The 72,089-nt window shown below is 38.3% G+C and overlaps 1 protein-coding gene and 1 pseudogene across 1 annotated transcript; one reads left to right on the plus strand and one right to left on the minus strand.

Moving 5' to 3' along the window:
* Positions 1 to 8,787: 8,787 nt before the first annotated feature.
* On the plus strand, positions 8,788 to 9,635 carry LOC122291025 (annotated as a pseudogene).
* Positions 9,636 to 34,871: 25,236 nt separating this feature from the next.
* Positions 34,872 to 35,651, minus strand: LOC122291027. Its single transcript, XM_043098676.1, has one exon. It carries the CDS (start codon positions 35,649 to 35,651, stop codon positions 34,872 to 34,874), a length of 780 nt encoding a protein of 259 aa, XP_042954610.1.
* Between the last annotated feature and the right edge of the window lie 36,438 nt (positions 35,652 to 72,089).

Below are 72,089 nucleotides of genomic sequence, written 5' to 3' on the forward strand. Positions count from 1 at the left end.
CGTAATATATTGGGTGACGTCCCCTGGGTTGTTGCTGGGCGATAACGGAATCAGACTGGATGGTAAGGGTCTCGTGCTGACTCTGTGGCCCCTCTATTGACAGGGGCTAGAGGATGCTTGGCCACGAATGCACTAGGCACAGAACTGGGCATCATTTGTTACGAAGTCATACACATGGTCGTTACCCGTGGTGGGACGAAGGGAGCCAGGCTATGCGGATAGTCGCTAAGGGAGATCATGGTGCATACAAGATTACTGGCAGTTTAAACTCGGGCCGTTTTTTGGAAAAATGGCAGTTTATTTTAATCGAATCATTTTTGGCCAAATGGAAATTTTGGAGTATGTTGGAAAAATATTTATTTTCAGAAAAAAAAAATGATGTTTTGGGTTTGATGTATATGCATGCATATATGTTAATTGCATTAATGTATTTTTATCTTGTGGGTTATTTGGTTGGTTACTTACCTCATTCACAATCTCACGTGGTATTCGAACCCTACTATTCTGTTTTATCGAATCGTAAATGTTGATGCAGACGAGGACATTGAGCCCGTGGGATCAACTCCACCAAAGGAGTGACCTAGGTCATTTTCCATGTTTTGGGATTGATTTCCCACTTTTGTTATGTATTTTGGATTTGTATTATATTTTATCAGATTACTGTATTTGGATTTCCCACTTTTTTATTTTGGAAAATTTGTATTTAAAATTCTATTACTTAGTTGACTAACTTTTAATTATCCTCTGCGACCCTTATTGTACACTTTTTGCATGTACGGACACTTGGCATTGGTCGTTGGGGCATCACACGAAACATTACAAAAAGTTGCTGGTTGTCCCTCGGTTCCACATGACGGTTGTCCCTGGCAGAACTCTTTGGTAAGTTGGCAACCACCCTTATTTGTTTTTCTTTTAATTATGACATTATGTTTTTAGTCCACAATACCCATTGTATAAATATTAAAAAAGCCATAATGAATTGAAAAATATAAAGCTAAAACCCTACTTTGCAAAAAAAAAAAAAAAAAACAAAATAATAAAATATTAAACTTAAGAAAAGAAAAAAATATAAATTCCCTTGAGAAATGAGAAAAAAATAAAAAGACATCAATAAATTTATGTTTTACGATGAAATGTGTGTGGAATGAAAAAAATTTTCAAACAAAATTTCATCCTAAAATTTGCTTATTTGGGACGATGTCTACACTTTGTCCAAAAAGTAGAACAAACATAGTATATGATTCGAACTGATCTAACAAATTTGTCTGCCATTTATTTATTTTTTTGACATTCAAACAAATATGTTACAAGCTCAAACTATGGACTTATCAAATTTAATTTTTCAAAATATTGACAAACAATTAAAAAGACTAATTTATTGAGATAAACCATACATTAAAATAAATTCACAAGAAAAATGAAATTATTTCTTTAAAATTATATTGAATTATAAAAACATAATTTAATATATCTAAAAATAACAAAAAAAAAAAAAAAGACATTATTACTAAGGTTTACTTTGGTTTATTTTATTTGATTTCTATTGGCTTCATATGTTTGTTTATTTACATCTCTGAAAAGTTGTATATATTTTTTTCCATAAAATTGTTCATTACATTGTTTTAAAGTCACATCTTTTGATAGGCATTTTTTGGGGAAAAATCCCTTAATTAAAATCTGTGTATACGAAAGTGGTTTGTCGTAAGGGGGAGACGCAACACAAGATAGGAGGGGGGATAAGTAACCGTGTGCAGATCAAGAACCAGTGAGTATGGAAGGAAAAAACTAGTGTGAAAGAAGAAACGAGTGAGAAGGAGTAAGTCACCTTGGTGGCGGATCGGGTAGCAGGTGGGGTTGAGAAGCAGGGAGAGAAAGAACACACGATGGAGCAAACCATGGCTTTGGTTACGGATGGAGTTGCAGATGGGGTAGCAAAGGAGGGGGAGAAAGAGTATGTGATAGAACAACAGATGGCCTTGGTTGTGGATGGGGCTGTGGAATGTAGAGAGCTATGGCAAAGTTTAGAGGTGGTTGATGCCAATGAGTCCCTTTGGCTTGTGGTAGGCGACTTCAATATTATCTGGGAAGATAGTGAAAGAGTGGGTGGCCATCCAACGCTGCTAGCTTCTATGGAAAATTTTAATAGTTGTATTGACCACTGTGATTTATTGGAGCTTCAGATTATGGGATGCCGACTGTCGTGGTGGTGTAATGGCCATGAGGGGTAGACTCGAAGCTAGGCAAGGCTTGATAGAGCATTGATTAATACCCATTTCGCAAATAGGTTTCATTCAGCTTTCTTTGAATATCTTCAACGGAAGACATCAGATCATTGTCCTATGCTCATTCACTCCCAAAAACCAGTGGTAAGCTACGGCCATCATCCTTTTCGCTTTCAAAATATGTGGGTATCTCATGAAGATTTTTTACGATGTGTGGAAGAAGTATGGAAGGAACCTACTACATCTGTGAGTCTTGTAAGGTTGGCAAAAAAATTGAAAAAAATAAAGCTTGCGCTACGAGCTTGGATTAAACAGGTATTTGGGCATGTGGGGCAGACCATTAAAGAATTAGAAGAGAGATTGGAGGTCTTAGAGAGTCAGTTATAAAGGGGCTATGATAATGAGGTAGAATGTGATTTCTTGGTGACTAAACTTGAACTGGATTCATGGGAATGACGTGAAGAATCCAGACTCTCTCAGTTGGCAAAAAAGAGGTGGCTTTTAGAGGGCGTCTAGAATGGAAAATACTTCCATGCAGTTGTTAACCAACAGAGAAAAAATAAAGTCATACAGAACATGCGGCTAGAGAATGGAGTCATTTTGAACTTGCCAGAACAGGTCCATCAAGAAGCTTTAAATTATTTTCAAAACTCTCTTTCAAATGATTCTATTGCAGAACAGGTGGATCGCACACCTCTTATATAGTGCTCTATATCTGAGGAAAATAATTTGGCTCTTGCTATAGCCCTGTCTGAGACTGAGATTTTGGTTGCTTTGAAATCAATTCTGAAATAGAGCTCACTTGGACTGGATGAGTTTGGCTCGGGTTTCTATTTAAGTTGATGTGATTTGATCAAAGAGCATGTTGTTGAGGCAGCCAAGGAGTTCTTTTCAAGTTTTGCTTTACCTAGATTTTACACGGCATCATATCTGGTGTTGATTTTGAAGGTAGAGGATCCTAAGAGTTTTGACAATTTCTGACCTATTAGCCTTTGTTCAGTTGTGTATAATATTTCTTCTAAGGTTCTCATGCAAATGATGACACCTTATTTATCTCAGTTGATTTCTCATGAATAAGGAGAGTCTATTCAAGACCGCAACATCTTTGAAAACATCACTTTGGCTTAGGAATTGGTTCACTCTCTGAATAAGAAAACAAAGGGCGGCAACATTATGGTGAACATTGATACGGCCAAAGCCTATAATTGCGTAAATTGGCAATTTTTATTAAATGTGTTAACATCTATTGGCTTTTCACATCAGGTTTGTAATCTTGTAAGGGAGTGTGTTCAGTCCCCTTGGTTCTCCATTATGATGAATGGGACTTTCAAGGGTTTCTTCCAACTGGCTCAGGGTCTACGACAAGGTGATCCGCTATCTCCATATTTATTTATTATTATGGCGGAGGTGTTGTCAAGATTACTTCGCAAGAATTTTGAAGAGTGTCGAATTGGATGTTTTTCTCATCCTGTGGGTGGGCCTCTTCTCACACATTTACTGTATGCGGATGATCTTTTAGTTTTTGTGAATGGTGGCAGGCCCATAAATTCAGCAAAGTTGTTGGACCAAATACTAGTGTTTATAGCAAAACCAGAAACCAAGTTTCCTTTAAAATCTCTAATCACTTCTCTAATCTCTAATCACATCTTTCCCCTGCTTCACTCTTCCCAGTTCTGCAATGATCTGTTTTGATTTTTCCATCCCGACCAGCCGATCGAAAACTTCCACCTTCCATCCACTTTCAATCTTGCAATCTGCTAATAATAAGGTTGGTGAGTCTCTAGCTTCATGGTGATCAATAAGAGGGCTATCCGAAGACCACTTGTCATGCCAAAAAGATAAATTTCCTTCTCTGACCTTCCACTGAGAAAATGTTTGCACTACCGGTGAATTATGCAATAGCATTTTCCAGAATTTTGAAACTTTTGAAGGGTCCACAATAGAAATATGTTTCTGGCCTACATATTTAGCAAGAAAAAACTTCGACCAAATCAAATTACCCTGTAATAAGTGCCAAACCAATTTCGTATGATGTGAAACCTGAACCTCATGCAAATTACATAGTCCAACGCCCCCTTCAGTAACTGGCCTACAGAGTTCCTCCCAAGCCCACCATTTTTTTTCGGCTTCCCATCTCTAACTCCCCAAAAGAAAGTACTCAAATTCGCTTCAATTTATCCATCACCACCTTAGGAGTGTGTAAAATTGAGAGGCAGTGAATAAGAATGCTTTGCAAAACATGCTTTAAAAGTAAAAGGCGAGCACCACTGGATAAAAGTCTAGCCTTCTACCCCTCTATTCAATCTCGAACTCTATTCATTATTCCTTCAAAATGTGCCACAAGGAGTCTTCCTGAGACTATTGGAATACTCAAATAATTGAACGGAAATTCCCCTTCACTAAAACCAGTGAAGCATAGAATCATTCGACGCTTAGCTGTGGACACATGTTTTGACCCGACCATTCTCCATATTGCTTGAGAACCTTGGAGATAGACTTCGTAGATGCCTTTCCACCAACTGCAAAAATCACTATATCATCCACATAATGCAGGTGGGAAGTAATAGGAGCTCCCCTTGGATGATAAAAAGGTATAATCTTCCCCAATTCTATTTGTTGTTTTAACATCCTTTTTAACATCCTAGAAAGGATCTCCTCGACTGGAATAAATAAATATGGGGATAATGGATCACCCTGTGTTAATCCTCGGCCACCCTTGAAAAAACCTTTAGGAATTCCATTCATTACCACTGAGTACCAAGGAGTAGTGATGCCTTGAATAATCCCACAAACCGACTTAGAGAAACCAAAGGAATACAACATATGTAGAAGAAAATCCCAATCAATGCTATCATATGCTTTGGCCATATCAATTTTCATCACAACATTTCCTCCCCAAGATGGTTTGTTTAAACCATGGAACATCTCTTGGGTCAAACTAATATTTTTAAGAATACTCCAACCTTAAATAAATGCTCCATGTTCTGGCGAAGTAAGTTTGGATAATATCGAAGATAACTGAGTAACCAGAATTTTGGAACATATCTTATAAAACACCAAACATAAACTTACCGGTTTGAACTCATCAAAACTATTGGGATTGGGAATTTTCGAAATTAAGACCAAGAATGAGGCCGAATAAAATCTTGGAAGAATAGCACCACTTAAAAGTTCTGCCACCGCCTGAACAACCTCCTTGTAAATAATATGCCAACATGATCGATAAAACCCCGAACAAAACCCATTGGGCCCCGGACTACTATCCCCCGGAATTGAGAAAATAGTCTCCTTAACTTCCTATTGAGATGGCACTCTACATAATTCAACATTATCAACCAGGCCTTCCAAATTTGGCATATCACCAATCGACCGAGCCTCCAGAAAATTTTGAAAATAAGCCAAAGCACCATTATGTATTTGTTTAGGAGTATTAAGAGTAGTACCATCAGCAAGTTTCATCTCTTCCACTTGCCTATGATTACGTCGACTGACTGCTCAGAAGAAACCAGAATTAGCTTCACCTTTATGTAACCAGTGTTGTTTGCCCTGTTGAGATAATCTCTATTCCTCTCTACCCAACCATACCTTAAGCTCCAACTGTGAAGCAGTGAGATCCATCTCCTCCCTTTGAGTATAAGAGCGCTGTAAATTATCTTCAATTTCCTAAATACACAATTCTAGATGTGCAATGTTCAGATCTGTCCTCCCAAACACATGTTTATTCTAGACCCTAAGAGCAGTAGCTTTTAAGGATTTAAGCTTAAAAGCCAATATGGACAAAGCTGAGCCCGGCACTTCTCCTGCCCAAGCCTTGGAAACACATTCAAGAAAAGATTCATGTCAAGTCCACATTTGCTGAAATTTAAAAGATGGCAAACCGTAAGGCACCACCTTCCTGGCCAACATAATATGCATGGGTGCATGATTAGACGACCTTCTAGCCAAGTATTTTAGATGAGCTTCAGGATACTCATCACAACCTGAAGTATTAAAGAAGCAATGTTCTAGAAAAGCCCAACTTTGAGTAAAATTAATATGTCCATTGCACCACGACATTGATGACCCACTAAACTGCATCTCCAGTAACCCACATATATCAAAAGAATTGTTAAAGTCATCAATTGCCACTGAGTTTCTAGGCGTTCCACCACATCTTTCACTATCGTTTCTAATGATATTGAAATCACCAACAACAATCCATGGCACATTATGCGTATTAGTCATTTCTGGATCATTCCATAAACATCGACGGCCTTGATAATAACATTTATCATAAACCAGTGTCATGTAAATAGGTTTCAAGTTATCCAACATTCTCACAGTAATAAACTGATCCCCCATGGCCTGCACTACCAAATTAGTATCTTCTATCCACATCAGCCACAACTTTACTCCCACAACCTCATTTGAAGCACAACCATCAAAGTTAAACCGATCTCTCCATACTTGAATTCGACTATGAGAAATCATAGGCTTAGCAAGCATTAAAACTTTAGGCTTCAATTTCACAAGTAATTTCTTCAGTCTAGTTCTCGAGGTACCCAAGCCTCTTACATTCCAAAATAAGTAGGAACTCATCATAGATCAAGTCTAGAGGGTTTGCTTTTAAGCCGTGAAGAGCCCCTAATTTTAACAACCTTTCTTTCTCTCATATTTGTCCCTACTTGTGCACTAGAATCTGAGAGACAATCCTTTCCTCTGGCCAAATGCTGTAAGGGTCTATCCATTTCTAACTCTGAACAAACCTGAATTTCCTTTTCTTCTCTCCTAGTGATATTTGGCACAACTACATTATCATCATTTGTCTCCATATGAATCCCATCTTGACCACCCACAACAATCAAACCATGTTCCTCCATGTTATCATCCACAATCAAACCATCACGACCATCCACACCAAGAAAGGCCTCAGAAATCGATGCAGGTTCCTACAACTCACTAGTATTCTCCATCACATTTGGTACGTCATGCAATTCGGATCCACCCTCTTTCAACGGTTTTTCATTCTGTATGCCCAGATCCTCGTGGGGAGAAGCCGGCATTGGCACACTGACCCCATCCATAATTTCCACTTCCTCTCGTAAAATACTCAATTTATCAACCAGATTGTTTGCGATTTCTGGGGTATCTACTGGTTTGTGTGTTTCTCCCTCTTGAAAAGTCACTTGTCCACTTGCTTCTTCTTCTTGAAACACCACAATTCTTTGCTCAATAACCGTCTCCTTCGCCGCAAGTTTTTTTTTTTTTTTTCCTAATCTCTACATACCCATTTCTGATCCACCTTTCCACCATCAATTTTAGGGTTCTGATCACCCACCTTTTTCTGAGCATTCCTCTCACATGTCTTGTCATTATGTCCTTGCATATTACACTTCGTGCAGTATGCGGGTAACATCTCATAGATCACTTCCTGCATGAAACTGTGAGACTGTCGAGGGATACCAATCCAGAATGCCGTCAAAGGCTCCTTAGAAACGTCCATCCCAATACATACTTGTGCCCCCTCTGTAGGTGTAGCACATTTGGTAGGGTTATCCCATTTCAGATATCGCCCGAGTGGAGCTGTAATACTGCACAAGAATGAGTCATGATAAAAGTTGGATAACGTTTGTTTATTTGGTTTTTTGGGTTTTTTGTTTGGTTGTGTTGTTGCTTTGATTTTCAGGTGTAAAAGGTATTCCTCCGCCATAAGTGAGGCTGTTTTTTAATAAAGTGCCGGAGGTGCCGCCCTCCTTTTGGCCAAAAAAAAGAGAGGCTATATTTGAAAAGGCCTAGCAGAAACTGGTTGGGGAGTCACCCACCCTCGAGAGGGTGGGAGGAACCAGCCATCACCTAGGATAGGAGACCTACATGGATAGGAACCCCTACCTTCCTTCAAAGCCACCCAGCAACCATTTCTTCTATTTTATTTTCTATTTTTATGAGGATAAAAAATTAAATTTTAGTGGTTTTCATTGTTAAAATTCCAAAATTGGAAAACTTGGGTCTTAAGCACCCACTTTTCAAAATAAGTTGGTGAGGTGGCTAATTTCACACCAAAACAACTGAATTGTCGACATTGTGCACCCTAAACAACCAAGTTTTTGCAATTTGCAACTTCAACCATTAAGCTCAATGAAAATTACGACAAGTGACATAATCTTAAAGGTCATATATTCAATGAGTGTGCAATCTTAAAGGTCTTTCATCATCTTCTCAGTTTTGGATAAATGATGAAAGACTGTGGATTGGTGTCTTGCAAGTTTCTTTTTGTGTTTGCACAAACTGTGTACTCTATGATCATTTCTCCTTAGATGCAGAATAATATGAGGGTTATATGTTAGTCTGACATTTTTCAAATTTAGTCTTTAGGTGTAACTAATTGGATATCTCGAGTTTGGAGAATAAAAATGGGAATGGATTCAAGGACCATTGATTGGCTTTTTTATGTATGTTATTAGGGGAATTTTTTACTTGGTTTATGGCTTGTGACAAGAATAAAATATAAGACAAGCATAATCATTCCTCTTCCATTAAACATTGGGATTCCATTGTACTCTTTATGTTGTTCTTATGTTGAATATGCATCCTTTGATGGGCCACTTATTGTGGCAAACCAACATGCCCACAGTGTAAACATCCATTTGAGTTTATAGGATGAGACCTTGAAAATGAATCTAAGTTTTCCATTTGGAGAACCTCATGCTCTTAATTGGCCATTTCACCCTTGAAAATTGTTGAGTAGGTAAAAATAATTTAAATATGATTTTTTTGGGCGAGGGGGCCAAAGCTTAATTTTCTTGTCTATTTTCTATTGGACTATTATGAATTACTAGTTCATGTAGAAAGCATCTATTTGCATGCCCTTTTTTTACAGCCCCAACACACAACTCAAGTGCGTCTCCCACAATGATTAGAAAAAAGAAATGATTGGTGTTTTAAATTTTTATTACTATAAAAGGTCCCACAATAATTGGCATAAGGCTTGTAAGTAACAAATAATTAGTGAAGCATATTAAATGACAACATCAACGATTACATGTTTGAAGAGAGTGTTTGCCTACTTCTTAGAGCCAATTGGTTTAAACTTTTGATTTTGGACGACCAGGAAGACATTTATGATGATGCTGAAGATTATTATCCATATGAAGATGAAGAAGACGACCTAGATGAAGTTTACTTTAGCAGTTCAGCAAATCATCGGGAATCAAAGGTGGAGGAGATAATGGTTATGTCAGGTCAGGACGCCAAGAAGCAAGGCTAGTCTATCAACCAAATTTCCATGACACTGGTGCTGGTTCATCCTGAGAACCTTTGGAGGCTGCAAAAAGTGCAACTGGGCGACGGGCAAAATGGGAACTCAAATATGAAGCTGCTGATAAACCTACTGCAAGAAAGCACCAGCAACATCTGCTAAGGTTGGGTCGAATGTGAGTCCTTTCTTGCAAGTGCCTAAGTTGGGCCTTAAACACAGGTACTTAGGTACTTAAGTTTATGTAGTTGTTATGGCAGTGGGTTCTACAATCAAGTTTGAGACCCAACTTAGGTATTTACAGAAATGGCCTTAAGTCCGGCCCAAACTCATCGAATGTTGCTGCCGCTTTCTTTAGCATATTTATCAGCTGCTTCGTGTTTGAGTGCCCATTTTACCCCTTGGCCGGTTGCACTTTTCACACGCTCCTAAGGTTCTTGGGATGAACCTGCACCAGAGTCCTGAGAATTTGGTTGATAGACTAGCTTCGCTTCTAGGTGTCCTGACTTGACATAACCATGATCACCCCACTTTCGATTCCCAATACAAGACTTGCTAAACTATTGAAGTAAACTTCATCTAGATTGTCTTCTTCCTCTTCCTATGGATAATAATCTTCAGCATCATCATAAAAGTTTGCTTGGATCTCCAAAATCAAAGGTTTAGACCAATTGGCTCTAAGAAGTAGCAGATACTCTCCTCAAACATGTAATCGTTGATGCTGTCATTCAAGATGCTTCACTAATTATTTGTTGCTTACAAGCTTTATGCCAATTATTGTGGGACCCATTATAGTAATAAAAAAGTTAAAACACCTATCATTTTCTTATCATTGTGTGAGACTTACTTCAGTTGTGTGTTGGGACTGTAAAAAAAGGGCATGCTAATAGATGTTTTCAACATGAATTAGTAATTCATAACAGTCTAATAGAAAATACACCAGAAAATCAAGCTTCCCCCTCGGCCTAAAAAAATCGTGTTTAAATCATTTTTACATACTAAACAATAAGAAAATATATCAGAAATTAAGCAGCCAAAACTCCTATGAGTGAACGATTAATATTCTTGATTGCCGTTATAATTTAAGAGCCTCTAATTGTTCAATTGAGATATTATCAGCACTTATGAGACTTGACGTAGAACTCAAACCAATCAAGATCTATGAGCTGAGGCATAATAGGCACCAATACTATATTTAGATTAAACACATGCCACATACCATTGTAGGAACTATCTTACATCTCATACATGAAGGCTAACAACTGTGACCATAATTTCAAAGGCATGCAAAATATTAGCATCAAGCATGAGGCAATTTCCAATATAATAAAAGCAGCCAGATAAATAGATTGACGAGACAAACCAGTAAGCACGATCGCAATCTTTAAGAGTCGTCTCTTGAAGCATTACCTTATTTAAACATAATATTGCACATATTCCATCACAATACCCACACCCCTTTCCCTAAATTTCTTCTTTAATCTGTAGTTTACTCCAAAAAAAAAAAAAAATCCAAATAAATATGTGCAAGAATCACTAGAATTACCATAAAAGACAAAACTAGCGTATACGAAATGTACTAAATATTTCTTTGCATTCATACTCTCTTCCACCATTAGAATGTGCAGTTAAACCATTGCGTAGTTACTCAAGACGACACAAGATAACTAAAAAACTCAATTATTTTCGGTCCCAATAAGTTCCTAAAAGCTCCGTCCAAGAAAATATTTAAAAATTGCTACAAAGGTAAATAAATATTAGCACTGAAACCATTTTTTTTTTTTTAAAAAAAGAAAACTTTCTAGCTGTTCGGATCCCGAGAAAATGCAAGAAAGATATACATATATATAAAAATCTAGGCGAAACCCAATAAGTTTTGGTTTTTAAAATAAAAAAAGAAAAAAAAAAATCCATTCGGACTGCACTAGCTTCTTCTATTTTCTTTTGAGACCTTCGTGTACGTTCTTGTCGAGACGTGCAGTTTTCTTTCCACACATTTTTTTAATTTCTTAACCATTTTAAAAACTTTCACCAAATACTGGCAAACGAACGGTGCCTAACAGAACAAAAAATAAATGACATTTTACCAAGAAAGAACCTTGTGCAGAAAACATAAAATAGACCAGATCTGGTACTAATTTCTGAAAACGGGGATTGTCAAGGCACGGATCGAGGAACAAAGATAAAAGAATTTTACAGTACCTGAGGATCATGATCTTGGACGATGGAAAATGTCTCTGAAAAATAAAAATCCCCAATAAGAAGAGAGAAACGGCAAGAAAAGACCCGTTTATCCCTTTTATTTCTGTTTCGGATTCCAAAGAAGGTTGGAAGAGGTTGTGGGGTGGGGCTGGGTGCAGAGGAGAGAAGAAGAGGTGAAGTCCAAAAGCAGAGGACGTGAATGCTATTTATCAGCCCCTAATATGAGATTGAGGTGTGCAAATAGACTTCTATTTAGAATAGAAGTAGTGAAGAAAGAAGGATAAGTCTTGAATTAAAAGGTATTAGATAATGAAAACGAAAAGATAAAAAGATAAGCATTCAAGCGTACGAAACGCAAAGGGTAAAAGAGAAATCCCAGATCATTGGAAAATCTTGTTGCTTGTAGAGGTGCATATGTTTCAACAAGGAGATAGGCAGGATCCAGATGGCTATTTATTATCGGCGTTGCTGGAACCCTTCTCTCCCAGTCACGGATAACAACTCATAGTCTCACCTTGCACAGACTCTCGTAGATATCAGCATCCCAATTTTATCTTGAAAATATCCTCTGGAGGAGCTTCCCATATACTTATAATAGCAGTTGTGCTTGCAGCCTTATCTTTTTCTTGCTAAAAATAAATTCATTCCTCTTTTCACATATACTCCATACAACAACTGCAAATTCAGCCACTTCCTCGTTGTACAAAAAATTGAGTAAGCTCGTGACGATCTACTTGAAATTCTGTTTTATCAGCCTGGCTTTATGAAGCTCTATTGAGCAGTGGCTTTACGAAATTCTGTTTGACGGTTTGTTCGTGTTTGTGGCAGGGCATTCAACCACTACCGTGGGCTTCATGATGGTAGGTCCCAACAAATACACGGATGTTAACGAAAAGTGTTTTTCTCTTCGGGTGAGAAGACAGTCATTAGCTAGCAGTTGCACTAAAAATTCTAGCAGAACTTCACGAGGGAGTTGGAGTTAGGAGCCTATTTTTGGACAGGACATGAAGAGGAGATGATTTATGTATATTGTATGTGTGTTGGTGGATCAGGGCTGCTGATGGCAGAGTTTTGTTTTAGAGCTTTCTAGTTTTGGTATACTTGCATTTTTGTGGCTGTCTGCAAGCTTGAAGAGTTGCTTGTGCATTTTCTATGTGCTTCCTGCCTCTCTGGATTGTAACCTGTACATAGGGAAACCCCAAAACAAACTAAAGAAAAAAAAATGTTGTACTTTAGACCTTGTGAAATTTGAAGTATAATAGACTGAGAATTTTGTTTCGAAATTTGTGGATTCAAAAAATAAATGGGTAGATATTTTCATGTTCTTAAAGTCTCCCAAATGAAAGATTGACAGCAAAAAGAATTGCGACAAATGCCCAACACAAAACGCTGTAGAGAAAATATAGGATTCGAAGCCTCGCTGAGATACCAAGTTGTAAAGAGATTTGGCAACAATGGGGATGACATTTTTTAAGGTAACGCTCCTCTATGGGCAATTTTTAACACCTTTAAAAGATGTTATTCAAATTGCAAAACTTCAAACGAAAAGACTGTGCCTAATTTATTATATATATATATATATATATGTAGATTTCAACTCCAAAAAAGTCTGAGTCGGAGTTGGATTTTGGGCAATCCAACTCTGACAGTCGTTCTGCACCCCTACATATAACTTGAATTTCAACGTGTGATAAGAATATATTTTTAAGTTAAAGAATTTATAAGGGTTATGTGGAAGAATAGTCTCGGATGCTAACAAATCTCTGATATGGCACGCCACACGTTAACACGTAGCACGTCGTGTGCTATAAAATATTGAAAAAACATATATATAATTTATAAAAAGTAAAACTCGTTATATGAAGCCTAAAATTAGTTTGAAAGTAAAAAAAGTAGAAAACAAAACTAAATAACCAAGAAAACATTTTAAAATTCGATATTTAAAATAATGAGAAAGTAAAAGATATCATAAGCAAATGGTAATGTTTCTTCAAGAACTAAACACAATCTGAAGAAAGATAGGAGAATCACTTTCACAATCCCAAATAAGGTGAAAGTTTTTGCTTGGAAATTGTAAAGAGGGGCCAACAACAACACAATCTAAAGAAGAGGAAGGTGTTGCCTGAGGATACACTATTAGCTACGTAAAGGTGTGAGAGAAGATACTGCTCATGCCTTATATTATTGTCTCATGCTGCAAGAAAGATAGGAAAAGGTTTTCCTACATTTCAATTAACTGACTCTCATCAAGAGTTTGTGGGGATGGCCATTGAGGTAAGTGGAAAATGTAGCATTGTGGAAATGCAGCTTTTCTTTCTAATTGCATGGAGTTGCTGGTACAGAAGAAATAAGATGGTTTATGAGGATAAGAACTTGTTACCTAATCAAGTGATTGGTCATGCCCTTGCTGTGCAGAAGAATTATAAAGAAGTTAAAGGAAACCCACTGAAGATGAACAGAGTTGTTGTCGATGAGAGCCTCCACCACAAGGGTTATGAAACTAAATGTGGATGGTGCTATGTTTGCTGATCAACAGAGTGCAGGTGTAGGGATTATTCTTTGTGATGACCAAGGGGCAGTGATTATGGTAGTAAGCAGGAAGGAGCATGAGATGAATGATCCAATAAAGATTGAATTGCTAGCAATGCTAAGTGTTCACTTGGGAATTAAAGATCTTATTTCATAAAGTGATTCAATTTTTAATGGTGCAAGATCTTCATCGTACAGAAGATTCTATGTTTCTGCTAGGTAATATAATCAAAGATGCTCGAGAATTGATATAGAGGTTTAGTAGCTGCAAAGTTCAACATGTTGGGAGATTGGGAAATGAAGCCGTACATAGGCTTAGAAAGTTTGCTTGGAATGTTACTAATATTATAAGTACTATATGGCAAGGATCATTCCCTGATGTTATTTCTCATGTCCTTTGGTAATAAAGAAAAGGAAAAGAAAATGGTGTGGCATGGCCTAAGGCTATGCCACATTGGGCAACCCAAACAATGTTATGGTAAGTGAGCAATCACCCTTGTTAATTTGTTTTTCTTTTAATTATAACATGATGTCTTTAGTCCCACAATACCCATAGTATAAACATTAAAAAAGTAGGAATGAATACAAAAATATAAAGCTAAAACTATTCTTTGCAAAAAAAAGGTAAAAATAAATAAAGTACTAAACTTAAAAAAGGAAAAATTAGAAACTCCCCTAAAAAATGAGAAAAAAATAAAAAGATTACAACGAAACTTATGTTTTGGGACAAAATGTGTGTGGAAGGAACAAAATTTCCGAACAAAATTTCATCCTAAAATATGGTTATTTGGGACGATGTGCATGTTCTCTCCCAAAAGTAGCACAAACATAGTATATCGTTCGAACTGATCTAACAAATTTGGCTGCCATTTTTCTTTTCTTCATTCAAGTGAATATGTTACAAGCTCGAATTGTAGACTTACATAATTTAATTTTTTAAATGTAGAAAAACAATTAAAAAGACTAATTTATTGAGATAAACCATACATTAAAATAATTTCCCAAGAAAGATGAAATTATTTCTTTAAAATTATATTCAATTATAAAAACATAATTTAATATATATCCAAAAATAACGAAAAAAGGAAGACATTCATTATTTTTGTTTTTATCATTTTGATTTTTTTATTACTAAGGTTTACTTTTGTTTGTTTTATTTGATTTATATTGGCTACATATGTTTGTTTATTACAAACTTTCAACAGTTGTACATATTTTTTTCATAAAAAGTGTTTGTTATATTGTTTTGAAGTCACATCTTTTGATAGGCATTTATTTGGAAACATCCCTTAATAAAAATCTGTGTACAAAGAGAGAGAAGTTTAATAGTTAGTCTATATTTGTTTCAAACATAAAATCATTGGTCATGGTCCTTGATTGGTATGTTCTAGCTTTTTTTTTTTTTTTTTACTGAAACTTTTCTACAGTTTTATTTATTTATTTATTTATTTATATATATATATATATATTTTTATGACAACAATGGTGTGGATTAGAACTTTGTTTTGAGAATGTTGCATTTAGGTGCATGGTGATCGAATCAAACAAGCTGGAAGAATTTTGCTTTTGTTTTTCTACATAATTTTTCTTTCATTCGAGGGCATGGGATATTGTGCTTTTTAATTGTTTGTAGTGATAACTTAGAGTACTTAGAGCGTCAAGTTTCAGACTTGATCAATTCTTCTCTCGGAATTTTCTTTTGTTTTTTGTTTTGTACTTTTTGCTTTGTGAGTTTGATTAGGATTGAAGAAAATTGTAAACTTTTTGCCTTTTCTTTCTTTTCTTGGATGTAAGATTCTGTGGAAGAACCCATGAATTTAAAAGCTCAAACTCAAATGCAAAGCAGATCAATTTGCAGACAAAACCCAGATACAACCCTTTTCTCCAATTTGTGGAAGAACCAATGCACAAAGAAAAGCCCTAACTTAAATGCAAAGCAGATCGATTTGCACATCTCTATTCAAATCCTTTAAAAGATTTTGAATAAACCCTAATGCAGCCCATTTCGGCCATGTGTGGAAGAACCCACGAAGAAAAGCTCTAACACATATGCAAAACGAGTAGATGCTGCAACGTAAAATGAAATTTCTAATTTACAAGACCTACGTCTGTGTATTTCTTTTTGTGTTTTCCCTTTTTGTGTTATTGTTCCTCAAATCAGCTAAAATAGTGTGATACACTATATTTATGTGTACTTTAATTAAATAATTATTTCGTTTTATATTATTTTAGTTATATTATTTTATTATTTCTAACTCTGAAATTTAAATTCAATGTGCTTTATTGTTATTAATCATTGTTTATTCTTTAAATTTCTCTTTATTTTAAATTATTTTATTGTTGAATTTTATTATTTTATTTTACTTAGTCATTGCGTTTAAACTATTGCTGTAAATTACCATTTTGAAATTCTTTTCGTTGGATTAGTTTTAAAACCTGAGATGAAAAGACTGGATCTCTTTTCTTTCTCTTCCTTTTTCTTTTTCCCTTTTCCTTTCCTCTTTCTCCTTTCTTCTCTTCTTCTCCTTTTTCCCCTGCCTCCCGCACGACCCCCCTCTCCCTTTGCTCTTGTCCTCCGTGCATTCCCCCTCTCCGAGCCCAGCGCCGTCATGCACCTTGGTTGTCACCGCCCCTCTTACGCTAACGACTGCCACCCCACTAGAACCCACCTCTATCTCTCAGCTAGTATCTCTCTTCGTAGCACACTAGAATCCACGAGTTCTCCTCCATGTGCTACCATGGCAAACTTGCTTTTCGTGTGGAGAACTAATTTTGGGTGCATACGTATCACGACCACAAGCCGAGATGGGACATTATCTCGATGGAGCTCCTCTGGAAACTCGGGAGTGCAATATATTAAGTGACGTCCCCTGGGTTGTTGCTGGGCGATAACGGAATCAGACGGGATGGTAAGGGTCTCGTGTCGACTCTGTAGCCCCTCTATTGGCAGGGGCTAGAGGATGCTTGGCCACGAATGCACTAGGCATGGAACTGGGCATCATTTGTTATGAAGTCATACACACGGTCGTTACCCGTGGTGGGACGAAGGGAGCCAGGCTATGCGGATAGTCCCTAAGGGAGATCATGGTGCATACGAGATTATTGGCAGTTTAAACTCAGACCGTTTTTTGGAAAAATGGCAGTTTATTTTAATCGAATGATTTTTGGCCAAATGGAAATTTTGGAGTATGTTGGAAAAATATTTATTTTCAGAAAAAAAATGATGTTTTGGGTTTGATGTATATTTCAGCATATGCATGCATATATGTTAGTTGGATTAATGTATTTTTATCTTGTGGGTTGTTTGGTTGGTTACTTACCTCATTCACAATCTCACGTGGTATTCGAACCCTACTATTCTGTTTTATCGAATCGTAAATGTTGATGCAGACGAGGACATTGAGCCCGTGGGATCAGCTCCACCAGAGGAGTGACCTAGGTCATTTTCCATGTTTTGGGATTGATTTCCCACTTTTGTTATGTATTTTAGATTTGTATTATATTTTATCAGATTACTGTATAACTTTTGAAGGCATTTTTATTTTGGAAAATTTGTATTTAAAACTCTATTACTTAGTTGACTAACTTTTAATTATCCTCTGTGACCCTTATTGTACACTTTTTGCATGTACGCACACTTGGCATTGGTCGTTGGGGCATCACACAAAGCATTGTAAAAAGTTGTGGGTTGCCCCTCGGTTCCGCATGACAGTTGTCCCTGACAGAACTCTTTGGTAAGTTGGCAACCACCCTTATTTGTTTCTCTTTTAATTATGACATTATATTTTTAGTCCACAATACCCATTGTATAAATATTAAAAAATCCAGAATGAATTGAAAAATATAAAGCTAAAACTCTACTTTGCAAAAAAAATAAATAAATAATAAAGTATTAATGATGGGAACCAACAGGCCTACTCTTAAAGATCCTTTGCAAGTTCCAGATGGGCCAATTACAAGATCGAGAGCCAAGAAGATCAAGGAAGCAATGGAAGGATTAGTACAAACCACTTGGGAAGAAGCTAGCAAGAGCCCAACACTCAAGATAGGCTTGAAAGAAGAAAAACCAGCTTTGATCCACTTGATCCAAGCTGTGGAAGACTTGACTTAGAAATATGGCCTTTAGATATTAAGGCTTTCAATTTGTTTAAAGGATTTTTATTATTAGTTTTGAATAAGTGGGCTTGAGGATGCTTAACCACCACATATGTCTTACTTATTTGAACTAGGGTTTAGAAGTACTGTAGCATGACACTGTTCACGCTACAGTACACGCGGCTACTGTTCACAAAGGGCATTTTTGAGAGAAAGGGTCTCAAATTTTAGTCTAGGGTTTTATCATATTTTGGGGAGGGTATTTAAAGGATGTAATCAGCCATTTCAAGGCAGACATTATTTTATTTCGAATTTTAATTGTGAGTGAGTTTTCTCCTCTTGTTCTTAATTGAACTCTTGAACTTATCAAAGGTAAATCACAACCTTTGTGGCGTTCCTCCTCATAATTTGGGTTCTTGAGACGGGATTTCAACGGGTCTAGATTTTGATATAATCTATAGACTTGAGTTTGGCGTTCTTGGGTTTGTTTTTTCCAATATTGTTGTTGGGTCTCAAAGCGAGTCGATTGGGGTTCACATCATTTGGTATTCAGGGCAAGATTTCCAATCAGGTCTGATTCTATCTTTTATTTATTGCATCGTAAATTCTAGGGCTTCAATGTTCTAATGTGCAGAAATTCGTTTTTCCTTAGGCTGCCAAAATTTCCACCATCTAGGGTTTGAAATTTGTAGGGTTTCATTGATTCCCTTCTATTTCCTTGTCAATTTTTATATGTTTGAATTCAATTGTTTGATTATCCCAATTGAATATTTCTGTTTGTGGATGAATTGTTGAGAAAAGAAAAGAAAAGAAAAGAAAAACAAATCGTCCAGAAAAAAAAAAAAGTGTAGAAAAATCTCCAAAATTTTTTTTCTTGAGCCTTTCATCATAGGGGTTGTGCATCCTTCATTATAGTTGGTATCTTGTGTTACAGTCACTCTTCCATTCGTATAATTTCCGTGATTCTCGTGTCGTTTCTTTCCTTCCGTGTTTCTCTTGTTCTTGTTTCTTGGATCTAATTGCTAGTTGGGATTAAACAAGGTTGCTTTGTCTTGATTGAGTTCAATTAGTTCTGAAAGAACTTGAGTGGGAAAACTCAAGGTAAAAGGCAAGAGAGTGTGAGATTATTATCGAAAAAAAAAAGCCAATTCAGAGTGAAACACGAGTGGAGTGCCATCATTTGAGTGTAAACACGTAAGGGAGCGTGTGAGGTCCTTTTTTTTCTGCTAACATTTTCTTTTTGCTGCACATTACAATGTCTCATCGCAGTGGCTCATCACCCAAGGGGATAGCAGATAACTCATTTGTGTTGCAAGCCATGCAACAACAGTTTGAGCGGATGAACATGCTATTGGGACAAATGGAGGATAGGATGAATCAACAACAAGCAGAGATTAGAAATTTGCAAGGTGGGAGAAATCGGAGGCGACGTGAGCCTAGGGTTGAAAATGCATATGAGAATGAAGGAGATGATGAGGATGAGGAAGACCTAACATCTGAAATTGGGTTGGGTAGACATAGAGGAGTTAGGCGTGAAAGAGGATTTGAGGGGAACCTAGGGGGTCGGGATGGTGTCGATAGAGACTTGGGGAGCATCAAAATGACAATACCATCTTTCCAAGGTAGAACTGACCCAGAGGTTTATCTAGAGTGGGAAAAAAAAATAGATTTAGTATTTGATTGTCATAATTACTCTGAGGAGAAGAAAGTAAAGTTGGCAGTAATTGAATTCACTGATTATGCTATTATTTGGTGGGATCAATTAGTGACCACTAGGAGGAGGAATCATGAGAGGCCTATAGAGACATGGGGAGAGTTGAAAGCTCTCATGAGGCGGAGATTTGTGCCTAGTCACTACTATAGGGACCTTTATCAAAATCTCCAAAATCTTACACAGGGGTCTAGGAGTGTGGAGGATTACCATAAGGAGATGGAGGTGGCTATGATTCGGGCTAATGTAGAGGAGGACCGGGAGGCCACCATGGCTAGATTTTTGAGTGGTTTGAATAGAGATATAGCCAATGTGGTTGAATTGCAACATTATGTGGAGATAGAGGACATGGTGCACATGGCTATGAGGTGGAGAGGCAATTAAAGAGAAAAGGGACAGCAAGGTACACTTCGGTTCCTAGCACTACTTGGAAATCAAAGTGGGATAGGAATGATCCTGCTGAAGCAAAGAGAAAGATCGAACCACCTAAGGGCAAAGATGAGGGACCTAGCAGCAAAGCCAAGGTAGAATCTCAACCTTCAAGGAATAGAGATATTAAATGTTTTAAGTGTTTGGGTTCAGGGCACATTGCTTCTCAATGTCCAAATAGGTGAGTGATGATTATGCGTGACAATGGGGAGGTGATGACTGAGAGTGAGGATGATCGTGATGGAGTGCCCGAGTTGGTTGATGCTAGTGATGATGAAGGAGTGATATATGCTGTGAGTGAGTCTCTTGTTGCTAGGCGTGCTCTCAACACACACATTAAGGTGGATGATGCCGAGCAACAAAGAGAGAACATTTTCCATACTAGATGTCACGTCAACAGCAAAGTATGTAGTATGATTATTGATGGAGGGAGTTGTACTAATGTGGCTAGCACTACTTTGGTTGAGAAATTGAATTTACCAACCTTAAAACACTCTAGACCATACAAATTGTAGTGGTTGAATGATTGTGGGGAAGTTAGGGTGGATAGACAAGTGTTAGTTCCTTTTTCAATTGGAAGGTATCAGGATGAGGTGCTTTGTGATGTTGTGCCTATGCATGCTGGCCATATTTTGTTAGGGAGGCCGTGGCAATATGATAGGAGGGTGACACATGATGGGTTCAAAAACATGTACAGCTTTGTAAAGGAGGGCAAAACAATCAAGCTTGCTCCTTTAACTCCAAGCCAGGTCTATGAAGACCAATTGAAATTGAAAAGTGAGGTTGCTCAGAAAAGAAAGAGTGAAAATGAGAGTGATAAAAAAAGAAAGAGTGAAAAATGAGAGTGATCAAAAAAGAATGAGTGAAAAAGAGATTGAGCAGAAAAGAAAGAGTGATAGTGAAAATGAGCACAACAAAAAGAGTGAAAAAGAAAGTAGAGATGTGGCTGAGAGTAGAGAAAAAAGAGTAGAGTCACGAGAGAAAAAAGAAAGAGAGTCTGCAGAGAGAAAATGAAAGACAAAAGTGAGTTTCTATGCTAGAGAGAGTGAGGTTAAGAGGGCTTTCTTCGCAGATCGCCCTATGATTTTTCTTGTCTATAAAGAGTCTTATCTTACTCTTGATGACACTCACCAGTCTCTTCCTAGTTTGGCTATTTCCTTGTTGCAGGAGTTTGATGATGTATTCCTAGAGGAGATGCCTAATGAGTTGCCACCCATTAGAGGCATTGAGCATCAGGTTGATTTTGTACCTGGAGCTGCTATTCCAAACCGACCAGCCTATAGGAGTAATCCAGAGGAGACAAAGGAGCTTCAGAGGCAAATTGAGGACTTGATGAGCAAGGGCTACGTGAGGGAGAGCATGAGCCCATGTGCAATACCAGTGCTATTAGTGCCAAAGAAGGATGGGACGTGGAGAAAGTGTGTTGTTGCAGGGTGGTCAACAATATTACGGTAAAGTATCGGCATCCCATTCCTAGATTAGATGATATGCTTGATGAATTGCATGGCTCTTGTATTTTTAGTAAAATTGATCTTAAAAGTGGGTACCATCAAATTAGAATGAAAGAGGGTGATGAATGGAAAACTGCTTTTAAGACTAAGTATGGCCTTTATGAATGGTTGGTTATGCCATTTGGACTTACAAATGCGCCCAGTACTTTCATGAGATTGATGAACCATGTCCTACGTGCATTCATTGGCAAGTTTGTGGTTGTGTATTTTGATGATATCCTAGTGTACAGCAAGGACTTAAATGAGCATATTGAGCATTTGAGATATGTGTTTGATGTGTTGAGATGTGAAAAGTTGTATGCTAATTTCAAGAAATGTACCTTTTGCATGGAAAGAGTTGTTTTTCTTGGATATGTTGTTAGTACAAAGGGTATTGAGGTGGATGAAGAGAAAGTCAAGGCCATCAAGGAGTGGCCAACGCCAAAGAGTATCACTGAGGTAAGAAGCTTTCATGGTTTAGCTAGCTTTTATTGGCGTTTTGTTAAAGATTTTAGCACCATTGCTGCACCACTCACTGAAGTCATTAAAAAGAATGTTGGGTTTCATTGGGGGGCTACTCAAGAGAATGCTTTTGCCACCATTAAAGAAAGGTTGTGCTCTGCACCTGTGCTAGCATTACCTGATTTTAACAAAGCTTTTGAGATTGAATGTGATGCCTCAGGTATAGGGATTGGAGCTGTTGATGCAGGATAGGCGGCCCATAGCTTTCTTCAGTGAAAAGTTAAGTGGGGCCTCACTCAAGTACCCTACTTATGACAAAGAGCTTTATGCTCTTGTTCGTGCATTGGAGACTTGGCAGCACTACCTATGGCCTAGGGAATTTGTGATCCATACCGATCATGAATCATTAAAGCATCTCAAGGGTCAAGGTAAGTTGAATAAAAGGCATGCTCGTTGGATGGAATACATTGAGACATTTTCATATGTCATCTGTTACAAGCAAGGTAAGGAGAACATTGTTGCTGATGCTTTATCTCGAAGGTATGTACTTCTTACTTCTATGAGTGCTAAGATGCTTGGGTTTGAATATGTAAAAGACCTATATGCCGATGACGCTGACTTCTCTAATGTGTACGTGGCATGTGATAAGGTGGCATTTGGTAAGTTTTACAAGCATGAGGGTTACTTGTTTAAAGAAAACAAACTTTGTGTGCCAGGTTGTTCTATGCATGAATTACTAGTGCGTGAGGCACATGGTGGTGGATTAATGGGACACTTTGGTGTCAAGAAGACTTTGGATATTTTGCATGAACATTTCTTTTGGCCTAAGATGAAGAGAGATGTCACTCGCATTTGTGGCAGGTGCATTACATGTAGGAAGGCCAAATCTAAAGTGTTGCCACATGGGTTGTATACACCCTTACCCGTTCCTAGTGAACCATGGGTCGACATATCTATGGACTTTGTTTTGGGGCTACCTAGGACCAAAAGGGGTAGAGATTCTATTTTTGTGGTTGTGGATAGATTTAGTAAAATGGCACATTTCATTCCATGCCATAAAACAGATGATGCCACAAACATAGCTGACTTGTTTTTCAGGGAGATAGTGCGACTCCATGGTGTTCCCAGGAGTATTGTTTCTGATAGGGATGTTAAATTCCTTAGCTACTTTTGGAAGGTGTTGTGGGGGAAATTGGGTACCAAGCTCTTATTTTCCACTACTTGTCATCCGCAGACTGATGGTCAAACTGAAGTAGTTAATAGGACCTTAACTCAGCTTTTACGCACTGTTGTTCATAAGAATTTAAAAACTTGGGAGGATTGTTTGCCATTCATAGAGTTTGAATATAATAGGACCATGCATACTACTACTTCATATTCTCCTTTCGAAATTGTTTATGGATTCAATCCGCTTACCCCTTTAGATTTGATGCCTTTACCGGTTGATGGTAGGAGTAGCTTGGATGGACAAAAGAAGGCGAAGTTGGTGAAGTCACTCCATGAGAGGGTACGGCTTCAAATTGCGCAAAAGAATGAAAGAGTTGCTTCCCAAGCCAATAAAGGGCGAAGGCGTGTCATCTTTGAACCTGGAGATTGGGTTTGGGTTCACATGCGCAAAGAAAGATTCCCAGCTTTTCGGAGGACTAAGTTGCATCCTCGAGGAGATGGACCTTTCCAAATCCTTGAGAAAATTAATGACAATGCCTATAAAGTAGATCTCCCAGGTGAGTATAATGTGTCTGCTACCTTCAATGTTTCTGATCTTTCTCCTTTTGACGTAGGTGAAGATTCGAGGTCGAATCCTTTTGAGGAGAGGGGGAATGATGGGAACCAAGGCAGGCCTACTCTTAAAGATCCTTTGCAAGTTCCAGATGGGCCAATTACAAGATCGAGAGCCAAGAAGATCAAGGAAGCAATGCAAAGATTAGTACAAACCACTTGGGAAGAAGCTAGCAAGAGCCCAACACTCAAGATGGGCTTGAAAGAAGAAAAACCAGCTTTGATCCACTTGATCCAAGCTGTGGAAGACTTGACTTAGAAATATGGCCTTTAGATATTAAGGCTTTCAATTTGTTTAAAGGATTTTTATTATTAGTTTTGAATAAGTGGGCTTGAGGATGCTTAACCACCACATATGTCTTACTTATTTGAACTAGGGTTTAGAAGTACTGTAGCATGACACTGTTCACGCTACAGTACACGCGGCTACTGTTCACAAAGGGCATTTTTGAGAGAAAGGGTCTCAAATTTTAGTCTAGGGTTTTATCATGTTTTGGGGAGGGTATTTAAAGGTGTAATCAGTCATTTCAAGGCAGACATTATTTTATTTCGAATTTTAATTGTGAGTGAGTTTTCTCCTCTTGTTCTTAATTGAACTCTTGAACTTATCAAAGGTAAATCACAACCTTTGTGGCGTTCCTCATCGTAATTTGGGTTCTTGAGACGGGATTTCAACGGGTCTAGATTTTGATATAATCTAGGTTCTTGAAACGAGTTCTCAACGGGTCTAAATTCTCCATCCATAGACTTGAGTTTGGCGTTCTTGGGTTTGTTTTTTCTAATATTGTTGTTGGGTCTCAAAGCGAGTCGATTGAGGTTCACAAAACTTAAGAAAAGAAAAAAATATAAAATCCCTTGAGAAATGAGAAAAAAATAAAAAGACATCAATAAATTTATGTTTTACGATGAAATGTGTGTGGAATGAAAAAAATTTTCAAACAAAATTTCATCCTAAAATTTGCTTATTTGGGACGATGTCTATATTTTGTCCAAAAAGTAGAACAAATATAGTATATGATTTGAACTGATCTAACAAATTTGGCTGCCATTTATTTATATTTTTGACATTCAAACGAATATGTTACAAGCTCAAACTATTGACTTATCTAGTTTAATTTTTTAAATATTGAAAAACAATTAAAAAGACTAATTTATTGAGATAAACCATACATTAAAATAAATTCACAAGAAAAATGAAATTATTTCTTTAAAATTATATTGAATTATAAAAACATAATTTAATATATCTAAAAATAACAAAAAAAAAAAAGACATTATTACTAAGGTTTACTTTGGTTTATTTGATTTGATTTCTATTGGCTTCATATGTTTGTTTTTTTACATCTCTGAAAAGTTGTATATATTTTTTTCCATAAAATTGTCCGTTATATTGTTTTGATAAGCATTTTTTTGGGAAAAATCCCTTAATTAAAATATGTGTATTATAAAGAGAGAAAAGATGTGACTAGCTTTGTATGGTTTTATTCCTGATACGAAAAGTAGGTATTCTACAGGCCTACAAAAAGTACGTTAAGATACGGGCAATGAAAAATCCCATAGACGGTGCTAAATGTTAAGGAAATTTTCTGTAATGACAGCCATGTCTTCTTGTAACTTGCAATCAGAAAGTAGAATGGATTGGAGTCCCCGGGTTGCCTTCAATGATTAAGTTAGAATATTTCTTGGAGAATCAACCAAAAAATATTGAACTAGAGCAAGTAGCTATTTTACCTACATTTTAGCATTATATTCTCCCCTTAAGGTTGAGCCTCTCCTTCTCCTCTAAGCCTGGAGTGTTCATTTCTTGTACTGGGTGCCATGTCATTGCATTTAATTCTAATTCTCTCGCGAGTTCGTTGAGTCGAGATAGGTGGTGAGGTGTGGTCTCTCTCTAGGTGTTCTATCAGGGACAAGATCTTAGGCCGGGCTGTGATCCTGTATGGGTTATTTAATGCGGGTTATTTAATGCGGTGTGGCTTCTCATGAATTTTTCAGGTAGGGGCCTGTTTGTTAATGTGTTGTCTCACTTTTGCACGCCGATCTAGATCTCAGGTGCGTCTGTTTTTTTGCTATTAGCCCATTCCCATAGGGCTCTCCTGGCCTTCCTCTTTTTTGGGACAAGCCCCGACGCCCTACCTACTTCTCAAGTCATAATTACGGGTTTCTGTTCTTTAATTTAAAGGTCACCACATGAGTGCACTCAGCCAGTTTGGGGCAAGAGCCCATTCATCTTGAAGAGAAAACATTTAAGTGGTATATATTGAATAGATAAGTTGATGTGACAAGGGTAGACGAAAGTGGTTTGTCGTAAGGGGGAGATGCAACACAAGATAGGAGGGGGGATAACTAACCGTGTGCAGATCAAGAACCAGTGAGTATGGAAGGAAAAAACTAGTGTGAAAGAAGAAACCAGTGAGAAGGAGCAAGTCACCTTCGTGGCAGATGGAGTAGCCGGTGGGGTTGAGAAGCAGGGAGAGAAAGAACACATGATGGAGCAAACCATGGTTTTGGTTATGGATGGAGTTGCAGATGGGGTAGCAAAGGAGGGGGAGAAAGAGCATGTGATAGAACAACAGATAGCCTTTTTTTTTTCTTTCTTTTTTTTTTTTTTTTTTAGGAAGAGCCGAAAACCACACACATAGTAGCCCCGTCCCAAATTTATTAAAAAACCCTCACTTATGGCGGAGGAAAACCGTGGTTACAACCCAAGGCCTGGGGGCTACAAAAAAACGAAAACCCAAACCTAAAAACCAATAAAAAAACTCAAAAAACAAAACATTGGCCCTACGAAAACAAAACCAAAACCTCAAAGTAGAACCTGCAAAAGACAAACCTGCACGAACAAAGATTAAGAAAGGAAATAACGGAGTGCAAAGAGGGACATACCTGGAGATAAAGACAAAGCCAGTAACATCTAGCAACGTCTTCGAATTTTTCGAAGGTAAGGGAAACCTCCTTTATCCAACCGGATATTACCTCTAATGTGAGCAGGCAGCTCTGATAAGGAAGACTAGAAAACAGTTTGACCATTGGCACCCAGTTTGGCAAAGCCATCCGCGACCGAATTACATTCCCTAAAGCAGTGACCAAGAGAGACATGAAGCCCAGCTAGACGACTTTGAATTTCATCCCAATAATCTTCCATATACCAAAGGCCACAGCATTTGTTTCTCAACTAGTTAAGGACTAACATGGAATCAAGTTCAATTTCCACTGATACAACACCCATTAAACCAATGTGACGAAGTCCATGAAGTAAACCCATGAACTCTGCATGATTATTTGAGTTATGCCCTATTTCAACTGCAAACCCACAAAGCATGTTCCCTTTATCATCCCGAATAATGCCACCGGCACCTGAAGGACCTGGATTACCAAGAGAACACCCATCCACATTCAATTTAACCCAACCCTGCTTAGGAGACTTCCATTTAATCGGAATAACTATCTCTTTTCTCATCATATTAATAGGCATATTGAAACAATGTAGAACTCCTTCATCTTGCTTAGAGAGCAAATTAACATCCTTAATCTTTAAAGCAGTCCAGGAGACCCAATATTTGATAGAACACCACACCTGTTGAACCGATTCCATCAAACCTTCCATCCTGGCCTTACAACGCCGACCCCATAAACGCCAAGTTATGATGGCCGGAAGAAGACCCAACAATTGACCAGAGCGAGTAGAATTTTTTGCCTGCCTATACCAACACTCCACCCGCTGTCTCCAACTCCAACCTTCCCTCCAAGGAATACCAAGCACTGCCGAACAAATACACCAAATTTTTTCAGCAAAATTACCTCTCGCAAGACTATGATTAAGATCTTCATACTCAGGTTCAGAGCAACAATCGCAACAGGAGGCAATAGGAATACCTATTCTGCGTATTCTGTCATCCACCGGGAGACAATCATGAATGGCTTTCCACATAGTAATCGACATCTTCTTGGGAAGGGCAAGATGCCAGACCCATTTTGCCCAAGGGAAATCTGGGCCCCTTGTTCGAATACAATTCCAAGCACTTTTGGTAGAGAAAAGCCCATCAGCATTAGGGAGCCAAATCGAAACATCCTTCCCATTTTTAACCCGACCCAATTGCAAAATAAGATCCTCAGCTTTTTGATGACCAACCAACCGAGTAAACAGATCCATATTCTAGCCCAACCCAGATTTGCAATCTTTCAATTTAAGGTTCGGCATATCTGAAATCCGAGTATTAGTACAAAGAGGGCCATCATCAGCCCACTTATCAAGCCAAAAATGGATTTTACCCTCCCGCACTTTCCATTTAGAATTAGCTTGCACTAAAGGAATATTATGCAAAATCATCTTCCAAAAAATAGAATCTTTCGTAGATTCCACCATAGAGATATGTTTGTCACCAACATATTTAGCATGAAAAAAATTGGACCAAAGAGAAGTACCTTGCAAAAAATTCCAAGCTAACTTCATGTGGAGAGAAGATTGCACATCTTGGAGACTACGAATGCCCAACCCTCCTTCCGAGACAGGCTTACAAATGTCCATCCAAGAATGCCATTTTTTCTTAGCTTTCCCATCTCTGACACCCCAAAAAATGTACTAATGATTCTTTGCAGTTTCTCAATCACGGCTTTAGGAGTCCTTAAGATAGAAAGAATGTGTACGGGTATGCTTTGGAGGACATGTTTAATAAGAATCAACCGCGCCTCGCTAGATAACAATCTGGTTTGCCAACCCTCCAATCTGGTCTGAACTTTAGCAATCAAATCATCAAAGTGAGCAATCTTCAATCTTCCAGAAATAATAAGAACTCCCAAATATTTAAAAGGAAAAATTCTTTCCTTAAAACTAGTGAACCGAAGAAGAGCCCGACATCTAGAAGCAGAAACCTACGAAGAGAAATAAATAGAAGATTTGTTTTTGCTAACTGCTTGCCCCAACCACTGTTCATACTTCCTCAACACACCAGTAATAGCTTTCAAGGATGCCTTGCCCCCATTACAGAAAAGAACTATATCATCTGCATAAAGAAGGTGAGAAATAATAGGAGTACCCCTTGGATGATAAAACGGAACAATCTTACCCATATGTATCTAATTTTTTATCATCCTCGAAAGGATTTCCTCCACAATAATGAAAAGATAAGGAGATATGGGGTCACCTTGTCTCAACCCACGACCACCTTAGAACAACAGATGGCCTTGGTTGTGGATGGGGCTGTGGAATGTAGAGAGCTATGGCAAAGTTTAGAGGTGGTTGATGCCAATGAGTCCCTTTGGCTTATGGTAGGGGACTTCAATATTATCTAGGAAGATAGTGAAAGAGTGGGTGGCCATCTAACGCTGCTAGCTTCTATGGTAAATTCTAATAATTGTATTGACCACTTTGATTTATTGGAGCTTCAGGTTATGGGATGCCGACTGTCATGGTGGTGTAATGGCCATGAGGGGTAGACTTGAAGCTAGGCAAGGCTTGATAGAGCATTGATTAATACCCATTTCGCAAATAGGTTTCATTAAGCTTTCTTTGAATATCTTCAATGGATGACATCAGATCATTGTCCTATGCTCATTCACTCCCAAAAACCAGGGGTAAGCTATGGCCATCATCCTTTTCGCTTTCAAAATATGTGGGTATCTCATGAAGATTTTTTGCGATGTGTGGAAGAAGTATGGAAGGAACCTACTACATCTGTGAGTCTTGTAAGGTTGGCAAAAAAACTGAAGAAAATAAAGCTTGCGCTACGAGCTTGGATTAAACAGGCATTTGGGCATGTGGGGGCAGACCGTTAAAGAATTAGAAGAGAGATTGGAGGCCTTAGAGAGTCAGTTATAAGGGGGCTATGATAATGAGGTAGAATGTGATTTCTTGGTGACTAAACTTGAACTGGATTCATAGGAATGACGTGAAGAATCCAGACTCTCTCAATTGGCAAAAAAGAGGTGGCTTTTAGAGGGTGACTGGAATGGAAAATACTTCCATGCAGTTGTTAACCAACGGAGAAAAAATAAAGTCATACAGAACATGCAGCTAGAGAATGGAGTCATTTTGAACTTGCCAGAACAGGTCCATCAAGAAGCTTTAAATTATTTTCAAAACTCTCTTTCAAATGATTCTATTGCTGAACAGGTGGATCTCACACCTCTTATATAGTGCTCTATATCTGAGGAAAATAATTTGGCTCTTGCTATAGCCCTGTCTGAGACTGAGATTTTGGCTTATTTGAAATCAATTCTGAAATAGAGCTCACCTGGACTGGATGAGTTTGGCTCGGGTTTCTATTTAAGTTGATGTGATTTGATCAAAGAGGATGTTGTTGAGGCAACCAAGGAGTTCTTTTCAAGTTCTGGTTTACCTAGATTTTACACGGCATCATATCTAGTGTTGATTTCGAAGGTAGAGGATCCTAAGAGTTTTGACAATTTCTGACCTATCAGCCATTGTTCAGTTGTGTATAATATTTCTTCTAAGGCTCTCGTGCAAATGATGACACCTTATTCATCTCAGTTGATTTCTCATGAATAAGGAGAGTTTATTCCAGGCCGCAGCATCTTTGAAAACATCACTTTGGCTTAGGAATTGGTTCACTCTCTGAATAAGAAAACAAAGGGTGGCAACATTATGGTGAACATTCATACGACCAAAGCCTATAATTGCGTAAATTGGCAATTTTTATTGAATGTGTTAACATCTATTGGCTTTTCTCATCAGGTTTGTAATCTTGTAAGGGAGTGTGTTCAGTCCCCTTGGTTCTCCATTATGATGAATGGGACTTTCAAGGGTTTCTTCCAACCGGCTCAGGGTCTAAGACAAGGTGATCCGCTATCTCCAAATTTATTTATTATTATGGCGGAGGTGTTGTCAAGATTACTTCGCAAGAATTTTGAAGAGTGTCGAATTGGATGTTTTTCTCATCCTGTGGGTGGGCCTCTTCTCACACATTTACTCTATGCGGATGATCTTTTAGTTTTTGTGAATGGTGGCAAGCCCATAAATTCAGCAAAGTTGTTGGACCAAATACTAGTGTTTATAGCAAAACCAGAAACCAAGTTTCCTTTAAAATCTCTAATCACTTCTCTCATCTCTAATCACATCTTTCCCCTGCTTCACTCTTCCCAGTTCTGCAATGATCTGTTTTGATTTTTCCATCCCGACCAGCCGATCGAAAACTTTCACCTTCCATCCACTTTTAGTCTTGCAATCTTCTAATAATAAGGTTGGTGAGTCTCTAGCTTCATGGTGATCAATAAGAGGGCTATCCGAAGACCACTTGTCATGCCAAAAAGATAAATTTCCTTCTCTGACCTTCCACTGAGAAAATTTTTGCACTACCGGCGAATTATGCAATAACATTTTCCAGAATTTTGAAACTTTTGAAGGGTCCACAATAGAAATATGTTTCTGGCCTACATATTTAGCAAGAAAAAACTTCGACCAAATCGAATTACCATGTAATAAGTTCCAAACCAATTTCGTATGATGTGAAACCTGAACCTCATGCAAATTACATAGTCCAACACCCCCTTTAGTAACTGGCCTACAGAGTTCCTCCCAAGCCCACCATCTTTTTTCAGCTTCCCATATCTAACTCCCCAAAAGAAGGTACTCAAATTTGCTTCAATTTATCCATCACCACCTTAGGAGTGTGTAAAATTGAGAGGCAGTGAATAAGAATGCTTTGCAAAACATGCTTTAAAAGTAAAAGGTGAGCACCACTGGACAAAAGTCTAGCCTTCTACCCCTCTATTCAATCTCGAACTCTGTTTATTATTCCTTCAAAATGTGCCACAAGGAGTCTTCCCGAGACTATTGGAATACTCAAATAATTGAACGGAAATTCCCCTTCACTAAAACCAGTTAAGTGTAGAATCATTCGACGCTTAGCTGTGGACACATGTTTTGAGAAATATACAGAAGATTTCCTCTCATTCACCATTTGACCCGACCATTCTCCATATTGCTTGAGAACCTTGGAGATAGACTTCATAGATGTCTTTCAACCAATTGCAAAAATCACTATATCATCCGCATAAAGTAGATGGGAAGTAATAGGAGCTCCCCTCGGATGATAAAAAGGTATAATTTTCCCCAATTCTATTTCTTGTTTTAACATCCTTTTTAACATCCTAGAAAGGATCTCCTCGACTAGAATAAATAAATATGGGGATAACGGATCACCCTGTATTAATCCTCGGCCACCCTTGAAAAAACCTTTAGGAATTCCATTCATTACCACTGAGTACCAAGGAGTAGTGATGCCTTGAATAATCCCACAAACCGACTTAGAGAAACCAAAGGAATACAACATATGTAGAAGAAAATCCCATTCAATGCTATCATATGCTTTGGCCATATCAATCTTCATCACAACATTTCCCCCCCAAGATGGTTTGTTTAAACCATGGAACATCTCTTGGGTCAAACTAATATTTTCAAGAATACTCCGACCTTGAATAAATGCTCCTTGTTCCGGCGAAATAAGTTTGGATAATATCGAAGTTAACCGAGTAACCAGAATTTTGGAACATATCTTATAAAACGCCAAACATAAACTTATCGGTTTGAACTCATCAAAACTATTGGGATTGGGAATTTTCGGAATTAAGACCAAGAATGAGGCCAAATAAAATCTTGGAAGCATAGCACCACTGAAAAATTCTACCACCGCCTGGACAACCTCCTTGTAAATAATATGCTAACATGATCGATAGAACCCCGAACAAAACCCATTAGGCCCCGGACTACTATCCACTGGAATTGAGAAAATAGTCTCCTTAACTTCCTATTGAGATGGCACTCTACATAATTCAGCATTATCAACCTCAGTAACCAACTTATCAACTAGGCCTTCCAAATTTGGCATATCACCAATCGGCCAAGCCTCCAGAAAATTTTGAAAATAAGCCAAAGCACCATTATGTACTTGTTTAGGAGTATTAAGAGTAGTACCATCAGCAAGTTTCATCTCTTCCACTTGCCTATGATTACGTCGACTGACTGCTCGGAAGAACCAGAATTAGCTTCACCTTTATGTAACCAGTGTTGTTTGGCCTGTTGAGATAATCTCTGTTCGTCTCTACCCAACCATACCTTAAGCTCCAGCTGTGAAGCAGTGAGATCCATCTCCTCCCTTTGAGTATAAGAGCGCTGTAAATTATCTTCAATTTCCTAAATACACAATTCTAGATGTGCAATGTTCAGATCTGTCCTCCCAAACACATGTTTATTCTAGACCCTAAGAGCAGCAGCTTTTAAGGATTTAAGCTTAAAAGCCAATCTGGACAAAGCTGAGCCCGACACTTCTCCTGGCCAAGCCTTGGAAACACATTCAAGAAAAGATTCATGTCAAGTCCACATTTGCTGAAATTTAAAAGATGAAAAACCGTAAGGCACCACCTTCCTGGCCAACATAATATGCATGGGCGCATGATTAGACGACGTTCTAGCCAAGTATTGTAGATGAGCTTCAGGATACTCATCACAACCCGAAGTATTAAAGAAGCAACGATCTAGAAAAGCCCAACTTTGAGTAAAATTAATATGTCCATTGCACCACGACATCGATGACCCACTAAACTGCATCACCAGTAACCCACATATATCAATAGAATTGTTAAAGTCATCAATTGCCACTGAGTTTCTAGGCCTTTGACCACTTCTTTCACTATTGTTTCTAATGATATTGAAATCACCAACAACAATCCTTGGCACATTATGCGTATTAGTCATTTCTAGATCATTCCATAAACGTCGACGGCCTTGATAATAACATTTATCATAAACCAGTGTCATGTAAATAGGTTTCAAGTTATCCAACATTCTCACAGTAATAAACTGATCCCCCATGGCCTGCACTACCAAATTAGTATCTTCTATCAAATTAGGCCTACACTATAAACTGATCTCTCCATACTTGAATTCGACTATGAGAAATCATAGGCTCAGCAAGCATTAAAACTTTAGGCTTCAATTTCACAAGTAATTTCTTTAGTCTACTTCTCAACGTACCCAAGCCTCTTACATTCCAAAATAAGTGGGAACTCATCATAGATCAAGTCTAGAGGGTTTGCTTTTAACCCGTGAAGAGCCCCTAATTTTAACAACCTTTCTTTCTCTCATATCTGTCTCTACTTGTGCATTAGAATCTAAGAGACAATCCTTTCCTCTGGCAAAATGCTGTAAGGGTCTACCCATTTCCGACTCTGAACAAACCTGAATTTCCCCTTCTTCTCTCTCAGTGATATTTGGCACAACTACATTATCATCATTTGTCTCCATATGAATCCCATCGTGACCTCCCACAACAATCAAACCATGTTCATCCACATTACCATCCACAATCAAACCATCATGACCATCCACACCAAGAAAGGCCTCAGAAATCGATGCAGGTTCCTGCAACTCACTAGTATTCTCCATCACATTTGGTACGTCATGCAATTCGGATCCACCCTCTTTCAACGAATTTTCATTTTGTATGCCCAGATCCTCTTGGGGAGATGCCGGCATTGGCACACTGACCCCATCCATAATTTCCACTTCCTCTCGTAAAATACTCAATTTATCAACCAGATTGTTTGTGATTTATGGGGTATCTACTGGTTTGTGTGTTTCTCCCTCTTGAAAAGTCACTAGTCCACTTGCTTCTTCTTCTTGAAACACCACAATTCTTTGCTCCATAACCGTCTCCTTCGCCGCTAGTTTTTTTTTTTTTTTTCTAATCTCTACATACCCATTTCTAATCCACCTTTCCACCGCCAATTTTAGGGTTCTGATCACGCACCTTTTTCTGAGCATTCCTCTTACATGTCTTGTCATTATGTCCTTGCATATTACATTTCGTGCAGTATGCGGGTAACGTCTTATAGATCACTTCCTGCAAGAAACTATGAGGCTGTCGAGGGATACCAATCCAGAATGCCTTCAAAGGCTCCTTAGAAATGTCAATCCCAATACGTACTCTTGCCCCCTCTGTAGGTGTAGCACATTTGGTAGGGTTATCTCGTTTCAGATATCGCCCGAGTGGAGCTGGAATACTGCGCAAGAATGAGTCGTGATAAAAGTTCGGGGGAGGGCCTGGGAAAGAAATCCAGACAGGTACATTAATAGGTTCTTTATCCTCCTGAAATTCTATAGTCCACTGGAAAACACGGTAAGCCACACCATCAATATCTGTCACCTTCCTCATCAAAGCTTTAACAAAATCCTCCTCAGACAACATCCTTATGAAAGCATTGCGAGGTCTTAACATCGATGAAACAATAGGTTGGTTAATGAGACCCCATCTAGAATGAATAAATGCTCTGATTGAATCTAAGGAAGGCCTTTGGCATAGAAATTTAAGAACAATAGAGAACCAAAATGGAAATGCCGATTTATCAATTTCATCCTTAGTGAATAAAATGCACACCTCCCCATCCGTCGTTTTAGGAGCCTGAAAAGGAACCAAGACCTCAGGAATAGGTTGAGGGGAATCCTGAACCAATTTTGCAAACGATCGTAACGGAGGAGGAACCATCACCAAGGGGCCCTCAGCAACAATCTTTAAGAACGAAAGAAAACCCTAGGAGAGGAAAGAAAAATGCTTGTAGGAAGGAGTATTTTTTTCAACATTTTTAACTTGGAACCACTTATTGAGAAGATTCGGAGGAAAGTAGCTAGCTGGAAATTGCATTTACCATCTCAAGGTGGTAGGCTTACACTCTTGGAACATTTTTTTTTATCATGTATGGCTACACACCCTTTGGTGGTTTTAAATGTGCCTATGAAGGTTTTCAAAAAACTCAACTCTTTGATTTCTACATTTTTTCGGGGAGAATTGAATGGGAAATCGAGGATGGAATGGTGTGCTTGGGATCAAATATGCAAACCTTACAAGGAAGGGGGACTTGGCATGTGAAACTTCCTTGAAGTGCAGAGGTCCCTTTAGACGAAATTTGCATGGAGATTGTTAACAGTTGATAATATATGGACCTAGTTTGGATACGGAAGATTTCACCAATTATGGTGAAACAATGGCCTATTTTTGCTAGAGATGAGGTTTCCTTCGGGCTCTTGATGTTACATATATAGATCGTTCAAGGCCTATTTCGAAATTGGTCTATTGGAGGAAACTGGCTGAAGGGTGGATTAAATTAAATTTCATAGGTGCCTTCTCTAGTTATTTTGGTCACGGTACAAATAATGAGGCTGAATTAAGGGTGTTAATAGCCAATATGACTTTGAGTAAAGAGCTGGGTTTTAATCAGATAATTATTGAAAGCAACTCCAAGTTGACTGTTACTTGGTTTAGTAGTTGACAGTGCACGGCATGGTATTTATGGGATTATTGGGATGACTTACTGATTTTGGTAAGAAACGTGCATGTCAACATTAATCATCAGTTTCACGAGGGGAATAATGTGGCAAATTTCCTCACTCGAAGGGGCGAGGAAGGTTATAATAGCACTTTTTCTGACTTTATTTCTCTGCCACGTAAGTTGAAGGGAATGCTCAAGTTGGATAAGGCGGGATTGCCGAATGTTAGATTGTAATGTTCGTTTATTTAATGTGGTATTGCTTTGATTTTTAGGTGTAAAAGATATTCCCCAGCCATAAGTGAGGCCATTTTTTAATAAAGTGCCAGAGGTGCCGCCCTCCTTTTGAAAAGTTCTAGCAGAAATAGGGTGGGGAGTCGCCCTCCCTCGAGAGGGTGGGATGAACCAGCCATCACACAGGATAGGAGACCTGCATGGAGATAATCCCCTACCTCCCTTCAAAGCCAAATAGGATAGAAGACCTGCATGGAGAGTATCCCCCACCTCCCTTCAAAGCCACCCAACAACCATTCATTCTTTTTTGTTTTTATTTTTATGACGAAATAAAAATAAATTTTAGTGGTTTTCTTTGTTATAATTCCAAAATTGAAAAACTTGGATCGTAAGCACTCACTGTTCAAAATAAGTTGGTGAGGTGGCTAATTTCATGCCAAAACAACTGAATTGTCGACATTGTGCACCCTAAACAACCAAATTTTTGCAATTTACAACTTCAAACATTAAGCTCAATGAAGAATACGACAAATGACACAATCTTAAAGGTCTTATATTCAATCAGTGTGCAATCTTATAGGTCTTTCATCATCTTCTCATTTTTGGATAAATGATGAAGACCGTGGATTGGTGTCTTGCAAGTTTCTTTTTGTGTTTGCAGTAACTGCGTACTCTATGATCATTTCACCTTAAATGTAGAACAATATGACCACTATGGTTTATTGGGACGGTGACTGTCATTGGGTAATGGCCATGAGGGGCAGACTCAAAGCTAGGCAAGGCTTGATAGAGTACTGATTAATACCCATTTCGCAAATTGGTTTCATTTAGATTTCTTTGAATATCTTCAATGGAAGATATCGGATTATTGTCATATGCTCATTCACTCCCAAAAACCAGTGGTAAGCTACGACTCTCATCCTTTTCACTTGTAAAATATATGGGTATCTAATTCAAATTTTTTACGATGTGTGGAAGAAGTATGCAAGGAATCAACTACATTTGTGACTCCTGTAAGGTGGGTGGAAAAATTGAAAAAAACAAAGCTTGCGCGACGAGCTTGGATTAAACAGGTATTTGGGCATGTGGGGCAAAGCATTAAAGAATTAGAATAGAGATTGGAGGTCTTAGAGACTCGATTACAAGGGGGCTATGATAATGAGGTAGAATGAGATTTTTTGGTGAGTAAACTTGAACTAGATACAATGGAACGAAGTGAAGCATCCAGACTCTCTCAATTGGCAAAAAAGAGTTGGCTTTTATAGGGCAACCAGAATGGAAAATACATCCTTGCAGTTGTTAACCAACGGAGAAAAAATAATGTCATATAGAACATGCGGCTAGAGAATAGAGTCATTTTGAACTCATCGGAACAGGTCCATCAGGAATCTTTAAATTATTTTCAAAACTATCTTTCAAACGATTCTATTGTTGAAAAGGTGGATCTCCCACCTTTTATACAGTGGTCTATATCTGAGGAAAATAATTTGGCTCTTGCTATAGCCCCGTCTAAGATTGAGATTTTGGCTGCTTTGAAATCAATTCTGAAAGAGAGCTCACCTAGACCAGATGGTTTTGTCTCGAGTTTCTATTTAAGTTGTTGGGATTTGACCAAAGAGGATGTTGTTGAGGCAGCCAAGGAGTTATTTTCAAGTTCTACTATACCTAGATTTTACAGGGTATCTTATCTGGTGTTGATTTCGAAGGTAGAGGATCCTAAGATTTTTGACAAGTTTCCTCCTATCAGCCTTTGTTTAGTTGCGTATAAGATTTTTTTCTAAGGTTCTTGTGCAAAGAATAACACCTTATTTATCTCAATTGATTTCTCAGGAAGAAGGAGCGTTTATTCCGGGTTGCAGCATCTTTGAAAACATCACTTTGGCTTAGGAATTGGTTCACTCTCTAAATAAGAAAGCAAAGGGCGGCAACATTATGGTGAAGATTGATATGGCCAAAGCCTATGATCACATAAATTGGCAATTTTTTTCGGATGTGTTAACATCTTTTCATTTTCTAATCAGGTTTGTAATCTTGTAAGGGAGTGTGTTCAGTCCCCATGGTCCTCCATTATGATGAATGGGACTTTCAAGGGTTTCTTCCAACTGACTCGGGGTCTAAGAGAAGGTGATCCCCTATTTCCATATTTATTTATTATTATGGAGGAGGTGTTGTCAAGATTACTTTGAAGAGGGTTGATTTGGATGTTTTTCTCATCCTGTGGGTGCACCTCTTGTCACACATTTATTGTATGCGAACGATCTTATAGTTTTTGTGAATGGTGGCAAGCGCTCGGTTCATAGGCTTATAAAAACCTTAAAGGTATATGAAAAGTGGTGTGGGCTATTAAGCAATATGGAAAAATCGGCTTTCTTTTTCTCAAAGACCTTTACTACTACGCGGAGTCGTAATCTCATGAGATCAACTGGTATGGTGGAAGGAAAGTTCCCGGTCACCTACTTTGGGGTCCCTCTAGTTGAAGGACGTCTTACATCAAGAGACTTGGAACCACTTATTGAGAAGATTTGAAAAAAAGTAGCTCGCTAGAAATTGCATTTACTATCTCATGGTGGTAGGCTTACGGTCATGAAACATGTTTTATCATGTATGGCTACACACCATTTGGTTGTTTCAAATGTGCCTATGAAGGTTTTCAAAAGACTCAACTCTTTGATTTCTACATTTTTTTAGGGAGAATTGAATGGAAAACCAAGGATGAAATTGTTTGCTTGGGATCCAATATGCAAACCTTACAAGGAAGGGGGACTTGGCATGATAAACCTCCATGAAGTGCAGAGGTCCCATCACATGAAATTTGCATGGAGATTGTTAACAGTTGAAAATTTATTGACCATGCTGAAGCTAGAAGTAATTCTTCCTGATTCTAGAAGTCCATTATTGCAACAGCCTGCTAGAAATTCAATTGTGGAATTTCTATTGGCTTTAAGAACCTCATGAAGACCTCATAAGTTTACATGGATCTATCAATCATTTAGGTTTTAGTCTAACCACATAGTGTTATCACATACTATGGTACTAGAAGTGTGTTTTTAATTATTGGAGATAGTTAGAAGTGTCAGAATGTGCTATGTTTAGTACCATTAGACTCGGTGGATTATTTAAGATTTTATGGTACAATAACTCATTTTCTTATTTTTAGGGGCACTTCGGGACTGAATTTTAGTAAAGGATTTTCATTGTAGCTTCATATAAATATTTAGGATTTTTTGATACCAAGTTTATCGTGCACTTTTTTGGAGTGAATAATGACATCGATAAGTGCATCAAGTGCAATAGTTTCAAAATCACAGTGTGGAATATCCCAACTAAGTTAGAGAAGTTTTAATTGGACATATGGAAAGATCTTAGCCATACATGATGAATAGTATTAGACACTTGGATCAAGAGAAATTAGATTTGGGCTTGATAGTAACCCAAACCCTCTTAAAACCCCAAATTGAGGCACATTCGGTTTAGGCCCACGAAATTGGGCACCCTAGCACTGATTTTGGCCAAGTAATTTCATCTCCCACATGGCTAATCAGAATTCTTCAAGAGGGTCTAGAAGGTTTTAGAAGGGAAAATTCAAAGAGCCATCTCACTCTTCCAAGTCTACACTCCACCTTTAGAAAATAACTGGAGCTGTTTTTTGTAATCTTGTTTTGACTCATTGTTGACTCTGGGCACGGTGGGTACTTAAGGGATGCAGACTCCAGCTTCGGATACTAAATGTTGATGTTGATATGAAATCTGTGATGTTATTCAGAAAGTGTTTGTTGGTGCTGAAATTATAGATATTCTCCATATGCTCTATCCTAGACTGAACTTGCATGTGATGTTTTTATAAATGCCAACTCCCATTTGAAACTCATAGTCTCACCTTGCACAGACTCTTGTAGATATCAGCATCCCAATTTTATCTTGAAAATATCCTCTGGAGGAGCTTCCCATATACTTATAATAGCAGTTGTGCTTGCAGCCTGATCTTTTTCTTGCTAAAAATAAATTCATTCCTCTTTTCACATATACTCCATACAACAACTGCAAATTCAGCCACTTCCTCGTTGTACAAAAAATTGAGTAAGCTCGTGACGATCTCCTTGAAATTCTGTTTTATCAGCCTGGCTTTATGAAGCTCTATTGAGCAGTGGCTTTACGAAATTCTGTTTGACGGTTTGTTCGTGTTTGTGGCAGGGCATTCTACCACTACCGTGGGCTTCATGATGGTAGGTCCTAACAAATACACGGATGTTAACGAAAAGTGTTTTTCTCTTCGGGGGAGAAGACAGTCATTAGCTAGCAGTTGCACTAAAAATTCTAGCAGAACTTCACGAGGGAGTTGGAGTTAGCAGCCTATTTTTGGACAGGACATGAAGAGGAGATGATTTATGTATATTGTATGTGTGTTGGTGGATCAGGGCTACTGATGGCAGAGTTTTGTTTTAGAGCTTTCTAGTTTTGGTATACTTGCATTTTTGTGGCTGTCTGCAAGCTTGAAGAGGTGCTTGTGCATTTTCTATGTGCTTCCTGCCTCTCTGGATTGTAACCTGTACATAGGGAAACCCCAAAACAAACTAAAGGAAAAAAAAATGTTGTACTTTAGACCTTGTGAAATTTGAAGTATAATAGACTGAGAATTTTGTTTTGAAGTTTGTGGATTCAAAAAATAAATGGGTAGATATTTTCATGTTCTTAAAGTCTCCCAAATGAAAGATTGACAGCAAAAAGAATTGCGACAGATGCCCAACACAAAACGCTGTAGAGAAAATATAGGATCCATAGCCTAGCTGAGATACCAAGTTGTAAAGAGATTTGGCAACAATGGGATGACATTTTTTTAGGTAACGCTCTTCTATGGGAAATCACTACAAGAATTTGGACTTTTAGCAGCAATTTAAAAATCGCCGGAAAAGAAATCGCCGTAACATATCACTTATAACGGCGATTTCTTACTCACTGGGGTAAACTAAGTCAAGCTGGCGTGAATTGTCACTCTGAGTATCCCAGCAATTTTGTAATCTTTTAGCGGCGAAAAATGTCACTGCTAAATGTCATAACTCATCTCAGGCGCCAAACTTGAGTTTTATTTCCCTCCCGGCGAGTAATTCACACAGTACCCTCTCTGCTCTCAGTGTGTGTTCGTCATCGATTGCCCATCAGCTTCCTCGAAAATCCGTTCCGGCGAAGCCATACGTGGTAGTGAGAGTAGTAATCCCCATTCCAGAAACGCTCCCGAAGCCCCATCGATACGCCTCCACTACAATAGCTCAGCTTGTGCCAGCGAAGGTTTCTCATCCGTTCCTTCCAAAACCCAAGCTTTGCCTCCATCTTACGTTTTACCCATTAGGCATTCTATGAACCCCCTTCCATTCTTCTACTCCGGCCACCCAATACTTCGGCTACCAAAAATCGATTCCACCTTCTGTTGATATTCCAGTGGACAGATGGCGAGAACTGCCAAAATCGCCCTCTGTTGTGCATTAGATCTACCAGAAAACCCCCGAAAATCCCATTATCCCAAGCATCCTGTGTGCGAGGATGAATAGTCCATTCTAAGCCCTCGGTTGGCCAAATTCCACTGCTCGGGTGCTGCTCAACGTGTCCAAGGTATTTTTCTACTCAGAAACTCTGTTTGGAAGTCATTATTTTCTCCATACATGCATGAACATAGCGCCATTTGAGGGGTTACTTGGATTGTTGGATGACTATAACAAATCATTTTATATAAACTCTTCGTCGTTTTTTTATATTTATTTTTATTTTTTTGTGATTTGTCGATGCTGTGGCTATTGTGGATTCATTGGTTGATTATCAATCGTGGTAGTTGGCAATTTCCCCATATAATTCCTCTAATATATTAGGTCTTTCACTTTGATTATTTTTGCTGCTGTGATTTCTCCATGATTCTAACAATGTGCATTTGAGGTTAGTTTTAGGGCTAGATTCTGGGAAATAATTGATTAGGGAAAATGTAACCGTATATCTCCAACATGAACATGCAGGCTTTAAACAAAAAACAAGTATATAGCAAGAGTTATTTTTGTTCTACTACAAGTATAAAGAATCAGGGAAACTTTGATGAGTGCTTCCATATTTACTACTAGTCTGCCCAATTTCTCCTTATTAAAGCCACTATCCCTTTTATTATTGGTCCATGTATATTTAGGCCCCTTAGTATAAATGCCACTAGGATCACATGCTGAATAAACTTTGAAAAACATTTCTATATATTAATAGCTTCTCAAAGCTGCTCTAAGTATTTTTTCAAATTGGCAGGTAATTTCATTAAAGTCCCCAACACAAATCCATTGAACATTATATGTTGCTGGCCTAATATGTTTCAGTAGATCCCAACTAGACACCCTTTTTGAGGTTTATGGATGGCCATAGAATCCAGTGAATATCCATGATAAACTAACTTCAGGTTCCTTCACACTCACACTAATATGCCAAGTAGAATAATTATATGAGGCTCACTTCCAACTCCTTATTCCATAATAGACACAACCCACCACTACTACCCATACTGCCATCACTAAGAAGATTATGATTGTTGCAAATCATAAATTTATATTGGAATATATAGCATTCCTAAACCCAAAAGTTGAGGTCAATAGAGTGAATTGCCCATAATCCAAACCAATCAACTCGGGCAGTTTTAACACTATATATAAAACATATAACAACTCTTAATTTCAGTGGCAAATACCAAATCAAGTCTTAAAATACCAGAGAGAACAAACAATAATAAAAGGAAATTCTCACCTGAAATTTAAAATGAAATAGTGGCAATAGGAAAGTCACGAAGGCTTGAGCAATTTCTAAGATTAACCACCTCGTAAGGATCTCTAATCAAGGCTTCTTTGTATTGTATTTGCAAATACCTATGAAAGCATGCACCTCAACTAAACTTGTACACCACTCGACAAACGCTGACTTCAAATTTGATTGTGGTTAATAGATCTGGGATATTTGCTTAAGAAATGACAATCATGTGAAATTATAGTTGTCACATCCGATTAAAAAAGAAAAAATCACGAGGAGATTTACTACATAAACTCAACATCCAGAATTGCATATACAAAGTGACCATATATAGCAAAAATAGTGAAAAAGAGGTAATGGAGGGTAAAGCCACTAGCTTGATATCTAAGATTTAGACTTCCCTTGCAGTATTACACAAATGCTGCAAAACTCTTACCAAAACCATACATTTACTAGCATTTAAGGTCACATTCAAACTTAGCACAAGTACTAAATCTACTGAAACTGACTGAAATAGTTCTCAGTCAAAGGCTGGTGGAGCTCAGTGTCATTATTGCATCAATAGTGGTCGATAAGGCTCCAATGCTGCAAACAGCAAAAAGCCCGAAAGCAACTTACTAGACAATAGGTAAAAGTACAGTGCCAACTATTGATTCCAAACATTCATTGTTGTGATTCAATATCCTCATGCATCTGCTTCTCTTCATGCACAATTTGATTGCTGAGAAAACAGAGGAGTAGAAAACATTTGCTGATTCCACCTGTCTAAACAGCCATCTTCATGTGCCACACTTGGATGAATTTTCACTCGCTGGTTTTCTTTACTATTATATGGCTTTGAAGAATGCCAAGTTTGAAGTGCAAAAAATAATACCAAATGAAGCTAAGTTTTTTATTGGGGCCTAAAACATGGCTGGAAATATAAACAACATAGAGATGCAAATTATTTTGGTAGCTTCACAATGGCTATACCTAAAATAATCCAAGTGACAAAATTAAATGTACAAGTGAAAAGATTGTAAACTGTATATAATGTGTGTGTATTCTAGACACAATAATTCTGTCAACAACAACGCCTTTTTCTTTTTTGGTATGATTAAAGAAAGGGAATTAAATTATAAATTTCATAGAGGAAGAAAATATTACTTCAAAATCAAATGTACCAGGGAGTACGGACTTACTTCTTGTATTTTCTCTCCTTTCATTCTCAGGGACCACTTTGGCTTTTCAAACAAAGCTCATGCTAATGTAAGATCTGCTTCCTAAGGCTGTCTTTTTGGTAGCTTACTTATATTTATTCAGTTTTGGCACAGCTTGATGCTATTTCCTATGCAAAATCCACTATTAGTTCAGAATGGCTGACTTGGTCACATGTTGTTATAGACTCCGGTATAAATGTAGACACATATGGAGGAATATGCTATTATGTTATTATAGTCAGATGAAGCTGTCTATTTTTAGGTTAATTAGTCTAAACAATAAAGGTTAGATATATTTTATATCTAACTGTAGGCAATAGTTTAACTGCATAGTAATAGATATGTTTCCTATGCAGTATTATATCCCATTATAATACTTATTATATGTTAAGATGAACATATTAACATATGGAAAGGGCTAAGACTCCACAATTCCTCCAAAATATATATGTCTCACCAATTACTTGAATACATTATTCCAGAATATGCTTCCCCCATGATTACAAACTCTCTTGCAATCCACTTATATATATATATATATATATATATTTTAATATATATTGATTATAATATATATTTGCTTCTCTTTTGTATTCCCATGCCAACACCCTCAACAGCTTATATTTTCCACTGCCCCCAAGTGCACCTGATCTTGTGTCATGTCATACTCATGCCCTTTGCCTTTTTCTGCTTGGTTATCTCTTTTTTTGTTTTCTTAAAAGGAACCATCTAAAAAACCCTATTAGGTTAACAAAATATAAAAATAGATCAATATTTTTGCACAATCAATAAAAATGGATAGAATTGTGCAAAAGGAAGAGTATATGTTTACTTCAGTTCAATCTGGAAAAACTCCCCTCCATTCATGCTATAAAGTTGTTTTCTCCCTTCCTTTCTCTTTGTGGGGTCTTTGGCCCGCCATGCATCTCAAAGGCTTGGCTCCACTTAAAATCTCTTAATTTACCTGCTTTTCTTCTATATTGCATGTACATGATGAACAGTACATGAGTGAATAAATATATAAAGGTTACTCCTCCATATTGGATCCTTTGTGATAGTTTTGCAGTAGTATTTTTTCTATCATTCTCTTCTCTTGGTTTTGTCATATATTGTCCAAATTCATTATATAAATATAATATGTAGTACCTCAATATTTGCCTTGAATACACACGTCTCTTTTTCCATTTTCTCTTTCAGTACAGAAATTAGAAAAATGCTAGCCTTTATCCTGCAACTTCTGCTGTTTTTCTGTGAATCTCCACAACTTCAGCAGCTAGATAGCTATCTACTCTCCATATATATAATATGTTTATTAATGAGACGCAAAACTAGAGTGCTGCCTGCAAATTATTGGTTTTTAATATCTCATTCTTACTGTACTACTTATATTTACATTGATGTACTGACTCTTTTCATTTAGATTAGGATAATTATTTAGCATAGTGAATATCCAGCCTGGACTGCTGAGTTATAATTTCTTGTGTTAATGTTATTTTAGGCTGAGGAATTCATGTTCTAAGGTAATTACCTTCAAACCTTCTGATGTACAATCTGGAAAGGAGAATCCAGCCATTGTCTGGAGTCGCTGCCATGGAGAGACACCCTTTGAAATGTGGTGATACCAGTAATTATTATCACCACATCTGTCTATCTTAACCTTCATGTGCATACATAAGTTGTCTGAGAAATACTTAAAACAATAACAATCAAAATAACCACCACACAGATGGAGTTAACAACCAATCTTAATCAATAGATTGGTTGTCAGGAGAAGGATTAGTTGGGATATAAGGCAGTGTACTTCATGTTTTATATTATCTTTTATTGCATTTATCAATAACTTCACCAACGATTTGAATCATTTAAGCCAGTAAGTAAGAGAATCTTTTACCTAGTTGATTATGCAAAACACAAAAACAATTTTGGAATAAATCATGAGTATAAGTCTTCCAAGGTGCAATCTTTGCACTTTGTTTGATGATAAATAGTTAGATAGGTATCTAATTAACCTTCATGATAACCTAGTTAATATCACCTGTCTAATTTGCCATCTGGACTGGGCATAACCTGTCCTCTTAACTTGGTTTTGCCGCGTCTTAGTATCTTCGAATGCAGACCATCCTCAAACTGTAACTGTCAGTAGCTTCACATCCACATGAGCCTCGATCATTGTCTGCCATTTCCTTACCAAAGACCTCAACTTGTCTTTGGTAAAATCCATTCCCTGAAATGTTTGACACTTGTTAAAAAAAAAATGTGTTTGTTTCTCATCCTAAAATAGCATTAACCATGTTTTGCGCAGATGAAACTATATTACATAAACATACCCAGAAATGGAAACGGGACATTCTTCCCTTGAACATCCTCAGCTCTCAATCTGGTCTTTCTGTATGCATGATCCTCAGCATCCTGAAGATCAGCCATTGATACCTCAATAACTCTATGTTTGATCCCTTCAGAAGCAATCTGTAAAAGAGACAGCAGATAGCTTAATTAGTAGGTGCACAGATAACATATATTTGCAAATTCTAAGCACCGTGTTCACCATTAACTTAATGATTGTGGAAGATAAAAAGTATCCAAATCATCAACAAACTCAGTAAAGATAACAAAAGAATCACATCAAATTCACATTAGGGAGGAAAAGCACATAAAGGCAAGGATGCCACAACCAGAATCCATGTCATAAACTGGAAAAGTTTATGTCCTACGGCGTGAAAAGAACGACAATATACTTCATGATAAAAAACATTGTGGACAGAAAAACAATTTTCTATCAAAAAAAAATATCAGCAGGCCATGCTTTCAAGCATTCTTACTGCGTAATATCAAAACTTCCATAATTTTACAAATATCATAATTTCTTACTTAATAAACAAAAAAATAGGTATTATAATTTCTAAAAGGAAAGAGGAAGGTGTATAAAAACTGAACCTTAATTCAGATTTAAATAGCTAAAGAAAAGGCCTAGCTATTACCCTGCTTAAAATGAGATTCAGTACAAGGACTCGCACGAGATATTCCTTGGTCCAATACTACGTCTATTTAAACTATGAGGAGCCTAGGTTGTTAAAAAAACTTAGTAAAGTTGTCTTATGAAGTTAATATAACAGTCTCATTCTAGAATCAAAGAAATGATTCGCCTCCATTGAGCAAATATACGAAATCAACAATTGGACAGCAAGTAGAACTATAAACCTGGTTTTCTCCATATCTTTAAAAAATCCATGTTCCAGAGACTTCAATAAGAAAGCGAACAACTGACATAAATATTCTTATATAGCACCATTAAATCACATCAAGTCATATATCAATGAGAAAGGGTTGCTTAACCATCAACCCAATTCGCCATATATCAATGAGAAAGGGTTGTTTCCTGAAAGCAAATATGTTACACTTGCTTCTCCAATAACTTCATGAATTATACACAAATATGGAAGTTTCTTCATCTTCTGCATGAAACATTGTTGTTCATACTTCATTTTGCCCCCACCATACTATCCATCGGGGCAAAATGAATATTCCCCATTTTCTCCATGCTAATAGCAAAATCTGCATTCATCAACTACTATGCCAAGACGGTCTCTGTTGATTTAACTCTTTTTCCATTCTTTTTTTTAGATGGACAAAAGTTGGATGAACGAGGCTGATAGACTTTTATCGCCTGTATATGCCGAAGGGGTTAAAAATTTCCTCACACAAGCACAAAGGCATGCTTGCGGACGGGATCAGATTCGGTGTCCATGTCGTACATGCCTTAACAATCTGTGGCTACCAACAAATGAGGTGGAATCCCATTTATTTATCAAAGGGATCAATCCAAATTACACAGAGTGGATATTTCATGGGGAGGAGGAGACAACATTGAACGTCAGTGATGATGATGTTGGTGACAACGTTTTACCAGAAGATGATTACATCGATGACATGCAGCATATGTTGGATGACATCCGGTCAGGCACCTTTGTTCATGTGCCTGAAGACAACACTACTACACCAAATAGGTCACCAATACCTGAAGATTCACCATCAACTACTTTTGAGAAGCTACTGGAGGATGCCCGATGTCCTCTTTTTGACGGATGTACTAAATTTACAAAGTTGTCATTCATTGTCAAGTTATTACATATCAAATCAATCGGTGGATGGCCAATTAAGTCATTTGACATGCTCCTTGATCTGTTGCGGTCTTCCTTTCCTGATGCACTTTTGCCACAATCATATGAGGAGTCAAAGTCTTTGGAGCGCGGGTTGGGATTCAATTACAACAAAATCCATGCATGCCCCAACGACTACATTTTATTCTGGAAGGAAAATGCCGCTCTTAATGAATGCCCTGTATGTAAGGCTTCGAGGTGGATTCCAAATACGCATGGATCATGCGTTATACCTCAAAAAGTGTTGCGCCATTTTCCGTTGAAACCGAGATTGCAGCGTCTCTTTATGTCTGCAAAGATAGCAGGTGAAATGAGATGGCATAAAGACCAACGGCCGATAGAAGATACCAGTATGAGACATCTGGCTGACTCTGAGTGTTGGCAAAAATTTGATGAATATCATAGTTGGTTTGCTGCGGATCCTCGCAATGTTAGGCTTGGACTAGCAAGTGACGGCTTCACTCCGTTCAACAACTTGGCTAAACCTCATAGCATTTGGCCTGTGATCCTTGTCCCGTATAACTTGCCGCAGTGGTCATGCATGAAAGACCAATTTTTTATAACATCTTTGATTATTCCAGGCCCAAGGTCACCAGGGAATGATATCGATGTTTACTTGCAGCCGTTGGTTGATGAATTGCTTGAATTTTGGGAAAATGGGGTACCTACCTATGATGCCTCAACTAAGGAGACATTTAGGTTGCATGCTGCATTGTTGTGGACAATCAATGACTTTCCTGCCTACGGGAATCTCTCCAGCTGGTCAACAAAGGGGAAATTAGCTTGTCCGACTTGTAATGCCGACACAGACTCCAATTGGTTGAAATATGGCCGAAAACATTGTTATATGGGACACCGACGTTTCTTACCGCCGGATCACATGTGGAGAAGGAGAAAAGGGTTGTTCAATGGTAAAGAAGATCATCGCATGCCACCAAGGGATATAGGAGGATACGATATTCTAACTCAATTGCAGATGATTGGGGAGGTGATGTTTGGCAAATCTCGTAGGAAGAGAAAACGTCCTGCTGAAGAGCTGAATTGGACAAAGTCCAGCATATTCTTCACATTACCTTATTGGTCAACACTTCGACTTCGGCATAATTTAGATGTTATGCATATTGAGAAGAATATTGCCGAAAACATCTTATTCATTTTAATGAACATTTCAGGAAAAACTAAAGATAATATCAATTCAAGGCGTGACCTGGAGATTTTGGGCCATAGAAAAGAGTTACATTTGAGGCATGAAGGTGATCATGTAACAATGCCAAATGCACTATACAAATTACAAGGAGATGAAAAGAATAAATTTTGTGAGTGGCTGGCCGATATCAAATTTCCAGACGGGTTCTCTTCCAATATTTCCAACTGTGTTTCTCTACGCGATTGCAAAATCACTGGGTTGAAAAGCCACGACTGTCATGTTTTCCTTCAAAGACTACTCAATCGCTGCTCAGGGGTTTTGAAGAAGTGACATTGCATTGGCTTTTACTGAACTTAGCACTTTCTTTAAAGAGTTGTGTGCTCGAACACTGGGTGTGAATCGCTTATCCCAGCTCCAAACAGATATTGTCACAATTCTTTGCAAACTGGAGATGATATTCCCTCCCTCCTTTTTCGATATCTTGGTCCATGTAGCTGTTCATTTGCCCCGTGAGGCCATACTTGGGGGACCAGTACAATATAGGTGGATGTACCCATTTGAGAGATATCTCGGTAAATTCAAACGGTATGTTAAGAATAAAGCTTGACCAGAGGGTTCGATAGCCGAGGCCTACATTCACACTGAATGTTTGACATTTTGCTCCATATACCTCCAAGATGTTGAGACGAAGTTCACTCGAGCAGACCGCAATATTGATGCTGATGAAGAGGAAAATCTCCTTGGATTCAGAATTTTTAACCAGAAAGTTCGTCCCTTGGGTATAGCTTCCAATGTGCAATTAGAAGATAAACTTTTTAAGGCAACCATCTGGTATGTGCTCAACAATTGTTTGGAGATTGGACCCTATATACAGTAAGCATCAATGAGTTTCCTACAAAATCTAATTACATTCAATTTTATCCAGTTTTTATATATGCAACAATAACGTCTTGCCCTTGTTGGTTTGCGATTCCGTGCACCCAAATGTAGGGAACACTATGAGAAATGTAAAGTGCAACACCCAAGTTGCATCGATCACACGCATCAAACTGAATTTCCCACTTGGTTAAAGCACCGTGTAAGTTCTTCTCCATCCTTATCTCCGTTGACTTTACTCTCAGACTTTTCTGACATGTTTTGGAATGATGAAAATATACATTGTCAATTTTCTTTGATTTTTTTATAGATCCAGGAACATTGTGCGGAGACTCCACTTGATGTATCTGTTGATCTGTATGCGTTGGCTTGCGGCCCTGACCGGTTGATTGCATCATATGATGCTTGCATAATAAATGGAAAAAGGTTTCATACGAAGCATCATGAATCGCGTTGGCGTACACAAAATTCCGGAGTGTTGGTAATTGGGGATGACGCCACAAATAACGCAGACTTTTACGGTTGTAACAAAAATATCATTGAGTTACGCTACATGGAGTGGCGTCGGGTGTATCTATTTGAATGTACTTGGTTTGACGTTGGTGATAGAAAACGAGGGGTGCGGGTGGATGACCATATGATTAGTGTCAACATGAACTGGACTTGGTATAAGGATGAACCATTCGTGTTGGCGAGTCAAGCTGATCAATGTTTCTACATAAGAGATTTAAGGGCAAAAGGGAATTGGGGTGTTGTGCAGAACTATACAAATAGGAATGTATACAACATTCCGTCCGTGCCGAGGATTCAGGAAGATATTAATGATGGTTTTCCAAGTACTAATGAGGCTGATCAAGAAAGTGAGTCATCATATTATTATGAACTAGTTCAGTGTGATAATGCAGATCCAGTGTCCACTCCACTGGATAGGATTGATATACCACCTAGTCATATTGATGCACGAGAAGTCATGCATGTGGATGGTCAATGCATAGAAGAATCTGGATTTATTAATGATGACATGATTCCTTCTGGTTCTGGAGATGCGACTAGTGAGTCATCTTATTCATATGATGATGACCCATCCACAGACGAAGAGTATGTGTCAAATTTATAATTACAAGCTAGAAACAAAAACCTCGTTATTGTTGGTATAGCATACTTAAAACCATTAAGTATGAAATACATTTTTTGAATGATTTATTAAAACCATTAAGTACAATTATTGAATCCTAAAAGACCTCAACGTTTATGTAGCTTTGCTCCATTTATGTTTTCATATACGAACATTTCCTCTAAATTTGATTGACTTCTAATGTGTATCATATTATTACTGTGTCAGGTGAGGGAGCAACATTACTACATTGCATTAAGGTTGAAGTGGACAAAGTTTGGGTTGGATTTTCTTCCTCATATCTCGACCAATTTATCATGCAATCCCATCTTCAAGTTGGAGGCATGAGGAGCACTATTACTCCTCAAGGTATCAATGCATAGATGGTTAAGTTATTGTCATTCAAATACACATGAAATCAATTACTTCATGGGTTAGGCTACCCATGAAGTAATTGAAAATGGTAGATAAGTGATCAATTCATTTCTATTGTTGTCTGTGATTCAGCTGTTATTTTGTGGAATGGACCTAACGTTTAAACACAATGATATTAACTCATACACACGCAGGTGACCGAGCGAAACCCCATTCTAGAGGTGGAGGGAGACTTCGAGGTATTCATGCTCGGCGACATGTACCATACTCGGCTCGCCACAACCGACCACGGGGAGCGAAAATCTCCTCATATCATAGCCCTGAGGAGGGTAATCAATCATCATCGGATGATTCGACACAGCCCCCAAGTCCCCCACCAGCAAATATACTAATTCCCACACCTGCGCCTATTCGAGAACCCTGACTCATGCAAAAATGAGTAGCACTAAAGCTATCCCAAGTGCAGGAGGATGTTGTGTAATAATTAGGAATAAATTCCTAGATCGTCTCCTCAGGGAAAGTTACTTAGAAATCAAACTCGTTGAAAAAGGTGAAAACTTCACAAAGAGAAAATAAAATGATGGTACGTGCAATGGATGGGAGAGGACACTAGTCTTGGACTAGATTCATATTTTTGGATTTTGATTGTCGGATCGGAATGTAAATGACTAATAGATTAAACTCAGAAATTGATAAAACTAAATTAAGAATTAAACTAAATTAGGAAGTAATTGACAAAACATGCACTGAAATTGAAAAGCCCCAAAATCAATGTTCTAGGGTTCATCATTATGTTCAAATCACAAATTCTCAAATTAATCACCGTAATTGTAATCACGACTAAAATGAAAGTTTAACAAAACGATAAAAATAAATAACATGAATTGAATGAATAACAAATAAATTTCTCAAACGTCTAAATCAAAATTCTCTAAAATAATTCAGAAACTTAAAACAGAAATGAAATAGCTAGTAGGGAATTGAAAAGATCAAGCCAGTTGAATGGAGATGAAGATTCGAAGTGGTGGAGGAGGCTGAGCTGCAGTGGCAATTGGACCCCTCAAGGAGTTCTTCAATCTGCTGCAGTGTGAGTGAATGATCCAGTGGAAATTGTGTAGCTGCATGAATGATCGATTGAATGAATCTTCCTCTTCGAATCTGAACGAAAATCAAAGGAAAAATGAATTCTAAGTGTTTCTCTACTCAAAAACCGAGTTTTCCAGCCCAAAAGTCATGGCTCTAGAGTGAAAAATTGCTTTTATATGGTGTCACGGCTGAAAATCTAAAATCTGTCAAAATACGATGTTCACTCGAGCGGGGTGTCGAGCGCGCGTCGAGCGTTCGACTCTGCCTGATTTCGCTCGAGCGGCCAATGTCTCCGCTCGAGCGATCTTTGTTTTTCAGCAACCCGCTCGAGCGGCCTGTCGAGCGAACATCGAGCATTCGACTTTGTCTGAATTCGCTTGAGCGGCCAAATGCCTCCGCTCGAGCGATCTCTTTTCCTGCATCTCGCTCGAGCCCACTGTCGAGCGGAAGTCGAGCGTTTGAATCTGCCTGGCTTCGCTTGAGCGGGAAGCCACTCGACAGTGGTACATTTCGCTCGAGCGAGAAGCCGCCGCTCGAGCAAAATGTACCATAACCCATATTAATTGGCAGTTGATAAAATTAGAGCAGAAATTCATGCTTTTAATCAATTAAAATCACAATTTTGATTTATTCATTTTTCCATATAAAACCAATGATAAAGCAATGAAAGAATTAATATATATTGGTTCCAAAAGCATTAAAAATGCAATAATTCAACTCAATCACACCCCCCAACTAGCATTTTGCTAATCCTTGAGCAAAATAGTGAAAATTAATTGAGATGAATATTGCATAAAGATTGAAATTCAAACAAAAACAATCAAACACAATTCTGAATTCTCACAAAAGTGACACGTTACTACTCAACCCCCAAGGGTTATACCCACCAAGACTATTTCAACAATCTTTCACATAGAATTAAGGCAAATGTCTCAGAACTCAAATGTGTGTGTGGAGCTAGATCGGTTGTGTGTTCCTCATTACTAGCCATGATTTGCCATAGGATTTTTCAACCTTAAGATTAATCATTGCTGATTCTAACTACCTCAAAGCCCAAGGGTCTAGTAGTTTTCACGCCAGCTCTGTTTTTAAAGGTTGGACACTCAACCCCCAAAGTCTTGGGTAACTGTTTCTAGCCCTTTTTTACTTAGGAAAGTTCACTAAGTTGCCTTTATTCCTTTTCTCTCTATATTTTTTTTCTTCTTTTTTTTTTCTTTTCTTTTCAAATCCTTTTTTTTTTCTTTTCTTTTCTCTTTTTTTTTTTTTTTTTTTTTTTTTTTTTTTTTTCTTTTAGCATGGCTCGGTAGTCCTGCAGTTTACTTCTCCAGTGTTAAATCAATGAATGGTAAATAAGGAACACTACAAGCGTAAGCATGTGCAAAATGTCCTTCAAAATTTGCCTTTCGTTCTACAAAAATTTTATCAAGTTTCATCTCAATAAGCATAACATCCCGGTGTTTCAAGCCACATATCAACAAAATATGATGCATCAAAAATCATGCTCTATGTTTAAGCTTGAAAATAAATCTTCACAAATGATCCCGCTCAACTACTCTTCCAGGATGCTCAAATTTCACAAATCTTTTTTTTTTATTTATTTATCTTTTCTTCTTTTTTTTTTTTTTAAAACTGTGCACACATGCTACCCCCCAACTAGTGAGAGACATAGTCCTCAATGAGTCGAACGAAAGAAAAGAAAGTGCACAGAACTAAGCAAGCAAAACAAATAATCAACATGAAATATAAAATCAAAGCAAAAGAACAAATAAAAACAAAGCAAGTAAAGAAAACTGTAAAGAAGGAGAAGCAAATCAAAACACTTCCCTGGGGTCTTGCACAAGCAAGATCTCTTCATGTGGATCAAAGACCTTCAGAAATGACTTTAGACGTTGTCCGTTGACAGTGAAGCTATTACCATTCTTCGGATTGACAATGTCTACCGCACCATGAGGATGAACGGTCTTTACAATGTACGGCCCACTCCATCGGGATTTCAACTTGCCAAGAAAAATGTGCAAGCGAGAGTTGTAAAGAAGAACTTCCTGGCCAAGTGTGAAATGCTTTGGATGAATTTTCTGATCATGCAGAATTTTCATGCGTTCCTTTGCAATTTGAGCGTTGTCATAAGCATTCCAACGAGCTTCATCCAATTCATTGATCTGCAATTTTCTCAACCCTGAAGCTTCATCAAGTGACATGTTAACATGTTTTATGGCCCAAAGAGCTCGATGCTGAATATCAACAGGTAAATGACAAGCTTTACCATAAACTAATCGATAAGGAGACATCCCTAGATTTGTTTTAAAAGCTGTCCTATAAGCCCACAAAGCATCAAGAAGTTTAACCGACCAATCTTTCCTATTAGGCTTGATGGTTTTCTCTAAAATAATTTTTATCTCTCTGTTTGCCAATTCAGCTTGCCCATTTGTTTGAGGGTGATAAGGGGTAGAAACTCTGTGTGTAATACCATATTTCTTCACAAGTGTTGAAAATGGTTTGTTGCAAAAATGAGAACCCCCATCACTTATAATAACTTTTGGTATGCCAAAACGAGCAAACAAAGATTGCAAAAATTTCAGGACAACATGATGGTCATTTGTTTTGCAAGCAATGGCCTCCACCCATTTTGAAACATAATCCACAGCTAAAAGAATATATGTGTTTCCAAAAGAAACCGAAAAAGGTCCCATGAAGTCTATTCCCCAACAATCAAAAATTTCTAAAGTCAGAATAGGGGAAAGAGGCATCATGTCTCTTTTGCTAATGGATCCCAATTTTTGACAAGGCTCACAAGCCTTGCAAAAATTATAAGCATCTTTAAACATGGAAGGCCAGTAAAAACCGCTTTGCAAAATTTTTGAAACTGTTTTCTTTGCTGAAAAATGACCACCACATGCACCCATATGACAAAATCTCAAAACAGAAGAAAACTCATCATCAGGAATGCATCTTCGAATCAATTGGTCCGAACAATATTTAAAAAGATATGGATCATCAAAATAAAAGTGTCGTACCTCAGAGAGAAACCGACGCTTATCTTGGGTGGACCATTCAGAAGGCATTCTCTCAGTCACCAGATAATTGACTATGTCAGCATACCAGGGAGCTCTATCAACCACAAACAGCTGCTCATCCAGGAAACTATCATCAAGAGGAAGGCTGACATTTGAAGAAGGAGATGATGACAATCTAGAGAGGTGGTCAGCTACCACGTTTTCAACTCCTTTCTTGTCCTTAATGTTGATGTTGAACTCTTGAAGTAATAGAATCCAGCGAATCAAGCGTGGCTTTGCATCTTTCTTAGCCAACAAATACTTAAGAGCAGAGTGGTCAGTGAAAATAGTAACAGGAGAACCAAGAATATAAGTCCGAAATTTATCAAGTGCAAAAACCACTGCAAGTAATTCTTTTTCAGTAGTGGTATAATTTTTCTGGGCATCATTCAAGGTCCTACTAGCATAATAAATCACAAATGGCCTATTATCCACCCACTGCCCCAAAACAGCTCCTAAGGCATAGTCACTAGCATCTGTCATAATCTCAAAGGGATGGTCCCACTGCGGAGGTTGCACAATAGGTGCAGTGGTAAGCAATTTCTTAAGGGTATCAAAAGATTTTTGGCACTCATCAGTGCAAACAAATTCAATATCATTTTGTAAAAGAGTACACAAAGGTTTTGCAATAGAACTAAACCCTTGAATAAACCGCCTATAAAAGCCAGCATGACCAAGAAAAGAACGAATATCCCTAACTGTCCTAGGAATAAGAAGTTTAGATATTAATTCAATCTTTGCCTTGTCAACCTTTATACCCTCAGAAGAAACAATATGCCACAATACAATGCCTTGAGTGACCATAAATTGGCATTTCTCCCAATTAAGTAAAAGATTTTTTTCCTCACATCTTTGGAGAATACGTGCCAAATTATGCAAACAACTCTCAAAGGATTTTCCAAAAATAGAGAAATCATCTATGAATATTTCACAAATGTCATCAATCATATCAGAAAAAATACTCATCATGCATCTCTGAAAAGTAGCTGGAGCATTACACAAACCAAAAGGCATTCTACTAAAAGCAAAAGTGCCAAAAGGACATGTGAAAGTGGTTTTCTCCTGATCCTCAGGTGCTACAACAATTTGATAATAACCAGAATAGCCATCCAAGAAACAATAATATGCATTACCAGCTACTCTTTCCAAAATTTGATCCAAGAATGGTAAAGGAAAATGATCCTTCCTACTGGCTGAGTTCAGTTTTCTATAGTCAATGCACATTCTCCAGCCAGTAACCATTCTAGTTGGAATCAACTCATTTTTATCATTTTTTATGACAGTCAAACCAGATTTCTTTGGTACCACTTGAGTTGGACTTACCCACTTACTGTCTGAGATGGGATAAATGATACCCACTGCGAGTAGCTTAAGCACCTCCTCTTTCACAACTTCACGGTAGGATTGAGCCTACGTTGAGCATCACGAACTGGTCTAGCATCGTCTTCAAGATGGATTCTGTGGGTACATACAGCAGCATCAATGCCTTTGATGTCAGCTATTGTCCAACCAATTGCACCTCGATGCTTCCTTAATACTTCAATCAACTGGGCTTCATCCTTCAGATTTAGCTTTGAGGAAATCACCACCGGAAAAGTGCCTTCTTCAGGACCAAGGAACACATACTTTAAATCTTGAGGAAGTGGTTTCAGTTCCAACTGGGGAACTTCTTCCTCTGAAGATCTAAGCATGTCTGGTGGTGGTAGAGCTTCAAACTGGGGTTTCCATCTTGCTCCCGCAAATTGTACTTCAAGTGGTAATGAAGAATCTACAAAACAATCAAAAAAATCAAAGTCATCTTCATTGATATGATCAATTTTCTCATCAAGTAAAAATTCAGGTGTCTGAAAAATATAATCATCATCAGAGAATGGAGAAGTTGAGCAAATAAAATCTGTTGGTGTCAAACTCTCCACAGCATTCAGATCGCTTGTGTCATCAAAATGTGCTGGCATCTTGCAGGCGTTGAAAACGTTCAACTCAAGTGCCATGTTCCCAAAGATAAGCTTCAAAACTCCACTTCTGCAATTGATCAATGCATTTGATGTAGCTAGAAATGGTCTTCCTACGATGACAGGAGCTTGATAAATAGTGGAGACCAGCTGCTGCATGTCAAGAACCACAAAATCCACTGGGTAGTAGAATTTGTCCACCTGGACCAACACATCCTCTACAATACCCCTCGGTACCTTAACTGATCTGTCAGCCAGCTGTAGCATGATGGAGGTCTTTTTCAGCTCACCTAATCCCAACTGCTCATATACTGAGAACGGCAGCAAGTTCACGCTACTCCCTAAATCAAGTAAAGCTCTCCCAATGCGTGATTCACCAATCATAATGGAAATGTTGGGAGAGCCAGGATCTCCAAACTTCTGAGGAGTCTCACTCAACATCAATGCACTAACTTGCTTTGTTAGGAAATCTTTCTTCTTCACATTCAGCTTCCTCTTCACTGTGCACAAGTCCTTCAAAAATTTTGCATATGAAGGCACTTGTTGTATGGCATCCAAGAGTGGAATATTGATCTTCACTTGCTTGAAAATCTCTTGGATCTCCATGTGATACTTGTTCTTTTGGCCAGCTGCCAATCTCTGAGGATAGGGAACCACAGGTTCGTATCCCTTACTAGTCTCAACATCTGCACTCACAGGCTTCTTCAGCTCTAGTCTTACTACCTCTGGTTCTTTCTCAACTTCATCATTCTCTGTTACATCTTCAGGTGTAGGACCAACTACCTGTGTGTCTATAGGCATCTCTGGTTGGGGAACTTCCTTCCCACTTATCAAAGTAAGAACTGCCTTTGCTGTCTCAATAACATCTCCTGAGACATTATGCACTTGCTGTTGTTGCTGCCTGTACACTTGAGGATTAGGCTGAGGCTGTGCTGGAAATTTTCCTTTCTCTAGGGTGCTCAAGGTTGTGCTCATCTTATTAATAGTGCCTCGCAACTCATTTATGGCCTGAGTGTTCTGATTATTTGTGGTGGCCTGAATTTGCATGAATTACTGAAGTGTATTGGCCATCTGAGCCATACTGTCATCTAGAGTCTTCTTTGCAGATGATGAAGGCTGAGAACTCTGTGCAGCTACATGAGGCTGAAATCCAGGAGGAGCTACATAAGGATAGCTCTGAGGATTCTGATATGGTGGATACTGGTGCTGAGGAGCACCCTGATTAAATGGCTGCTGTTGAGGTGGTGGGGACCTACCAGGCTGATCATTTCTCCATGAGAAATTTGGGTGATTCCTCCACCCCGGATTATATGTGTTGGAGAAAGGCTGATTCTGTGCTCTATTAACCCAGTTAGCTGATTGCATCTGCTCAGACCCACCTTCTTGAAATACTGGCATAATCGGGCAGTCTTGGGTCTTATGGGTTGAATCAGCACATATAGAACATGCCTCTACTCCTTTCACAGCCTTCACTTTTTCCATTTCCATTACCTCTAGTCTTCTAGTCAATGCAGCTATTCGGGCCTGAACATCGGTGTCTTCTTTAAGCTCATATCTGCCCCCTCCAGAAATAGCCCTCAGTGGCTGTGCTGCTAATGGAACTCGATCAGTACGAGTGTTCCACTGTTGTGCGCTCTCAGCAAGGTAGTCAAAAAATGATAGTGCTTCATCAGGTTCCTTGCTGAAGAACTCCCCATTGCACATTGTCTGAACAAACTGCTTGCATTCTGGAGTAAGACCAGGGTAAAAATAGCTCACCAACCTCCAAGATTCAAAACCATGATGTGGATAGATGTTCATCAAATCCTTAAATTTTTCCCAACTGGCCTGAAAGGTCTCATCAGGTCTCTGACTGAACTGACTAATTTGCTCTTGCAAACACTGAGTTCTCTGAAAGGGAAAAATTTTTTGTAAGAATTCACGCTGCATATCAGACCAACTAGAAATAGAATTAGGCCTCAAAGAATTAAACCAAATCTTCGCTTTATCCTTTAAAGAGAAAGGAAACAAACGAAGTCTAATGAATTCATCAGTAACAGCCCTAGTGATAAAAGTGGTGCAAGCCAACTCAAAGTCTATCAAATGCTGGTAAGGGCTCTCAGAATCCATCCCATGGAACTGAGGTATCACTGACATCATGCCATGCTTAATAGAGAAATTAGATGCATTTTCAGGTAAAACTATGCATGATGGTGTAGTGGTGCGAGTGGGTTGCAAATAATCCTTGAGAGTGCGTGGTGCAGGTGCAGCCATGTTTTCTGGTTCACTTTCAATTTCCTCACCTGACTCACTAATGGGAAAGATAGAAGAGCTATCTATCTCCAAACTGTGTATACTACTCTCAACACTCGATGTAACTCTATGCAACCTATTTGAACTGTCCCTCACCCATGACATGAAACATCAGTGTAAAGAGCATAACAAAAAAAATAACGAGTTTAAATTTAAGTCAAAATACTTTCCCCGGCAACGGCGCCAAAAATGAGTAGCACTAAAGCTATCCCAAGTGCAGGAGGATGTCATGTAATAATTAGGAATAAATTCCTAGATCGTCTCCTCAGGGAAAGTTACTTAGAAATCAAACTCGTTGAAAAAGGTGAAAACTTCACAAAGAGAAAATAAAATGATGGTACGTGCAATGGATGGGAGAGGACACTAGTCTTGGACTAGATTCATATTTTTGGATTTTGATTGTCGGATCGGAATGTAAATGACTAATAGATTAAACTCAGAAATTGATAAAACTAAATTAAGAATTAAACTAAATTAGGAAGTAATTGACAAAACATGCACTGAAATTGAAAAGCCCCAAAATCAATGTTCTAGGGTTCATCATTATGTTCAAATCACAAATTCTCAAATTAACCACCGTAATTGTAATCACTACTAAAATGAAAGTTTAACAAAACGATAAAAATAAATAACATGAATTGAATGAATAACAAATAAATTTCTCAAACGTCTAAATCAAAATTCTCTAAAATAATTCAGAAGCTTAAAACTGAAATGAAATAGCTAGTAGGGAATTGAAAAGATCAAGCCAGTTGAATGGAGATGAAGATTCGAAGTGGTGGAGGAGGCTGAGCTGTAGTGGCAATTGGACCCCTCAAGGAGTTCTTCAATCTGCTGCAGTGTGAGTGAATGATCCAGTGGAAATTGTGTAGCTGCGTGAATGATCAATTGAATGAATCTTCCTCTTCGAATCTGAATGAAAATCAAAGGAAAAATGAATTCTAAGTGTTTCTCTACTCAAAAACCGAGTTTTCCAGCCCAAAAGTCGTGGCTCTAGAGTGAAAAATTGCTTTTATATGGTCTCACAGCGGAAAACCTAAAATTTGTCAAAATACGATGTTCGCTCGAGCGGGGTGTCGAGTGCGCGTCGAGCGTTCGACTCTGCCTGATTTCGCTCGAGCGGCCAATGTCTTCGCTCGAGCGATCTTTGTTTTTCAGCAACCCGCTCGAGCGGCCTGTCGAGCGAACATCGAGCGTTCGACTCTGTCTGAATTCGCTCGAGCAGCCAAATGCCTCCGCTCGAGCGATCTCTTTTCCCGCATCTCGCTCGAGCCCACTGTCGAGTGAAAGTCGAGCAGCCAGAAGCCGCCGCTCGAGCGAAATGTACCATAACCCATATTAATTGGCAGTTGATAAAATTAGAGCAGAAATTCGTGATTTTAATCAATTAAAATCACAATTTTGATTTATTCATTTTTTCATACAAAACCAATGATAAAGTAATGAAAGAATTAATATATATTGGTTCCAAAAGCATTAAAAATGCAATAACTCAACTCAATCAAACCCTTACAAGTGCGGGAACAATCGCCTCCTAGAGAAGAATCGAGAATGGAAGAAAGCAGTATACCAGAAACTGGGGAGTGTTTTTTCAATATGAATGCGTTGACCCTTCCATATGTGCTTGTAAGTGTAAAGATACATTTTTTGATTACATACACTAATCTAGTTCATATTTTGATACGCAGTTGCGGATGCCCCCACGGGGCCTGAACTAACGCAGCAACAGAGAAGAAGATCTCGTGGGCCCGCTAGATGCATAGAGTTTGAGAAGGTGAGGAAGCAAGGTAAAGTGCTTTTAAAGATAAACGATGGTGAGACAGCCCCGTGTTGTGAACACGCTTCTATGTTCACGACACGAGTATCATGGATTGTTAAACAATTTTGTGACATTAGTCATGCGCAATGGACTGATGTCCCGGCTGCCATGAAAGAGGAGCTCATTGACCGCGTTCGGGTAAGTTATCGGGTCTCATAATTTGCTACTATGAGTTGGAAGTGGTTTATATCGTATTACATAAACATTAATACTAGTTCGCTATGACTTGTAGTCTGACTTCGTGCTCGACTGGAAACGTGAAAACCACCGATTGACGGTGACAAAGGCACTTCGTAAGCACTTCAACAGCTTCCATCACGACTTGCACAAGATTTACGAATCCTTTGGAAGCCATGAAGAAGCGTTAGCTCATGGGATCAGCTTAGTGGACCCCCTTGTATGGGTCAAGTTGTGTGGTAAGTGGGGCAGTGACGCCTTGAAGGTATATATGCTATTTCTCATATTAAACCATAAATCCTTCCATTTAATATGTGAGAATATTGTTGTGGCAAATCCGGTTGTTTAAGTAAGCTAACATGACTTATGTGCATGGTAGAAAATTTCAAGTCAAAATCGGGAGAACCGAAAGAAGCAGGCAATTAATCACACATCGGGACGTAAATGATTCATCCAAATACTTGAGCAAAAGGTATGAGGATTCCTCCCAGTACTCATTTAAGTATCTTTTAAGTATTAATAAATATTGTCCTCAACATGCACACATTATTTTAGTGTTTTGTGATTGGGTGATATGATTACCTGAGCTTAAAGTGTGATCACATTGTGATTGGGTAATATGCACATGTGGTTGCCAATACTTATCTGGATCGAAAATTTTGACTTCTTATACTTAATGCCCACAAATGTAGCGCGCTGAGAATGGAAATTTGGTTGACTTCTATAAGGAGACGCGCTGGTCGAAGAAGAAGAATAAGTTTGTGACAGATGCTACTGAAGATGCTTACATGAGTAGTACACTTATAGTCCCAGCGTCTCTACGTTTCTTTCTAATAATAATATATGGCATACATAGCACATGACTCAATTTCCCCTAATTATTGTTTTATCGTTGTGCAGAAGGAGATGCAAGGTAGATTGGATGGCCTAGAACCAGAGCAACGTTGTGATGAGGCAGCAGCGAGTGTCTTTAGGGAGGTCCTTGGCCATCGACCTGGATATGCTCGAGGACTCGGAGAGATGGTCATCCCTGAGTCCTCGCGACAACGTGACCAAGCGAGAATGCAATGCTACCTATCTGAGATTGAAAGACACAAGAAAGATGCTGAACAACACAAGAAAAATGCTGACGACTATAAGAGTCAGCTGGAAGAAATGAGATCAGAGATGCGGGCTCTTAGGGAGCATCAGTTTGTGACCGACAGATTGCTTCAGTCCTTTTTTAAGGATCATCCGTCATTCACTGAGTCATATCGACAAACTCAGTGTAATGAGCCCTCCGACCCATAAGGGGGGGTCCTACGTTTTTTGCCTGTTTGGGTGGTATTTTGGTAGTCGATGGTGACAGCTGGGCTATATATATATATATTACTATATATATACTAAACAAACTATGTCAACACTGGGGAGATAAGCAACTCTCGGCCTAATGCCACTTTTTGGAGGAGTGTTTTGAGCATATATTCTGGTCATTGATTTCTGGGAAACTTATCCGAGGGTTCCGCTGCCTCTTTGCCATGCCTAACTCGAAAGACTTCAAAACCAATAGGTAAGTACTCTCTAACCACCAATCTTCAAGTGGTCGAGTTGACCAGAACAACTGTATTGGGGCTTAACCAGAATTTGCTTAAGATAAGTATTTGTTTAAGTATTCCGGTCTCTGTTGATTATCCTCAGCATTCTCCATATCTTTAGAATCCTAGTGGATTTTGGGGTAGGCTGGTTTTTCTAATCTGTAGTTGGAGTACTGAGCTATGATTAATTGGACTTGTGTTTATTTATCTGCTTTATTGAGGAAGTTGTACTATTTCATTCATTGGTTGTTAACATGTGACGAGTGAATTAATATATTATACATTGGTTATAAAGGGACACACTTGGATTAATAGAGCTTCCATGACATCGGGTTATAGTTTGGAACGTAAGCGATAAACATCAAATTATTCTCTATCTGGCTTGGTTATTAATTGGTATGGTATGGCCTTGCTTCCACAAATGATTAGCATTTGGTACTCATTTAGGTTACAATGCAAGTGACTCAAATTCAGGTGGATTGAAGGGAGATGAAAAATAAGTCAAAGGTTTCAGATTTTATGTGAACGTGATTGTAGGAAACTGAGAATTAGTAGTTTTCTCCCTTTGCATTCCTCTTCTTCTTTGATAAAGCTTCTTGGTTTAACTCTTGTTTCATATCTCTAATGCTAGGTTAAGAAAACTACTTTTCTATATTCTTAGCATACTGGAAAAAGAATTATTGTCTCTCATATGTCTAGATTAGATATCTCAGATCTACAAGTGAAAGATACATTCCTCCAAAGTTTAGTGAGGAGAATAAATTCAATATCTGCATGAACTGCTGAACGTGGTTTGTCATTGTTGATAGACTTAATCTGTTATGGCATTTTTTGACAGTCAGGCGTGTCCCTTTCATGAGCCAGTTGATTTAAGAATGCTCATTTTTTTCTGTTCATAACCAACTCTTTAATTGCCCATTGTATTTGCACACTCATGCATCACCAACAGAGAGGTGATTTTGTTAGACAAGGGTTACTCTGAGCCACTAAAATTCCATTTTCTATGCGTTGTCAGCAGGCTGATACTTTGATAGGGGAAGAGGCTCGGTATCTTCGCCTGGCAATGGGGCATGAAAAACAATCCCTTGATGAATTTGTTGAAGCACACAGTACTTGCCTAAATGATCGCATGAACTTTCCTACCCGTAATGCAGAATTTATCTCTATGTTGCTGGAAAGATAGAGAAGCTTGCAGCTTTGCAGAATGAATTTGAAATTGTGAAGAAGAAGATGGATGGTGATAAAGCCAAGGTAGAACAAATAGTGAGAATAAGGTCAAAGTAGCTTCAAATGGTTATGAGGTATGTGGCCCATGAGATACCCAACATATCTTTGTTTCTGGCGTCATTTTATATCCTGAATTTAATTCTGCTTCCTGGCTGACATGGTTTTGGCCTCAAAAAGTGTTTTGGCCCATGAGATACTCTTCTAAAATAATCGATGATCTGCAACAATGAGTTCATTAAAAAGCAAACAAGAAAGCATATGGATTATATATATATATATATATGCTCCGAGGGCCGGCCGGGAGACTCAGTACTCATGAGCTAGGCAATTAGATTAGAAGAGCATACATTCTTTCTGTATGTATGGATGAACAAAATTTTAAACATATAAAGACGCACTGAACCTTCAAATCACGAGGATGCAACTCAACTCTCATATAGTAGCTAGTGATCTCTACTGATCTCTACTACTCATGTATTTTCTCATTTTCCAAGAAGAATATGTCATATTTTCTGCAACATTAATATGTATATACATGCATGCAGCACCAATAACATGATGCATGATTCTTCATGGAAAAGTAGTTTGGATGAAGGGCGGTTGATCCTTCTAATTAATTAATTTCTGCCTGCCTGGACAGGTATTAATTAATAATTGAAACGTGTTCAGAAATTAAGTAAAACTTTTTCAAGTTTTCATACAGGGATCATCTGCAGATAATGGTATTAATTGCTGACCTAGTTCATTACTTAATGATAGGCTTGATAGAGCATTGATTAATACCCATTTTGCAAATAGGTTTCATTCAGCTTTCTTTGAATATCTTCAACGGAAGACATTGGATCATTGTCCTAGGCTCATTCACTCCCAAAAACCAGTGGTAAGCTACGGCCATCATCCTTTTCGCTTTCAAAATATGTGGGTATCTCATGAAGATTTTTTGTGATGTGTGGAAGAAGTATGGAAGGAACCTACTACATCTGTGAGTCTTGTCCGGTTGGCAAAAAAATTGAAAAAAATAAAGCTTGCGCTACGAGCTTGGATTAAACAGGTATTTGGGCAAGTGGGGCAGACCATTAAAGAATTAGAAGAGAGATTGGAGGTCTTAGAGAGTCAGTTACAAGGGGGCTATGATAATGAGGTAGAATGTGATTTCTTGGTGACTAAACTTGAACTGGATTCATGGGAATGACGTGAAGAATCCAGACTCTCTCAGTTGGCAAAAAAGAGGTGGCTTTTAGAGGGCGACTAGAATGGAAAATACTTCCATGCAGTTGTTAACCAACTGAGAAAAAATAAAGTCATACAGAACATGCGGCTAGAGAATGGAGTCATTTTGAACTTGCCAGAACAGGTCCATCAAGAAGCTTTAAATTATTTTCAAAACTCTCTTCCAAATGATTCTATTGCTGAACAGGTGGATCTCACACCTCTTGTATAGTGCTCTATATTTGAGGAAAATAATTTGGCTCTTGCTATAGCCCTGTCTGAGACTGAGATTTTGGCCGCTTTGAAATCAATTCTGAAATAGAGCTCACCTGGACTGGATGAGTTTGGCTCGGGTTTCTATTTAAGTTGATGTGATTTGATCAAAGAGGATGTTGTTGAGGCAGCCAAGGAGTTCTTTTCAAGTTCTGCTTTACCTAGATTTTACACGGCATTGTATCTTGTGTTGATTTCAAAGCTAGAGGATCCTAAGAGTTGTGACAATTTCTGTCCTATCAACCTTTGTTCAGTTGTGTATAATATTTCTTCTAAGGTTCTCGTGCAAATGATGACACCTTATTTATCTCAGTTGATTTCTCATGAACAAGGAGAGTTTATTCTAGGCCACAACATCTTTGAAAACATCACTTTGGCTTAGGAATTGGTTCACTCTCTGAATAAGAAAACAAAGGGTGGCAACATTATGGTGAACATTGATACGGCCAAAGCCTATAATTCCGTAAATTGGAAATTTTTATTGAATGTGTTAACATCTATTGGCTTTTCTCATCAGGTTTGTAATCTTGTAAGGGAGTGTGTTCAGTCCCCTTGGTTCTCCATTATGATGAATGAGACTTTCAAGGGTTTCTTCCAACCGGCTCAGGGTCTAAGACAAGGTGATCCGCTATCTCCATATTTATTTATTATTATGGCGGAGGTGTTGTCAAGATTACTTCGCAAGAATTTTGAAGAGTGTCGATATTGGATGTTTTTCTTATCCTGTGGGTGGGCTTCTTCTCACACATTTACTGGATGCGGATGATCTTTTAGTTTTTGTGAATGGTGGCAAGCCCATAAATTCAGCAAAGTTGTTGGACTAAATACTAGTGTTTATAGCAAAACCAGAAACCAAGTTTCCTTTAAAATCTCTAATCACATCTTTCCCTTGCTTCACTCTTCCCAGTTCTGCAATGATCTGTTTTGATTTTTCCATCCCGACCAGCCGATCGAAAACTTCCACCTTCCATCCACTTTCAGTCTTGCAATCTTCTAATAATAAGGTTGGTGAGTCTCTAGCTTCATGGTGATCATTAAGAGGGCTATCCGAAGACCACTTGTCATGCCAAAGAGATAAATTTCCTTCTCTGACCTTCCACTGAGAAAATTTTTGCACTACCGGCGAATTATGCAATAACATTTTCTAGAATTTTGAAACTTTTGAAGGGTCCACAATAGAAATATGTTTCTGGCCTACATATTTAGCAAGAAAAAACTTCGACCAAATCGAATTACCATGTAATAAGTTCCGAACCAATTTGGTATGATGTGAAACCTGAACCTCATGCAAATTACATAGTCCAATGCCCCCTTCAGTAACTAGCCTACAGTTACCAAGGAGTAGTGATGCCTTGAATAATCCCACAAACCGACTTAGAGAAACCAAAGGAATACAACATATGTAGAAGAAAATCCCAATCAATGCTATCATATGCTTTGGCCATATCAATCTTCATCACAACATTTCCCCCCCCCCCCCCAAGATGGTTTGTTTAAACCATGGAACATCTCTTGGGTCAAACTAATATTTTCAAAAATACTCCGACCTTGAATAAATGCTCCTTGTTCCACCGAAATAAGTTTGGATAATATCGAAGATAACTGAGTAACCAGAATTTTGGAACATATCTTATAAAACACCGAACATAAACATATCGGTTTGAACTTATCAAAACTATTGGGAGTGGGAATTTTCGAAATTAAGACCAAGAATGAGGCCAAATAAAATCTTGGAAGCATAGCACCACTCAAAAATTCTGCCACCGCCTGAACAACCTCCTTGTAAATAATATGCCAACATGATCGATAAAACCCCGAACAAAACCCATTGGGCCCCGGACTACTATCCACCGGAATTGAGAAAATAGTCTCCTTAACTTCCTATTGAGATGGCACTCTACATAATTCAGCATTATCAACCTCAGTAACCAACTTATCAACCAGGTCTTCCAAATTTGGCATACCACCAATCGGCCGAGTCTCCAGAAAATTTTGAAAATAAGCCAAAGCACCATTATGTACTTGTTTAGGAGTATAAAGAGTAGTACCATCAGCAAGTTTCATCTCTTCCACTTGCCTATGATTACATCAACTAACTGCTAGGAAGAAACCAGAATTAGCTTCACCGTTATGTAACCAGTGTTGTTTGGCCTGTTGAGATAATCTCTGTTCCTCTCTACCCAACCATACCTTAAGCTCCAGCTGTGAAGTAGTGAGATCCATCTCCTCCCTTTGAGTATAAGAGCGCTGTAAATTATCTTCAATTTCCTTAATATGCAATTCTAGATGTGCAATGTTCAGATTTGTCCTCCCAAACACATGTTTATTCTAGACCGTAAGAGCAGCAGCTTTTAGGGATTTAAGCTTAAAAGCCAATTTGGACAAAGCTGAGCCCAGCACTTCTCCTGCCCAAGCCTTGGAAACACATTCAAGAAAAGATTCATGTGAAGTCCACATTTGCTGAAATTTAAAAGATGGAAAACCGTAAGGCACCACCTTCCTGGCCAACGTAATATGCATGGGCGCATGATTAGACGACGTTCTAGCCAAGTATTTTGGATGAGCTTCAGGATACTCATCACAACCCGAAGTATTAAAGAGGCAACAATCTAGACAAGCCCAACTTTGAGTAAAATTATTATGTCCATTGCACCACGACATCGATGACCCACTAAACTACATCTCCAGTAACCCACATATATAAATAGAATTGTTGAAGTCATCGATTGCCACTGAGTTTCTAGGCCTTCCACCACGTCTTTCACTATCGTTTGTAATGATATTGAAATCACCAGCAACATTCCATGGCACATTATGCGTATTAGTCATTTCTAGATTATTCCATAAACGTCGATGGCCTTGATAATAACATTTAGCATAAACTAGTGTCACGTAAATAGGTTTCAAGTTATCCAACATTCTCACAGTAATAAACTGATCCCCCATCGCCTGCACTACCAAATTAGTATCTTATGTCCACATCAGCCACAACTTTCCTCCCACAACCTCATTTGAAGCACAACCGTCAAAGTTAAACTGATCTTTCCATACTTGAATTCGACTATGAGAAATCATAGGCTCAGCAAGCATTAAAACTTTAGGCTTCAATTTCACAAGTAATTTCTTCAGTCTAGTTCTCGACGTACCCAAGCCTCTCACATTCCCAAATAAGTAGGAACTCATCATAGATCAAGTCTAGAGGGTTTGCTTTCAATCCATGAGGGGCCCCTAATTTTAACAACCTTTTTTCTCTCATATTTGGCTAAATGTTCTAAGGGTCTATCCATTTCTGACTCTAAACAAACCTGAATTTCCCCTTCTTCTCTCTCAGTGATATTTGGCACAGCTACATTATCATCATTTGTCTCCATATGAATCCCATCGTGACCACCCACAACAATCAAACCATGTTCCTCCACGTTACCATCCACAATCAAACCATGTTCCTCCATGTTACAATCCACAATCAAACCATCATGACCATCCACAACAAGAAAGGCCTCAGAAATCGATGCAGGTTCCTGCAACTCATCAAGGGGCCCTCAGCAACAATCATTAAGAAAGAAAGAAAACCCTACCAGAGGAAAGAAAAACGCTTGTAGGAAGGAGTATTTTTTTCAACATTTTTAACTTGGAACCACTTATTGAGAAGATTCAGAGGAAAGTAGCTGGCTGGAAATTGCATTTACCATCTCAAGGTGGTAGGCTTATGCTCTTGAAACATGTTTTTATCATGTATGGCTACACACCTTTTGGTGGTTTTAAATTTTCCTATGAAGGTTTTCAAAAAACCCAACTCTTTGATTTCTACATTTTTTTGGGGAGAATTGAATGGGAAACCGAGGATGGAATGGTGTGCTTGGGATCGAATATGCAAACCTTACAAGGAAGGGGGACTTGGCATGAGAAACTTCCATTAAGTGCAAAGGTCCCTTTAGATGAAATTTGCATGGAGATTGTTAACAGTTGATAATCTATGGACCAAGTTTGGATACGGAGGATTTCATCAATTATGGTGAAACAATGGCCTATTTTTGGTAGAGATGAGGTATCCTTCGGGCTCTTGATGTTACATATATAGATCGTGCAAGGCCTATTTTGAAATTGGTCTATTGGAGGAAACCGGCTGAAGGGTGGATTAAATTAAATGTAGATGAGTGTTGCCGAGGCAACCTGGATACTTGCAGTGGAGGAAGGGTCATTCGCAATGGAGAGAGCTAATTTCATAGGTGCCTTCTCTTGTTATTTTGGTCACGGTACAGATAATGAGGCTGAATTAAGGGTGTTAATAGCCAATATAACTTTGTGTAAAGAGTTGGGTTTTAATCAGATAATTATTGAAAGCAACTCCAAGTTGACTGTTACTTGGTTGAGTAATGGACAGTGCACGGCATGGTATTTATGGGATTATTGGGATGACTTATTGATTTTGGTAAGAAACGTGCATTTCAACATTAATCATCAGTTTCACGAGGGGAATAATGTGGCGAATTTCCTCACTCGAAGGGGCGAGGAAGGTTATAATAGCATTTTTTCTGACTTTATTTCTTTGCCACGTAAGTTGAAGGGAATGCTGAGGTTGGATAAGGCGGGATTGCCGCATGTTAGATTGTAATGTTCGTTTATTTGATTTTTTGTTTGGTTGTGTTATTGCTTTGATTTTTAGGTGTAAAAGATATTCCTTAACCATAAGTGAGGCCATTTTTTAATAAAGTGCCAGAGGTGCCACCCTCCTTTTGGCCGAAAAAAAGGGTATATTTGAAAAGGTCTAGCAGAAATAGGGTGGGGAGTCGGCCTCCCTCAAGAGGGTGGGAGGAACTAGCCATGACGCAGGATAGGAGACCTGCATGGAGATAATCCCCTACCTCCCTTCAAAGCCAAATAGGATAGAAGACCTGCATGGAGAGTATCCCCCACCTCCCTTCAAAGCCACCCAACAACCATTCCTTCTTTTTTATTTATATTTTTATGAGGAAATAAAAATAAATTTTAGTGGTTTTCTTTGTTATAATTCCAAAATTGAAAAACTTGGATCGTAAGCACTCACTCTTCAAAATAAGTTGGTGTGGTGGCTAATTTCATGCCAAAACAACTGAATTGTCGACATTGTGCACCCTAAACAACCAAATTTTTG

The sequence above is a fragment of the Carya illinoinensis genome, chromosome 13 (assembly GCF_018687715.1).
Source record: "Carya illinoinensis cultivar Pawnee chromosome 13, C.illinoinensisPawnee_v1, whole genome shotgun sequence".
Lineage (NCBI taxonomy): Eukaryota > Viridiplantae > Streptophyta > Magnoliopsida > Fagales > Juglandaceae > Carya > Carya illinoinensis.

What these genes read in the sequence shown, in the direction of transcription:
- LOC122291027 (XM_043098676.1), bottom strand. Translation starts at nt 35,651, where the DNA reads ATGGTTCCTCCTCCGTTACGATCGTTTGCAAAATTGGTTCAGGATTCC.